This window comes from Haliotis rufescens, unplaced genomic scaffold (genome assembly GCF_023055435.1).
Source record: "Haliotis rufescens isolate VD_foot unplaced genomic scaffold, xgHalRufe1.0.p SCAF_25, whole genome shotgun sequence".
NCBI lineage: Eukaryota > Metazoa > Mollusca > Gastropoda > Lepetellida > Haliotidae > Haliotis > Haliotis rufescens.
This window is the reverse complement of record NW_025963946.1, coordinates 3,847,328-3,919,416: the sequence shown is the minus strand read 5'-3', so window position 1 is coordinate 3,919,416 and position 72,089 is coordinate 3,847,328. Positions and strand designations below refer to the sequence as shown.

At 42.0% G+C, this 72,089-nt stretch overlaps 2 protein-coding genes across 2 annotated transcripts; one reads left to right on the top strand and one right to left on the bottom strand.

The window, feature by feature from the left end:
• Nucleotides 1–38,885: 38,885 nt before the first annotated feature.
• Nucleotides 38,886–58,871, bottom strand: LOC124122933 (F-box only protein 36-like). The gene is made up of 5 exons (XM_046486137.2): nucleotides 58,708–58,871; nucleotides 56,872–56,986; nucleotides 47,184–47,356; nucleotides 45,813–45,947; nucleotides 38,886–39,931 (listed from the first exon to the last, which is right to left on the bottom strand). Exons 1-5 carry the CDS (start codon nucleotides 58,819–58,821, stop codon nucleotides 39,860–39,862), a joined length of 609 nt encoding a protein of 202 aa, XP_046342093.1. The 5' UTR covers nucleotides 58,822–58,871; the 3' UTR covers nucleotides 38,886–39,859.
• A 2,459-nt stretch (nucleotides 58,872–61,330) lies between these two features.
• Nucleotides 61,331–69,943, top strand: LOC124122930. The gene is made up of 5 exons (XM_048402263.1): nucleotides 61,331–61,365; nucleotides 63,956–64,086; nucleotides 67,319–67,349; nucleotides 68,000–68,113; nucleotides 68,664–69,943. The coding sequence occupies exons 2-5, from the start codon at nucleotides 63,964–63,966 to the stop codon at nucleotides 69,041–69,043; spliced, it is 648 nt and encodes a 215-aa protein (XP_048258220.1). The 5' UTR covers nucleotides 61,331–61,365; nucleotides 63,956–63,963; the 3' UTR covers nucleotides 69,044–69,943.
• Nucleotides 69,944–72,089: the final 2,146 nt, after the last annotated feature.

The window sequence follows — 72,089 nt, the reverse complement described above, 5'->3', positions numbered from 1 at the left end:
GTTGTAGGTCTTAGACTTTAACGTTTTTCAGTAAAACGTACAAGCCCAGGTTTCGTGGGACTCGAAACCCACATCATAGGCTTTTTGCACAGCTAATATTGTACCAAAAATATTTCATCTGGGAGATGGTTTCTACCTCTGAGAAACAATGCGATAAATTGAAGATGCACACACACACAATATTCCATTCTGATTGGCCATTACAGGTTTCATATCATATAATGAATCGTGTGATCGAAGCGATAAACCGATCTGAAAATATTTGGTGCCACTATCCGATAAACATGCAAATGAATTTACCGAACGGGAACTCATTCAGCACCATACATCAATAAAATATATGTTTACACAAAATACACCTATGAATGTAATTTGAATATAACGTGAAATCAGATTTGCTGAACAAAATCACAGTAGAAAGCTGTGGTTAGAATGTAAATATTCTTTCTTCTCAAGAGGAACAACATTTTGATTCTTTCCTGAGAATGTGTTAACTTCACTGGTGGTTGGTAACCTTTGTGTTGCTACTTATTAATTGATTTTATCAATAGATGTCGATTGTGAGCATATTGGTATAATTAGAAATATTGATATAATTGTACATGTATTTATGCAGCTGTATTGAGACACGTATTGATCTTGAGCATACCCAGAGCCATACATGAAATACTGTTTTGTCATTGAAGTTGTTTTTTTGGACAATCGTTCATTCCGACCAGAAACCTTTGCAAATTTTTAACTTCATTTGTGACTTAAATGATGTGTTTCGTGGTTCTTTGACGTCGTGGATCGTTGCTTACAAAATCAATGAAAGGTTGGTTTATCAGGTCCTAAGTCGATTTTGTACAGACCGCCATCATATAGCTGGGATATCGATGAGTGCGTTGTTATAGTGTAACCAACTTTTAAAATACTTGATTTGACGAGGTCCCGGATCGAACCACCGAACTGCCGCTCTCAAAGCAGACGATGTATGCACTTGACCATTGAAAACAGACAAACCAAAAACAATTAACTTCGGTTCAGCCATCGTTTTTGTTCTTGGTAGAATGGAGATGCACAATGTTTACACCCTCTCTGGTCTATAGAACAAATACCTATCTGTACTTTGTAATCACATTCTAGTGCATAATTTAGTTCAAGTGTCAAGCCAAGTAGATACCCGAATCAAAAAACATAAAACTTCAAAAGTCAAAACAAATTGCGAATCATCCCAATTAGACCAGCAAAAAATTCTTAGCCACCACGTTCAGTTTGACAAAGTCCAAATCCCGTCGTCAAGGACTTTACAAAAAGAAAACTAAAAAAAGCCATAGAAAACCGTCACGAACATTTGACCAACAAGAAGAGAATTACACTCCCTCTGCCGATTAAGACCTAATAAAGCAATGGACACTTTTAAATTAGAATATATCAGCTTGTTATACCTATACCGGGGCGGTCGGGTAGCCTAGTGGTTAAAGCGTTCGCTCGTCACGCCGAAGACCCGGGTTCGATTCCCGACATGGGTACAATGTGTGAAGCCCATTTCTTGTGTCCCCTGCCGTGATATTGCTGGAATATTGCTAAAAGCGGCGTAAAACCATACTCACTCACTCACTCACTCACCCTTATTGTACACTTGTCTCATTACCATATAGTTATTTGTTATTCTTACTTTGCATCTGACAACACATCCAATTACCTCTGTGCCTTTTCTCATTAATTACCTGACGTTGTTAATGTTAATGTACTGCTTATATACATCTGTATTGTATGGTCGCACTCACTGCACTTGATTACGGTGTTAGAATCTACATCGAAACGTCGCAAAATGCAATAAAAGTTGTTTTCCGTAGAGTTGTATGTTTTCTTAATTTCTAAGTAATGGTATAAAGCGAAATTCAAATTGAATAATTGTATCACATTATTATTGTGGGAAAATACGCATACATTCAGATCAACAAATCCATTGTCAGTGGGAATGAGAAGTTGATTGGCGCCTGGTTCAGAATGGTTCAGGTTTTAAACTTTCAAGACGAAATCCAGACGCTATGCCACGACGCACGTTTTAACTTCAGAAGAATTTACGCATCAGCGGTAACAGGAAACAGTTGATAACAATATGCAATATTCAGTATGTTTTTCTCGTAAGGCGTGTTCCATGTTCTGTTTGAAATGAGACAGAAACGGGATGTTATATGGTCGGTTCTTTCTCAGCAAGCTTAAAGTAGATCCAGTGCATCAGTGTCAGCAGTGTGTCACAAAGTTGTTAATTGACATTTCTGTAGCCTGGTTGTCTATAGTCTGTTTCAGGTAGTGTCTCTGACCATGTTTGCAAGTACAAAACTAAGATCAATTGTAATGAATATAAAATATAATACAAAGGGGTGTTAAGAAATTATATTTTATTTCATCGTTAGTTTTACAACAATCAGCATGTTCACAAATACATGAATGGTTACATGATGACATTTTACAAGAAATGATGGGGCCACGGGTGGCCCAGTCGTCCAAGGCGCCGCGATTCCCTGCGCAGTGTTGCGTCCCTTAGCTTGGGCATGCCAGAAACCTATGATTGTGGGTTCGAATCCCGGTTCGCCCCGATTATGTTTCTAGGTTTGTCAGCACCAAACCAGACCTGCATCACTTCGGGCTTTCCTCCAACATTAAACTGACACGCCGTGATATAACTGGAATACTGTTAAAAGCGGCGTTAAGCCCAACTCACGACAAGTAATGAAAGCTTTAATGTCATCAATTTACAAACACCGCTTTTGGGGTTTTAAATTGTGTCTGGAATACTGGGCTGATGAACTATTGGTACGAACTTGACACGTACATAAGCATTAGCCATTCTGACTGGAGACTGGACAGTAGGTCTCTGTTTTATAGCCATACTTAATTATCATTAATTATTAATAAGTAAGTAGACCCAATTTATGGATAAAGACTTCTTTAATACTGTAAAGGCGACGTTTCGGTATAGATCCTTATACCGTTGTCAAGCAAGACTGAATGAGGAACATTGCACAGAACATATGTAGTAGGTGGAGGATTAACAGTAACAACAATTGCATACATGAGTGGGATGACATCAGTAAGTCCTGACAAGGTTGTCACTCATCCCATATATATATCATATATATTTATATGTGTGTGTGTGTGTGTGTGTGTGTGTGTGTGTGTGTGTGTGTGTGTGTGTGTGTGTGTGTGTGTGTGAGAAATACTTTTTGTCATTGACTATTAGTCATAAGTGTTTAATATAATTCTCGATTCTCCTGCAGTCATAAGATACAAGTACAGCCAATTTCTATTGTACTGTTTATGTTAATTTCCCATATGCTTCTGTTCATAGACTATAAGCTTACTGTCAACAACTGTATTTATACACACAAGTAAGTGTAGAAATCGTGTTTAGATGCTTCGTTGGGTAGGTCTTGCATAACTGACATCAGATGTCTGGGCCTGCCATTAAAGGATGTATCAACATGACAGATTGGTCCCTGTTCAGACGAAACATCTGTCGAATCATAAATTCACAGAATTCACTGGAGTGGGGAAGGACTTTGAAGTTTTGAGCTATTTATTGAACATATATCATTCATTCAAAGGATTGCGTTTGTATATTCCTCTGGACCAATGGAAAATAGATCGCAGTAGCCCAACTGGGACAAAAGGGATGATTCTACTGTTTTGTTTGTTTTATTGTTTAACGCCGCACTCAGCAATAATCCAGCTATATGACGACGGTCTGTAAGTAATCTAGTCTGGACCAGACAATCCAGTGGTTGACATCATGAGCATCTTTCCACGCAGTTGGGATACGATGACATGCAATAACTTAGTCAGCCAGCGTGACCACCCGACCCCACTAGTCACCTTTTACGACAAGCATAGGTTGCTGAAGACCTATTCTACCCCGAATCTTCACGGGTCAATTCTACCGTGTGCAGTGGCACATTTTTCCACAATGGGATTTTTCTCGAACACCCGGTGTCATCATTGATTATCAGTGACCCATTAATATAATTTTCACCGTTATTGTGATTTTTTACGCCCAAAGGATTCTGTTTCGGCGTTTACTCGAGACTGGTTGTTAATGATGTCGAGTGATATCCGATAGATATTGACCCGTGAAGATTCCGGGGTAGAATAGGTCTTCAGCAACCCATGCTTGTCGTAAAAGGCGACTAACGGGATCAGGTGGTCAGGCTCGCTGACTTGGTTGATGAACGTCATCAATCCCAATTACGTGAATTGATGCTCATGATATTAATCACTAGATTGTCTGGTCCAGACTCGATTATTTACAGACCGCCGTCATATAGCTGGAATATTGCTGAGTGCGGCGTTAAACAACCAACCAACCAACTAACCAACCGATAAATATTGTAATAACCCGATACCCTGAAGTAGAGACATTTGTCAGACAATGTTAGTTATTTGTTGCACAAGATCTTGCTAAAGGCTGTACCACCCTGCTAAATTTGTTAGAAGAACATTTTGACGTTTTTGCAACTTAATGGAAAAAAGATTGTGTTAACGGGACTGTTATCTTATAAAAACGATTTCGAAGACGCCTAAACACGATCTCAAGACATGTACGTTGTCACTTATCTGATAAAGAAGATCTTGAGATCATACTATGCCGAGGATTGATAATGACAGTGTCAGAAATCCTTTAGTCAAGATCTCTGGGAGAGGCAAAAATAGTGGCAAATATCTGTTAAACAAGATATCGATGGATGATGACAGTCGGTTGTCATGGCGGCTGTATGTCCCTCCTAAGTACACACATGCCGTTGTCAGTCGCAGACGTCAGTCGTCTCGGGACAGCAATGAGTACAAAGACAAAACAAATCACCAAACAATATTGTAAACGGTGTTGTGCAACTACGTGAAACAGGCTACGTGTAATTCCTTTTCCTTTCCAAACATCAGTGCACAACATTGATTTCCATGTGTGTAATTGTGTTCCTGTGAGGGAAAGACGTCAGGGGTCACCAAACGGTTATTACCTTATATAATATTTATTGATGATACTTCTTGTCTCTGATGTTAACCAAGTAGTTCATTGCCAATATACAATCAATATTTAAAGCTTTAACGTCGCTCTTCTTTTGAGTCCCGCCGAGTGAGGGATCTGTGCATCACTTGAAACGCTGTATTAGTCACCACGAGACACACAGCCTAGACATCACATGACACGCTTCATCACATGCATACAGAGGTAGACATCACATGACACACAGCTCTAGACATCACCTGACACACAGCGCTAGACATCACATGACACGCTACATCACATGCATACAGAGGTAGACATCACCTGAAACACAGATCTAGACATCACCTGACACACAGCCTAGACATCACATGACACACAGCCTTGACATCACATGGCACGCTACATCACATGCATACAGAGGTAGACATCACATGACACGCTACATCGCATGCATACAGAGGTAGACATCACATGACACACAGCCTTGATATCACATGGCACGCTACATCACATGCATACAGAGGTAGAAATCACATGACACGCTACATCGCATGCATACAGAGGTAGACATCACATGACACACAGCCTTGACATCACATGCACACAGCCTTGACATCACATGACACGCTACATCACATGCACACAGCCTAGACATCACATGCACACAGCCTAGACATCACATGACACACAGCCTTGACATCACATGACACGCTACATCACATGCATACAGCCTTGACATCACATGACACGCTACATCATATGCACACAGCCTTGACATCACATGACACGCTACATCACATGCACACAGCCTAGACATCACCTGACACACAGCCTAGACATCACATGACACGCTACATCACATGCACACAGCCTTGACATCACCTGACACACAGCCTTGACATCACATGACACGCTACATCACATGCATACAGGGGTACACATCACATGACACGCTACATCATATGCACACAGCCTAGACATCACCTGACACACAGCCTAGACATCACATGACACGCTACATCACATGCACACAGCCTAGACATCACCTGACACACAGCCTAGACATCACATGACACGCTACATCACATGCACACAGCCTAGACATCACATGACACACAGCCTTGACATCACATGACACGCTACATCACATGCATACAGGGGTACACATCACATGACACGCTACATCATATGCACACAGCCTAGACATCACCTGACACACAGCCTAGACATCACATGACACGCTACATCACATGCACACAGCCTAGACATCACATGACACACAGCCTTGACATCACATGACACGCTACATCACATGCATACAGGGGTACACATCACATGACACGCTACATCATATGCACACAGCCTTGACATCACATGACACGCTACATCACATGCACACAGCCTAGACATCACATGACAAACAGCCTAGACATCACCTGACAAACAGCTCTAGACATCACATGACACGCTACATCACATGCATACAGAGGTAGACATCACATGACACGCTACATCGCATGCATACAGAGGTAGACATCACATGACACACAGCTCTAGACATCACATTACACGCTACATCACATGCATACAGAGGTAGACATCACATGCACACAGCCTTGACATCACATGCACACAGCCTTGACATCACATGACACGCTACATCACATGCATACAGGGGTAGACATCACATGACACGCTACATCATATGCACACAGCCTTGACATCACATGACACGCTACATCACATGCACACAGCCTAGACATCACATGACAAACAGCCTAGACATCACCTGACAAACAGCTCTAGACATCACATGACACACAGCTCTAGACATCACATGACACGCTACATCATATGCACACAGCCTTGACATCACCTGACACACAGCCTAGACATCACATGACACACAGCCTTGACATCACATGGCACGCTACATCACATGCATACAGAGGTAGACATCACATGACACGCTACATCGCATGCATACAGAGGTAGACATCACATGACACACAGCTCTAGACATCACATTACACGCTACATCACATGCATACAGAGGTAGACATCACATGCACACAGCCTTGACATCACATGCACACAGCCTTGACATCACATGACACGCTACATCACATGCACACAGCCTAGACATCACATGCACACAGCCTAGACATCACATGACACACAGCCTTGACATCACATGACACGCTACATCACATGCATACAGCCTTGACATCACATGACACGCTACATCATATGCACACAGCCTTGACATCACATGACACGCTACATCACATGCACACAGCCTTCACATCACCTGACACACAGCCTAGACATCACATGACACGCTACATCACATGCACACAGCCTTGACATCACCTGACACACAGCCTTGACATCACATGACACGCTACATCACATGCATACAGGGGTACACATCACATGACACGCTACATCATATGCACACAGCCTAGACATCACCTGACACACAGCCTAGACATCACATGACACGCTACATCACATGCACACAGCCTAGACATCACCTGACACACAGCCTAGACATCACATGACACGCTACATCACATGCACACAGCCTAGACATCACATGACACACAGCCTTGACATCACATGACACGCTACATCACATGCATACAGGGGTACACATCACATGACACGCTACATCATATGCACACAGCCTTGACATCACATGACACGCTACATCACATGCACACAGCCTAGACATCACATGACAAACAGCCTAGACATCACCTGACAAACAGCTCTAGACATCACATGACACGCTACATCACATGCATACAGAGGTAGACATCACATGACACGCTACATCGCATGCATACAGAGGTAGACATCACATGACACACAGCTCTAGACATCACATTACACGCTACATCACATGCATACAGAGGTAGACATCACATGCACACAGCCTTGACATCACATGCACACAGCCTTGACATCACATGACACGCTACATCACATGCATACAGGGGTAGACATCACATGACACGCTACATCATATGCACACAGCCTTGACATCACATGACACGCTACATCACATGCACACAGCCTAGACATCACATGACACGCTACATCACATGCACACAGCCTTGACATCACATGACACGCTACATCACATGCACACAGCCTAGACATCACCTGACACACAGCCTAGACATCACATGACACGCTACATCACATGCACACAGCCTTGACATCACCTGACACACAGCCTTGACATCACATGACACGCTACATCATATGCACACAGCCTAGACATCACATGACACGCTACATCATATGCACACAGCCTTGACATCACCTGACACACAGCCTAGACATCACATGACACGCTACATCACATGCATACAGACGTAGACATCACATGCACACAGCCTAGACATCACATGACACACAGCCTTGACATCACATGACACGCTACATCACATGCATACAGGGGTAGACATCACCTGACACACAGCCTTGACATCACATGACACGCTACATCACATGCATACAGAGGTAGACATCACCTGACACACAGCCTAGACATCACATGACACACAGCCTTGACATCACATGACACGCTACATCACATGCATACAGGGGTAGACATCACATGACACGCTACATCATATGCACACAGCCTTGACATCACATGACACGCTACATCACATGCACACAGCCTAGACATCACATGACAAACAGCCTAGACATCACCTGACAAACAGCTCTAGACATCACATGACACGCTACATCACATGCATACAGCCTAGACATCACATGACAAACAGCTCTAGACATCACATGACACACAGCTCTAGACATCACATGACACGCTACATCACATGCACACAGCCTAGACATCACATGACACACAGCCTTGACATCACATGACACACAGCCTTGACATCACATGAGACACGCTACTTCACATGCATACGGAGGTAGACATCACATGACACACAGCCTTGACATCACATGACACACAGCCTTGACATCACATGAGACACGCTACTTCACATGCATACGGAGGTAGACATCACATGACACACAGCTCTAGACATCACCTGACACACAGCTCTAGACATCACGTGACACACAGCGCTAGACATCACCTGACACACAGCCTAGACATCACATGACACACAGCCTTGACATCACATGACACGCTACATCACATGCATACAGAGGTAGACATCACATGACACACAGCCTAGACATCACATGACACACAGCCTAGACATCACATGACGCACAGCCTTGACATCACATGACACGCTACATCACATGCATACAGAGGTAGACATCACCTGACACACAGCTCTAGACATCACATGACACGCTACATCACATGCATACAGAGGTAAACATCACATGACACACAGCTCTAGACATCACCTGACATCACATGCATACAGAGGTAGACATCACTTGACACACAGCTCTAGACATCACATGACACACAGCCTAGACATTACCTGACACGCTACATCACCTGACACACAGCCTTGACATCACCTGACACACAGCCTAGACATCACACGACACGCTACATCACATGCATACAGAGGTAGACATCACCTGACACACAGATCTAGACATCACATGACACGCTACATCACATGCACACAGCCTAGACATCACATGACACGCTACATCACATGCATACAGAGGTAGACATCACATGACACCCTACATCACATGCATACAGAGGTAGACATCACAGGACACGCTACATCACATAACATGCTACATCACATGACACGCTACATCACATGACACCCTACATCACATGACACACAGCTCTAGAAATCACATGACACGCTACATCACATGCATACAGAGGTAGACATCACATGACACACAGCCTAGACATCACCTGACACACAGCCTAGACATCACAAGACACACAGCTGTAGACATCACATGACACGCTACATCACATGCATACAGAGGTAGACATCACCTGACACACACCTCTAGACATCACCTGACACACAGCTCTAGACATCACCTGACCCACAACCTAGACATCACATGACACACAGCCTAGACATCACCTGACACACAGCTCTAGACATCACATGACACGCTACATCACATGCATACAGGGGTAGACATCACCTGACACACACCTCTAGACATCACATGACACACAGCTCTAGACATCACATTACACGCTACATCACATGCATACAGGGGTAGACATCACCTGACACACAGCTCTAGACATTACATGACACGCTACATCACATGCATACAGGGGTATACATCACCAGGCACACAGCTCTAGACATCACATGACACACAGCCTAGACATCACATGACACACAGCTCTAGACATCACATGACACGCTACATCACATGCATAGAGAGGTAGACATCACCTGACACACAGCTCTAGACATCACATGACACGCTACATCACATGCATACAGAGGTAGACATCACATGACACACAGCTCTAGACATCACATGACACACAGCCTAGACATCACATGACACGCTACATCACATGCATAGAAAGGTAGACATCACCTGACACACAGCTCTAGACATCACATGACACGCTATATCACATGCATACAGAGGTAGACATCACCTGACAAACAGCTCTAGACATCACATGACACGCTACATCACATGCATACAGAGGTAGACATCACATGACACACAGCCTAGACATCACATGACACACAGCCTAGACATCACATGACGCACAGCCTTGACATCACATGACACGCTACATCACATGCATACAGAGGTAGACATCACATGACACGCTACATCACATGCATACAGAGGTAGACATCACATGCACACAGCCTAGACATCACATGACGCACAGCCTTGACATCACATGACACGCTACATCACATGCATACAGAGGTAGACATCACATGACACGCTACATCATATGCATACAGAGGTAGACATCACCTGAAACACAGATCTAGACATCACCTGACACACAGCCTAGACATCACATGCACACAGCCTAGACATCACATGCACACAGCCTAGACATCACATGACGCACAGCCTTGACATCACATGACACGCTACATCACATGCATACAGAGGTAGACATCACCTGAAACACAGATCTAGACATCACCTGACACACAGCCTAGACATCACATGCACACAGCCTAGACATCACCTGACACGCTACATCACATGCATACAGAGGTAGACATCACATGACACGCTACATCACATGCATACAGAGGTAGACATCACAGGACACGCTACATCACATGCATACAGAGGTAGACATCACATGACACGCTACATCACATGCATACAGAGGTAGACATCACATGACACGCTACATCACATGCATACAGAGGTAGACATCACATGCACACAGCCTAGACATCACATGCACACAGCCTAGACATCACATGACGCACAGCCTTGACATCACATGACACGCTACATCACATGCATACAGAGGTAGACATCACCTGAAACACAGATCTAGACATCACCTGACACACAGCCTAGACATCACATGCACACAGCCTAGACATCACCTGACACGCTACATCACATGCATACAGAGGAAGACATCACATGACACGCTACATCACATGCATACAGAGGTAGACATCACAGGACACGCTACATCACATAACAATGCTACATCACATGACACGCTACATCACATGACACCCTACATCACATGACACACAGCTCTAGAAATCACATGACACGCTACATCACATGACACACAGCCTAGACATCACATGACATGCTTCATCACATGCATACAGAGGTAGACATCAACTGACACACAGCTCTAGACATCACCTGACACGCTACATCACATGCATACAGAGGTAGACATCAACTGACACACAGCTCTAGAAATCACATGACACGCTACATCACATGACACACAGCCTAGACATCACATGACACGCTTCATCACATGCATACAGAGGTAGACATCAACTGACACACAGCTCTAGAAATCACATGACACGCTTCATCACATGACACACAGCCTAGACATCACCTGACACGCTACATCACATGCATACAGAGGTAGACATCACATGACACGCTACATCACATGCTTACAGAGGTAGACATCACAGGACACGCTACATCACATAACAACGCTACATCACATGACACGCTACATCACATGACACCCTACATCACATGACACACAGCTCTAGAAATCACATGACACGCTACATCACATGACACACAGCCTAGACATCACATGACACGCTACATCACATGCATACAGAGGTAGACATCACATGAAACATAGCCTAGACATCACCTGACACACAGCTCTAGACATCACCTGACACACAGCTCTGGACATCACCTGACACACAGCGCTAGACATCACAAGACATGCTACATCACATGCATACAGAGGTAGACATCACATGACACACAGCCTAGACATCACAAGACACACAGCTGTAGACATCACATGACTTGCTACATCACATGCATACAGAGGTAGACATCACCTGACCCACAACCTAGACATCACATGACACACAGCCTAGACATCGCCTGACACACAGCTCAAGACATCACATGACACGCTACATCACATGCATACAGGGGTAGACATCACCTGACAAACACCTCTAGACAGCACCTGACACACAGCTCTAGACATCCCATAACACGCTACATCACATGCATACAGAGGTAGACATCACCTGACACACAGCTCTAGACATCACCTGACACACAGCTCTAGACATCACATGACACACTACATCACATGCATACAGGGGTAGACATCACCTGACACACAGCTCTAGATATCACATGACACGCTACATCACATGCATACAGGGGTAGACATCACCTGACACACAGCTCTAGACATCACATGACACACAGCCTAGACATCACATGACACACAGAGCTAGACCTCACATGACACGCTACATCACATGCATACAGACGTAGACATCACATGACACACAGCTCTAGACATCACATGACACACAGCTCAAGACATCACAAGACACGCTACATCACATGCATAGAGAGGTAGACATCACCTGACACACAGCTCTAGACATCACATGACACGCTATATCACATGCATACAGAGGTAGACATCACATGACACACAGCTCTAGACATCACATGACACGCTACATCACATGCATACAGAAGTAGACATCACCTGACAAACAGCTCTAGACATCACCTGACACACTACATCACATGCATACAGAGGTAGACATCACCTGACACACAGCTGTAGACATCACCTGACACAAAGCTCTAGACATCACATGACACGCTACATCACATGCATACAGCGGTAGACATCACCTGACACACAGCTCTAGACATCACATGACACACAGCCTAGACATCACCTGACACACAGCCTAGACATCACCTGACACAAAGCTCTAGACATCACATGCCACGCTACATCACATCCATACAGGGGTAGACATCACCTGACACACAGCTCTAGACATCACATTATACGCTACATCACATGCATACAGAGGTAGACATCACCTGACACACAGCTCTAGACATCACATGACACACAGCCTAGACATCACCTGACACAAAGCTTTAGACATCACATGACACGCTACATCACATGCATACAGGGGTAGACATCACCTGACACACAGCTCTAGACATCACATGACACGCTACATCACATGCATACAGGGGTAGACATCACCTGACACACAGCTCTAGACATCACATGACAACCTACATCACATGCATACAGAGGTAGACATCACCTGACACACAGCTGTAGACATCACATGACACACAGCCTTGACATCACCTGACACACAGCTGTAGACATCACCTGACACACAGCTCTAGACATCACTTGACACACAGCTCTAGACATCACATGACACGCTACATCACATATATACAGAGGTAGACATCACATGACAGACAGCTCTAGACATCACATGAAACGCTACATCAAATGCATACAGAGGTAGACATCACCTGACACACAGCCTAGACATCACCTGACACACAGCCTAGACATCACATGACACGCTACATCACATGCATACAGAGGTAGACATCACCTGACACACAGCTCTAGACATCACCTGACACACAGCTCTAGACATCACCTGACACACAGCTCTGGACATCACATGACACGCTACATCACATGCATACAGAGGTAGACATCACCTGACACACAGCTCTAGACATCACATGACACACAGCCTAGACATCACCTGACACACAGCCTAGACATCACCTGACACAAAGCTCTAGACATCACCTGACACACAGCTCTAGACATCACCTGACACACAGCTCTAGACATCACCTGACACACAGCTCTAGACATCACATGACACGCTACATCACATGCATACAGAGGTAGACATCACCTGACACACAGCTCTAGACATCACCTGACACACAGCGCTAGACATCACATGACACGCTACATCACATGCATACAGAGGAAGACATCACCTGACATACAGCTCTAGACATCACATGACACGCTACATCACATGCATACAGAGGTAGACATCACCTGACACACAGCCTAGACATCACCTGACACACAGCTCTAGACATCACCTGACACGCTACATCACATGCATACAGAGGTAGACATCACATGACAAACAACCTAGACATCACCTGACACACAGCCAAGACATCACATGGCACACAACCTAGACATCACATGACACGCTACTTCACATGCATACAGAGGTAGACATCACCTGACACACAGCTCTAGACATCACCTGACACACAGCTCTAGACATCACATGACACACAGCCTAGACATCATATGACACGCTACATCACATGCATACAGAGGTAGACATCACCTGACACACAGCTCTAGACATCACCTGACACACAGCTCTAGACATCACCTGACACAAAGCCTAGACATCACATGACACACAACCTAGACATCACATGACACGCTACATCACATGCATACAGAGGTAGACATCACCTGACTCACAGCTCTAGACATCACCTGACACACAGCTCTAGACATCACATGACACACAGCCTAGACATCATATGACACGCTACATCACATGCATACAGCTCTAGACATCACCTGACAAACAGCTCTAGACATCACATGACACACAACCTAGACATCACATGACACGCTACATCACATGCATACAGAGGTAGACATCACATGACACACAGCTCTAGACATCACATGACATAGAGCTCTAGACATCACCTGACACACAGCCTAGACATCACATGACATACTACATCACATGCATACAGAGATAGACATCACCTGACACACAGCTCTAGACATCACCTGACACACAGCTCTAGACATCACCTGACACACAGCTGTAGACATCACATGACACGCTACATCACACGCATACAGAGGTAGACATCAACTGACACACAGCCTAGACATCACATGACACACAGCTCTAGACATCACATGACACACAGCTGTAGACATCACCTGACACAAAGCTCTAGACATCAACTGACACACAGATATGGACACCAACTGACACACAGCTGTAGACATCACCTGACATACAGCTCTAGACATCAACTGACATACAGATGTAGACATAACCTGACATATACCTCTAGACATCAACTGACAGACAACTGTAGACATCAACTGACACACAGCTGTAGATATCACCTGACACACAGCTCTAGACATCATCTGACATACAGCTGTAGACATCACCTGACACACAGCTTTAGACATCAACTGACATACAGCTGTAGACATCACCTGACATACAGCTGTAGACATCACCTGACATACAGCTCTAGACATCAACTGACACACAGCTCTAGACATCAACTGACACACCGCTGTAGACATCACCTGACACAGAGCTCTAGAAACCACCTGACACACAGCTCTAGACATCACCTCTCACGCAGCTGTAGACATCACCTGACACACAGCTCTAGACATCACTTGACACACAGCTCTAGACATCACATGACACGCTACATCACATATATACAGAGGTAGACATCACATGACAGACAGCTCTAGACATCACATGACACGCTACATCAAATGCATACAGAGTAGACATCACCTGACACACAGCCAAGACATCACCTGACACACAGCCTAGACATCACATGACACGCTACATCACATGCATACAGAGGTAGACATCACCTGACACACAGCTCTAGACATCACCTGACACACAGCTCTAGACATCACCTGACACACAGCTCTGGACATCACCTGACACGCTACATCACATGCATACAGAGGTAGACATCACCTGACACACAGCTCTAGACATCACATGACACACAGCTCTAGACATCACCTGACACACAGCCTAGACATCACCTGACACAAAGCTCTAGACATTACATGACACGCTACATCACATGCATACAGGGGTAGACATCACCTGACACACAGCTCTAGACATCACATGACACGCTACATCACATGCATGCAGAGGTAGACATCACCTGACACACAGCTCTAGACATCACATGACACACAGCCTAGACATCACCTGACACAAAGCTTTAGACATCACATGACACGCTACATCACATGCATACAGGGGTAGACATCACCTGACACACAGCTCTAGACATCACATGACATGCTACATCACATGCATACAGAGGTAGACATCACCTGACAAACAGCTCTAGACATCACATGACAAGCTACATCACATGCATACAGAGGTAGACATCACCTGACACACAGCCTAGACATTACCTGACACACAGCCTTGACATCACCTGACACACAGCTGTAGACATCACCTGACACACAGCTCTAGACATCACTTGACACACAGCTCTAGACATCACATGACACGCTACATCACATATATATAGAGGTAGACATCACATGACAGACAGCTCTAGACATCACATGACACGCTACATCAAATGCATACAGAGGTAGACATCACCTGACACACAGCCTAGACATCACCTGACACACAGCCTAGACATCACATGACACGCTACATCACATGCATACAGAGGTAGACATCACCTGACACACAGCTCTAGACATCACCTGACACACAGCTCTAGACATCACCTGACACACAGCTCTGGACATCACATGACACGCTACATCACATGCATACAGAGGTAGACATCACCTGACACACAGCTCTAGACATCACCTGACACACAGCGCTAGACATCACATGACACGCTACATCAAATGCATACAGAGGAAGACATCACCTGACATACAGCTCTAGACATCACATGACACGCTATATCACATGCATACAGAGGTAGATATCACCTGACACACAGCCTAGACATCACCTGACACACAGCTCTAGACATCACCTGACACGCTACATCACATGCAAACAGAGGTAGACATCACATGACAAACAACCTAGACATCACCTGACACACAGCCTAGACATCACATGACACACAACCTAGACATCACATGACACGCTACATCACATGCATACAGAGGTAGACATCACCTGACACACAGCTCTAGACATCACCTGACACATAGCTCTAGACATCACATGACACACAGCCTAGACATCATATGACACGCTACATCACATGCATACAGAGGTAGACATCACCTGACACACAGCTCTAGACATCACCTGACACACAGCTCTAGACATCACCTGACACACAGCTCTAGACAGCACCTGACAAACAGCTCTAGGCATCACATGACACACAACCTAGACATCACATGACACGCTACATCACATGCATACAGAGGTAGACATCACATGACACACAGCTCTAGACATCACATGACATAGAGCTCTAGACATCACCTGACACACAGCCTAGACATCACATGACACGCTACATCACATGCATACAGAGGTAGACATCACCTGACACACAGCTCTAGACATCACCTGACACACAGCTCTAGACATCACCTGACACACAGCTCTGGACATCACATGACACGCTACATCACATGCATACAGAGGTAGACATCACCTGACACACAGCTCTAGACATCACCTGACACACAGCGCTAAACATCACATGACACGCTACATCACATGCATACAGAGGAAGACATCACCTGACATACAGCTCTAGACATCACATGACACGCTATATCACATGCATACAGAGGTAGACATCACCTGACACACAGCCTAGACATCACCTGACACACAGCTCTAGACATCACCTGACACGCTACATCACATGCATACAGAGGTAGACATCACATGACAAACAACCTAGACATCACCTGACACACAGCCTAGACATCACATGACACACAACCTAGACATCACATGACACGCTACATCACATGCATACAGAGGTAGACATCACCTGACACACAGCTCTAGACATCACCTGACACACAGCTCTAGACATCACATGACACACAGCCTAGACATCATATGACACGCTACATCACATGCATACAGAGGTAGACATCACCTGACACACAGCTCTAGACATCACCTGACAGACAGCTCTAGACATCACCTGACACACAGCTCTAGACATCACCTGACAAACAGCTCTAGACATCACATGACACACAACCTAGACATCACATGACACGCTACATCACATGCATACAGAGGTAGACATCACATGACACACAGCTCTAGACATCACATGGCATAGAGCTCTAGACATCACATGACACACAGCCTAGACATCACATGACATACTACATCACATGCATACAGAGATAGACATCACCTGACACACAGCTCTAGACATCACCTGACACACAGCTCTAGACATCACCTGACACACAGCTGTAGACATCACCTGACACGCTACATCACACGCATACAGAGGTAGACATCAACTGACACACAGCCTAGACATCACATGACACACAGCTCTAGACATCACATGACACACAGCTGTAGACATCACCTGACACACAGCTCTAGACATCAACTGACACACAGATATGGACACCAACTGACACACAGCTGTAGACATCACCTGACATACAGCTCTAGACATCAACTGACATACAGATGTAGACATAACCTAACATACACCTCTAGACATCAACTGACAGACAACTGTAGACATCAACTGACACACAGCTGTAGATATCACCTGACACACAGCTCTAGACATCACCTGACATACAGCTGTAGACATCACCTGACACACAGCTTTAGACATCAACTGACATACAGCTGTAGACATCAACTGACACACAGCTGTAGACATCACCTGACATACAGCTCTAGACATCACCTGACATACAGCTGTAGACATCACCTGACATACAGCTCTAGACATCAACTGAAACACAGCTCTAGACATCAACTGACACATAGCTGTAGACATCACCTGACACACAGCTCTAGAAACCACTTGACACACAGCTCTAGACATCACCTGACATACAGCTGTAGACATCACCTGTCACACAGCTGAAGACATCACCTGACACACAGCTCTTGACATCACCTGACATACAGCACTAGACATCAACTCACAAACATCTCTAGACATCACCTGACACACAGCTCTAGACATCACCTGACACACAGCTGTAGACATCAACTGACACACAGCTGTAGACACCACCTGACACACAGCTGTAGACATCACCTGACACACAGCTGTAGACATCACCTGACATACAGCTGTAGACATCACCTGACACACAGGTCTAGACATCACCTGACAGACAGGTCTAGACATTAACTGACACACAGGTCTAGACATTAACTGACACACAGCTTTAGACATCAACTGACACACAGCTCTAGACATCACCTGACACACAGCTCTAGACATCACACGACGAACAGGTGTAGACATCACCTGACACACAGGTCTAGACATCACCTGACACACAGCTCTAGACATCACCTGACACACAGGTCTAGACATTAACTGACACACAGGTCTAGACATCACCTGACATACAGGTCTAGACATCAACTGACACACAGGTCTAGACATCAACTGACACACAGCTGTAGACATCACCTGACACACAGCCTAGATATCACCTGACACACAGCTCTAAACATCACCTGACACATAGCTGTAGACATCACCTGACATACAGCTGTAGACATCACCTGACACACAGCTGTAGACATCACCTGACACACAGGTCTAGACATCACCTGACACACAGGTCTAGACATCAACTGACACACAGGTCTAGACATCAACTAACACACAGCCTCAGACATCACCTGATATAAAGCTCTGGACACCACCTGACACAAAGCTTCAGATATCACCTGATGTGGAGCTGTAGACACCAACTGACACACATGGCTAGACATCACCTGACACACAGCTGTAGACGCCACCTATCACACAGCTGTAGACATCACCTGACATACAGCCCTAGACATCACCTGACATACAGCTCTAGGCATCACACGACACACAGCTGTAGACATCACCTGACACGGCGTACACGTTATCTTTCAAAGAAACGAATGACCTCACATCACACAGATGCATTTGACTCTAACCTAGAGCTGTTGTCCACAAGACGAAACGCACAACACAGACACAATACATTTACCCCTGCAGCCGTACCCCCATAACCTCTTTCCTGTCACAGCTCTAGACATCACCTGACACACAGCTTTAGACATCAACTGACACACAGCTCTAGACATTAACTGACACACAGGTCTAGACATCACCTGACATACAGGTCTATACATCAACTGACACACAGGTCTAGACATCAACTGACACACAGCTGTAGACATCACCTGACACACAGCCTAGATATCACCTGACACACAGCTCTAAACATCACCTGACACATAGCTGTAGACATCACCTGACATACAGCTGTAGACATCACCTGACACACAGGTCTAGACATCACCTGACAGACAGGTCTAGACATTAACTGACACACAGGTCTAGACATTAACTGACACACAGCTTTAGACATCAACTGACACACAGCTCTAGACATCACCTGACACACAGCCCTAGACATCACACGACGAACAGGTGTAGACATCACCTGACACACAGGTCTAGACATCACCTGACACACAGCTCAAGACATCACCTGACACACAGGTCTAGACATTAACTGACACACAGGTCTAGACATCACCTGACATACAGGTCTAGACATCAACTGACACACAGGTCTAGACATCAACTGACACACAGCTGTAGACATCACCTGACACACAGCCTAGATATCACCTGACACACAGCTCTAAACATCACCTGACACATAGCTGTAGACATCACCTGACATACAGCTGTAGACATCACCTGACACACAGCTGTAGACATCACCTGACACACAGGTCTAGACATCACCTGACACACAGGTCTAGACATCAACTGACACACAGGTCTAGACATCAACTGACACACAGCCTCAGACATCACCTGATATAAAGCTCTAGACACCACCTGACACAAAGCTTCAGATATCACCTGATGTGGAGCTGTAGACACCAACTGACACACATGGCTAGACATCACCTGACACACAGCTGTAGACGCCACCTATCACACAGCTGTAGACATCACCTGACATACAGCCCTAGACATCACCTGACATACAGCTCTAAACATCACCTGACACACAGCTGTAGACATCACCTGACACACAGCTCTAGGCATCACACGACACACAGCTGTAGACATCACCTGACACGGCGTACACGTTATCTTTCAAAGAAACGAATGACCTCACATCACACAGATGCATTTTACTCTAACCTAGAGCTGTTGTCCACAAGACGAAACGCACAACACAGACACAATACATTTACCCCTGCAGCCGTACCCCCATAACCTCTTTCCTGTCACAGCTCTAGACATCACCTGACACACAGCTTTAGACATCAACTGACACACAGCTCTAGACATCACCTGACACACAGGTCTAGACATCACCTGACACACAGGTATAGACATCACCTGACACACAGCTCTGGACATCACCTGACACACAGGTCTAGACATCACCTGACACACAGCTCTAGACATCACCTGACACACAGCTGTAGACATCACCTGACATACAGCTGTAGACATCACCTGACATACAGCTGTAGACATCACCTGACACACAGCTCTAGTCATCACCTGACACACAGCCTAGATATCACCGGACACACATCTCTAAACATCACCTGACACATAGCTGTAGACATCACCTGACATACAGCTCTAGACATCACATGACACACAGGTCTAGACATCAACTGACACACAGCTGTAGACACCACCTGACACACAGGTCTAGACATCACCTGACACACAGCTCTAGACATCACCTGACACACAGCTGTAGACATCACCTGACATACAGCTGTAGACATCACCTGACACACAGCTCTAGTCATCACCTGACACACAGCCTAGATATCACCTGACACACAGCTCTAAACATCACCTGACACATAGCTGTAGACATCACCTGACATACAGCTCTAGACATCACCTGACACACAGCTGTAGACATCACCTGACACACAGGTCTAGACATCAACTGACACACAGCCTCAGACATCACCTGATATAAAGCTCTAGACACCACCTGACACAAACCTTCAGATATCACCTGATGTGGAGCTGTAGACACCAACTGACACACATGGCTAGACATCACCTGACACACAGCTGTAGACGCCACCTATCACACAGCTGTAGACATCACCTGACATACAGCTCTAGACATCACCTGACACACAGCTGTAGACATCAACTGACACACAGCTGTAGACATCACCTGACACACAGCTCTAGACATCACACGACACACAGCTGTAGACATCACATGACACGGCGTACACGTTATCTTCCAAAGAAACGAATGACCTGACATCACACAGATACAGTTTACTTTAACCACAAGACGAAACGCACAACACAGACACAATACATTTACCCCTGCAGCCTTTCCCCACATAACATCTTTCCTGTCAACACACAACTGACTTGACAGAACATTGTTTGTGTAACCAAGCAGATTAGATATATAGAACTTGTCTCCTTGTTATTCTTATTTATTTATATATTCCGACCTTCAAAGAAATATAGCCTTTGACTGCCACGACTGAACGAATAACACGTTAGCCTGAGGATCCACATCACAGAATATGTCGATCGTTTGATTAATAAAATTAGACAATCGTGTCATAGATGTTTCGACTTCAGGCATAAACAAAACTGATAAACATCAACGGACTTCTTTTTCTACAAGAAACCAGAATATATTAAGTGATAATGTCTCAATTAACTAAATACGTTCATTATCTGCGCACGAACGTCATATTACTAAAGTCCGCCATGTAGAATCATCATGTCACGAAGTTTTTAAGAATAATATTATGTATATATTTTAGAAAGCACTCAAAAGAGTGAGTGAGTGAGTGAGTTGGGTTTAACGCCGCTTTTAACAATATTCCAGTTATATCGCGGCGTGTCAGCTTAATGTGGGAGCAAAGCCCGAAGTGATGCAGGTCTCAGACGTTTACCACTTCGGTGAAACCCACGAGCACGGGTATGGTGCTGACAAACCTAGAAACATAATCGGGGCGAACCGGGATTCGAACCCACAAATCATAGGTTTCTGGCGTGCCCAAGGGACGCAACTCTGTACAGCGAATCGCGGCGCCTTAGACGACTGGGTCACCCGTGCCCCCCACTCAAAAGAAAGAAGGAAAACCTCGAAATCCTAATGCATCGATAATGATTATGCAACTTTACAAAAGAAAATGTTCACCGATGCCCTGAAAAGAGTCGAACGTTCTCGAAGAAACATTAAATGCGTTTTTCAATACATTATGGAAACATCTGTATAACGTCTGTTTACTCATAGATGACTATTAACTATAAGTGTTACAATACGCCTTTTCTTAACCGCCTTTTTCTAAACACTTTCGTTCTAAACATCGCATCTCTCCTTTGTCTGTTTGGCAAGGTGGTAATACATTTTGCTGTACGTGGAACCATTAACAAGGTGCCAACCCCCTTTTGGTACGCAGGATGCCGATCCTTGTTCAATTGTCGTACGGATGTTGCAGTGCACAACGCTGGAAGTCATGAAGCGTTTGTCCGGTAACTAATGTTGAACATTATTTGTCATCTTGTTTTTTCTTGCCAAGAATGATAAATCAATGACATATTTATCCTTATTACAGCTCATGTATTCTATGTGAAAATCCCAGTCTAGTTATATGGAATACTGTAAGGGACATTCTCGTGATCTCGCATTCTCGCGATCTCGTCCATTGGAAACGAGCTAAATATGCCCCAAACACGAGAATCGAAGATCGTGATCTCGCATTCTCGTGTTTTGGGTACATAGCACTTGTTGTCAAAAGTCGACAACGCGAGAATGCGACATTTGGACATGATGACAAATCTCGCAATCTCGCAATCTCGACTTGTCAAATTAGGCCACAAAAACATGAAATCGCGAGAACGCGAGAATGCGACATTTTATTTTCTCGCGATCTCGCGTTTTAGACGCTGTCCGTGCGCATGCGTAATATCATAAGGTCAAGTAGTCCTTTGGTCATGCTTCTTTCATGCTGTTCATTCTCCGAATAGCATTTAACAAAATTATGACTTGAGCTTGAAAATGTAATTTAGATACACAAAGTCCTATGCAGAGTAGAGTAGAGTCCTCTCCCGTTGTGACAGTTTCCTATTTACTTTATATTAAAACCGTCAACATGCTCAATATAATTTAACAAAAGAAATTGTTACATTAATGTCCAATTATGGTGGAAACATTAATGTTTCCGAAAGCTGGAAACAAAATATCACCGTCAGTGACTTAGTGAGAAATATTGCTGAAAGCAGCAGTATTGCAGTTATTCGCGGCTACACAATCACTCAGAAATACACAGGCCAGTGGTTTTCTCCACGAAGCAATATTACACACGGCTAGCATATTGATTAAAGCAAAATTCTCACAGACAAATTTGAAATACAAAATTAATTAATTATATTTTCATCCGCTCCAACCTGTCTACAAAACATCACGCCTTATAGCTAAAATGGATAGAATTATCATTAAACCGCCCGCATGTTATCATAAATGAGCGGGCCACTGTTTAAGAAATAAACGACGAGTGGGAGTTGTTTATCATACAATATAACACTGCAGGGAGAATAAACAATGAGGGGGCGAGTGTTTGATGTACAATAAACAACAACCACGAGTCGTTTAATGCTTATATGAGATATTAACATTATGTACAGCCTCTTTAGGGATGTTGATAAAATGTACAAGGTTTAAAAATATTTACCCCTATTTAAGGTGGGTATTTCCTGCATATTCTCACACAATCCTCAGGTCGTTTAACGGTACCTTTTCTCCCAATACCGATTGTCATATTGTAACCGGGATTTATGATGGAAAATACAATTTCAAACACAGGTTACAGGTGTGAGTCTTTATTGCAAGGGGGGCACGGTTGGCCCAGTCGTCTAAGGCGCCGCGATTCGCTGTGCAGAGTTGCGTCCCTTGGGCACGCCAGAAACCTATGATTGTGGGTTAGAATCCCGGTTCGCCCCGATTATGTTTCTAGGTTTGTCAGCACCATACCCGTGCTCGTGGGTTTCACCGAAGTGGTAAACGTCTTAGACCTGCATCACTTCGGGCTTTCCTCCCACATTAAGCTGACACGCCGCGATATAACTTGAATACTGTTAAAAGCGGCGTTAAACCCAACTCACTCACTCACTTTATTGCAAGAGTAGATAATGACACCCTGTAAAGTACAAAACAATAACACTATAAAAACAACAGTAAACAGGCTTAATACACATACATATTCATACAATATAAAGCGACCATTCATTTCCTATAAACGTACGTCTATATTCTGTACATGAACATGAACTTAATAATCAATGATATACAAAATCATTTTCTTAACCCTAAAATAAACAAACAATTAATCAAGGGTGATAACTCGATCCCGACATCACTTGTAAGATACAATAAAAACATGGTTAATGTTGTAAAATACACTTAACATTACAAATACAATAACCACTTTCTTGAAACTACTGTATTAATTCAGTAATTCACCATACATTTGGCACGATACACTATTTACAATACAATTTTTTATGTTCGTAGATAAATATCAATCATTTCTTGGAGTTCTTAAATGAATGTTATTTGATTCCCAAACATTCGTTCAGTTCGCGGGAGTTCGTCGAATCGGCGAGAAAGTTTTTGTTTGTCAAAAACTTTCGTGGAAGGGTCCCCGAATTGAAATTTCGTGGCTGTATCGTAATCCATTCGTAATTAATTCTTATGTTCAGCTTCGTAATCGATTCTTTTGCATTCTTGGCTATTTTTAGCGATTCGTGGCTCCCAAAATTTCTTGTCCTCAACCCGAAAACATCCCGAAACAGCCACGATTGTCCCGAGTCAACTACAAATCAAGTAAGAACAACACGATTCCCCAAGGACCAGGACCAGAGCAACACTTTTTTTTGACATGATTGGGGGTTCGAATCCCGGTTCGCCTCGATTATGTGTCTAGGTTTGTCAGCACCAAACCCGTGCTCGTGGGTTTCACCGAAGTGGTAAACGTCTGAGACCTGCATCACTTCGGGCTTTCCTCCCACATTAAGCTGACACGCCGTGATATAACTGGAATACTGTTAAAAGCGGCGTTAAACCCAACTCACTCACTCATACAGTATCCAATAGTTTTATATTATAGTCAACGTTTGATGGGAATATTCTCTGACTACCCGGACATACGAATTATATGCAATGTTGCCAAGTAAATGAAGCATTTTCGTACTTCTTTTCAAGTTCATAAAACATAAGTACACAATTCAATAACAGGCCATATTTTCTCAAAGTCATAAAATTAATATTGAGAAAATTGTATAAATATATATTATGTTGTACCTTGTTATTTTTCACAGAATATTATGTGAGACAATTTTGTTATGTGCTTATGGATAGATCAGATTTAAGATATAAGCCATTAATTACTTTGCAGCACGTCAGTGGATGTATCAACTGTACACACAGCATCTGCAAGCAATCAGCCCGTCGGACAGGCTGTGAGAGAAGAGTGACTTCCACCATGGCGTGATCGTATGTTCCATTCGTCAAATCAACTTCTAAGTATTTCTAAAAGTCTGTAAGTTGGTAGTTGGTAGTCCTACGCGTGGATTCCTGTGAAGAATAGACCCAAACAACCATACGAATGTTCTTGAGAATTAACAAAGCTGGAGAATAAATGATTTACATATTCCTGAGTGCGGATATCAACAACAAACAAACAAACAAAGACCACGCCGATATAGTTGTAGCAACGCTGACTGAGCGTGAAAAAAGCTCATTGAATGTTTCTGATCTCACGATTTAATGTTAGAAAGGTTGACAGTGATAGAGCGAATCATTTATTTTCAGTTATTTTGTCAAAGTCTGTGAAGCCTGTTTCGGTCCAACAATCCACACATCCTTGATTATAATTATGAGAGGAATTGGGGAAACTATGGCGGACTTGATATTAAGGTTACCATCATCATCCACACCCAAGGATCCTTTAATCCGTGGACCAAGTATGGATTTGCGAGGACCCCGGACATGAATGCCCTTGCAATATTCATCAAAGGTAAGTTTCAACCGTCAGCCGAGGCTAATAGAGAAAGTGAGTGAGTGAGTGAGTTGGGTTTAACGCCGCTTTTAACAGTATTCCAGTTATATCGCGGCGTGTCAGCTTAATGTGGGAGGAAAGCCCGAAGTGATGCAGGTCTCAGACGTTTACCATTTTGGTGAAACCCACGAGCACGGGTATGGTGCTGACAAACCTAGAAACATAATCGGAACTGGGATTCGAACCCACAATCATAGGTTTCTAGCGTGACCAAGGGACGCAACTCTGCACAACGAATTGCGGCGCCTTAGACGACTGAGCCACCCGTGCCAACAGTGGAACAGTGTGTATTATATCATAAAATGATATCTGCCACGTCACCACATCACATCTCCACACAACATCAGAAACCAAGCGAGAGAGAGAGAGAGGGGGGGGGGGGGGGGGGGGAGGAGGGGAAACCGAGAGAGAGAGAGAGAGGGGGGGGGGGGGGGAGGAGAGAGAGGGGGTGGGGGTGGGGAGAGATTAAGTCATGCTTAACTTGATCCTAACTGAATAGAATATCTCTCACGAGTGACTTTATGGTAACTTTGAGTCATAAAAGCTGTCTTAGTGATTGGCAGGTTGTGCTTAACTTGTGCTGACACCTGGTGTCATAACTGATTTTCAGCAGCCTATTCACATACGTTTGACCACTAGTTTGCCTTTTACCCCCATCAAGACTGATTATTATCTCGAGCTGACGTTTTATATTATATTTAAAAATAGATGTACAAAAAAACCTTTCTATAACCATTCTCTTTCGGTTGACCGAATTAACGAGTACGATAGAACAAAGACTAAACACCGATTCACATAACTTTTTAACCGCCGTCATATAGCTGGAATATTGCAGAGTGCGGCGTTAAACAACAAACAAACAAAACACATAACTTTTTAAAGGCAATATAGTTAAATTTTCTTTCAAAAAGTATAACAATCCTTGAGTTCATTTCTCAAATGTAGAACGTCTACAATTAAAAATAATTTAAAAAGAAATACAATTTGAACTATACGTGCAACTGTTAAAGGAAAGATCGGAAACTTCTCTTTTAAGGTATTACAACACGAATTGTATTTCTTCTTTAATTTTTTTTTTCATCACAACAGGCATATAAACGATGTATACAGGGTAAACAAAGTGAGAAGAAAGGCTTTGTGTCTTGCTGGAAGGTTCAGAAACTTAACATTAGAACTAATTCACTGAAAGTATGACCTACCAAAGCTAGTCCAATGATCACAAGCATAAATGGAAGCCAGTCAAAATTCATTGAAAACTCTAACTAGAGATGTACAAAACATATCACACAGTGTATATCTCTCCTGAAAACCAGTACCGAATGATAAAACGCCATCTTGAACTAAACTGAAAATAATATCTTTCAATGGACCTTACACTGTGAAGAACCCTGGATAAATCTCGGAACACTCTTTGATAGTTACGACAAGGTGAGGTGAGGTGAAATTGGGTTTTACGTTGCGTCCAAGATTATTGCACTTATATAGCGACGTGTGTGTGTGTTTGGCTGCTTGTACTAGTCCGGACTGATGCCGATTTATAGTGCTAGCCCACTGAGATACCATACCGCAGTTTAACATGAATACCCCACTCAGACACAGAATACTGACTCCGAGCCGACCAGTCCTTGTTAAAGCCCTTTAATGCCGAGCGCCAGACAGGGTAACAACAAGTACCATTTTTTAACGTCTTTTGGTATGACACGGCCAGGGTTCGAACCCCGGACCTTCCGCTCTCCGGGCGGACGCTCTACCTCCAGACCACGGAGGCGGTTTATTTATAACTAGAATTGTAGGAAGAGACGCTGTATTTGGTGTAAGCTTGTGTCTTTCAGGAGCTGGCCATCTCCCAGACATGATAGTTACTTCATTCGTGGATCCACCTGAGGTCACATTCGTGGATCTCCCTGAGGTCACATTGGCCAAGGCAAAGATCCAACAACTCATAGCATAGTGGGATGAAGAACACGTCTATAGACTGACTTGCTCATTAATATCGACATTTTATTTATAATGATGTCCATGAAAATCAATATACATGTAGAATAGATTTTTTATGGAATATAATCATCTTAAAATATATGTGGAGATTGTCCAATAGATTAAAACTCATTTTTCAAAAATATTCTTGCGATCATTTCCATATGCCTCCGGTTTCTTGTTGTTATGGTACAGGAAGCCAAGGCATACATATTTGCGACCCAAAGCCACACTATGTTCCGCTGATAGTGTTTTCGGATCCCATATTTACCCCCAAAGGCATCCTTGATTTGTTTCCACCATAATCGTCTACACCTGAAGAACTGAGAGTGGAAGGTCGGGGTTCGATCCCTGTGTGTAGCTGCTTGTACTAGTCCAGACTGATGCCGATTTATAGTGCTAGCCCCTTGAGATACCATGCCGCAGTTTAACATGAATACTAGGGCTGAAACGATATCCCGGGACACCGATGCATCGCGATTCACTCCATACGATACGGTGTGCGATTTGTGAGGTGCTGTATCTCGATTTTTCACGATACGTTTTTTTCAAAGACGTATATACGTACGTCTTGTTTTTTGTAATAAACTTTTATCACAGATACGTTTAAATGTGTTTTAACTCTTTCAACGCCGTAGGCCGGTAAACCGGCCAAGAAGCATCGAGTCCCCAGGGTCCGTAGGCCGGTTAACCGGCCAAGCCGTAGTCACGTCAAAATAGTATATAGTTTTAAGAACCTACCTGTCATACCATTCATTTATTAAATCTATCACATCTCACAATGTCTGAAATACGTATTCTATTTCAATTTATTATTTTTTATCGATAGATTAAAAAGTTATGCACTATTTCCCGCAATGTCATTGAAAAAATAATTCTCGGACACACACTTCGACAACGGGTGAACATTAAACATGTCAAATAGCAAAACAAAGACGTTTCAAGCAAATCTTTAAATATGTTATACAAAGTGATAAATAAAATCAATAAAAATATATCTAAAAGTGGTCAAACTTACAGCTGAGTTATTATTTCCATCTTTTCATGCGATCGCGTTTAATGTAAGTCAAATGACATCTCGGCTTTCGGGGCCTCGAATTCTCGGCTCGGACACAATGTTCAATGCCAAAATATATGCATGAAAAATCTTTGTCACAGCTTGTAACCTAGCATGAAACATCCACGAAGCTCCATATTTTTAATATAGATCGCGATTTCCTGCTTAAAACGTTCAGAATAACACGATTTAACCAAAATATTTCGTAAAAATCTGACATTCATCGTACACGAGGATTTGTAATTTGATTGCCTGCCTCAAGTCACGTGCTCAAATTTGACCAATCATGAACCTTGTAGCAGATTTCGGCAAGAAAGCGTCGTTAGAAACAATTTGTTATCCAAGGAAATCTAATGTTATAGCAACGAAAAGACTCCAGGCAATGTTACGAGCGTGTAGATGAACAAACAAGCTTTCTAGCGATGTGTCATATGTCAGTCTTCGACGAACGTGTTATTCATACGAAGCTTTCAAAAACGGAGGTATCTCTTCATGTTACTGAGCGGACACCCGCTGTTATCCGGAAATGGGTGAAAACAGATACTATTCATAATTCTTTTTAAAATAATTTTTCAATTACGTAAATAATGAAAATAAAAAAGAAATGATAAGTAGATCTTTTGAAATCTTATATTTGCCCCAAATCGTCAAATTTTCGCTTCTTTGGTCCTTAATTTGGACGTTATGAATGTGTTAGCTCACATTTTTATAATTTACAACGAACTTAATTAAGTTGTCAATGCATTATTTAAATAATGTGATAAACATAACTTTCATATTTATAAACACTAGGATTAGACCTTTCAAATGTTGTATAACATGGCTGTTGCTATAATTGTTTTTAATTGTTTTTTGCCTTTATACATGAAAATGGCAAATCATTAGTTACTGGACACTGGTAAATTTCGTATTTACTCCTACCATCTAGTCACAACTCACAAATATGTAGGACTGTTACTTTTGTGTTTGCTAGCCATTACATGGAAATGGCAGATGATTTATTAAGTTAAAATACTCATTACAGTATATATTTTATGACTCACGAACATTCATTCACTTTCATTTAATTTTTCATTTTAATAAACTAAGTTATATTCATTTATCTCTTGTCTCCCTTTGTCACAATATGTATCGTAGCGTATCGAGATACGTATCGAATCGTGATGTAAGTATCGAGATACGTATCGTATCGTGACTTAGGTGTATCGTTGCAGCCCTAATGAATACTCCACTCGGACACAGTATACTGACGCCGAGCTGACCAGTCCTTGTTTTAGCCCCTTAATACCGAGCGCCAGAAAGGGTAACAAGATGTATCATTTGTTTCAGTCCCTTAATGCCGAGAGCCAGACAGGGTAACAAGATGTATAATTTGTTTCAGTCCCTTAATGCCGAGCGACAGACAGGGTAACAAGAAGTACCATTTTTTAACGTCTTCTGGTATGGTGCGGGGATCGAACCCGGACCTTCCACTCTCCGGGCGGACGCTCTACCACTAAACCACAGAGCCGGTCCATTGTGCATATAAAATTTTATGGTTTGTGATAGAATGCTTTCAGTGCCCCATGTTCCCACAAACATGGACCCAGATATATCATGTTATAATATCCATGTAAGAAATAATTCGATTGCTGGGAATACAGTGGACAATTCCTTCTATCTGAGGCTCAGAACTCATCAGTCAACCCTAGTATGACATGATGGAACAAACACAACTTCATCAACAACTGATGACGTGAGTGAGTGAGTGAGTGAGTGAGTGAGTGAGTGAGTTGGGATAAACGCCACTTTTAACAGTATTCCAGTTAGTGAGTGAGTGAGTGAGTGAGTTGGGATTAACACCACTTTTAACAGTATTCCAGTGAGTGAGTGAGTGAGTGAGTGAGTGAGTGAGTGAGTGAGTTGGGTTTAACGCCGCTTTTAACAGTATTCCAGTTATATCGCTGCGTGTCAGCTTAATGTGGGAGGAAAGCCCGAAGTGATGCAGGTCTCAGACGTTTACCACTTCGGTGAAACCCACGAGCACGGGTATGGTGCTGACAAACCTAGAAACATAATCGGGGCGAACCGGGATTCGAACCCACAATCATAGGTTTCTGGCGTGCCCAAGGGACGCAACTCTGCACAGTGAATCGCGGCACCTTAGACGACTGGGCCACCTGTGCCCCCACTGATGACATGAATCAACGCAGGCTCATGTGGTCCTTAGGGCCACACAAGATGAACACACAAAGCTGTTATAGTAATATTTCTTTATTAACCAAACTGAGACAAACACACTGAGACAGGGCTGGCATTATGGCAAAGAACCCACTGGATTATCATAGCTCATGATGGATAGAAATTCTGAAAATTTTAGGACTCATACTAAGATGCCTAGAATTCAATCAAAACTAAATAGTTTGAATGCAATGTGAAACTATCTGATGGGTGGTATCTTTACCGTTGTAAAACATTTTCTGTTAACAGAGCTCCAGATAAGCTGCATATCTGCGTAAAATATGCATCAGAAATGCAGACATACGCAGTAAAATAAAATCCAAGCGTATCAAATACCTGCGCAACAAACATTACAGATACGCTACAAAAATAAAACTTGTGCGTATCATCAAGATATTGTGAAGTAACCCTGGTATTCGATTAGCAAATCAGCAACTTATTTTAAAATTATAAACGGGCATTCCGTCAACCTTGCCAAACTCCACGATGACAGTTACATCATGATCATTTGCCTTCACACTTTCTTCTGGAAGTATCGCAGTATTTTTGAGTCCTATAAAGCTCTCAAACCCACACGACACCAGTTTGCAGGGACTAGATGAATAGTGTTTTTAAATATTTAACTAGTAAAAACTAGTGGGTCAGATAAATTTGAATACCCAGATAGAATTTCTAATACCCAATGATTTTAAAATGCATGGGTAAAATACCCACAACACCAAAAGCTTATCTGGAGCTCTGGTTAGTTAGTATGAGTCCAATCTTGTGTGTTCATTTTAATAACAAACCTATTGTAAAGTTTTCAAGGAGAAGATGATGGAATGTGAAACTGCTGTTAGCAGTTGAAGTATCACAAATGCTTTCTGTTAAAATAAAACCATCACTGCATTGCAGACTATGTACACTGTCTCTTTGGATGAATCAGGCACACAAAAATGACATTATTTTGTTCAAGGCAACTCTTTAAAAGCGAACCGTTTAAGCAACAACATAACTATGCAAACAATGGCTATATTCACAACCAGTCAAGCTTAAAATGACAAAGCCATTAATGATATTACACTACTGGTAGTATGCATATTATACTGGCCTAGTATGTCAATACTTAAACACACAATCAACTCCAACTCGAAATCAGAACAGATGTGTTCTTGTGCTCAAGTCTATCTCCAAACACATCGCATGAGACTCACTTCAGTGAAACCTACGAGCACGGGTATGGTGTTGACAAACCTAGAAACATAATCAGGGCGAACCAGGATTGGAACCCACAATCATAGGTTTCTGGTGTGTCCAAGGGACACAACTCTGCACAGCTGCAAAAAGATGAGTTATTATGAATATTCTTGGGATATTTTTGTGTGAAATTGTGTGAACAGTCTTCACAACAAATAAAATAGTCCCAAAATTTTCATGATCCCTATGTTTTTTTGTTCAGTGTATGAGTCAGATGGTTCAATTCAACAATATCTGGTGTTATACTTTGGCACTGCTGAACCTGATACGATTCGTTTTCAAAGGCACTGACATTTAAAGTCTGCAATCATATTTCCAAGTAGCAATGTTTTCAATCTTTGGATAAAAACCAAAAGGATAATTTCAACATGATTAGGCAGTTTTTTTTCTTATTTCTGACCAAAATACCAACAATAATAACACAAATAACAAAAATAACATAATAGCAAAGTTTCATATAACTGTTAAGAATTCATAACCTTGTCAAATAAACAAACTGCCGTATTCGACGTAATAAGCACCCCGCTCTAATAAGCGCCCACGGCGATATTTGCTAATATATTGGCTAGTGAACAATCCCAATTAGCACCCCTTCTGATTGATCAATGTACACAAGACTTATTTATTCGCGTATAATACACACTCATGTGTTATATGCACCCTTAATTACGGGCAATTAAATTTTGGAAAAATGTATCTGTCATATATAAACATTTCAGGCTGTCAGCATAAACCCCGAAATTTATCTTTCAACTCTGTTTTTTTCACCAAAATAATATTCTTATAAGAGCCCCTTATTTCTAATTTGAGAGTGCCCTGGGCACTTATAACGTCTAATACGGTATTTCAAAACAGTCATATGCTTATGAGAAGTATAAGTAATAACAATCATAATATATCATATTCAGTTATGATTATCACAATATTAGCACAGAAGGCACACTGTTAAAGCAGAAACAAGGATCTAGCTACATAAACAGGACTTATTTAAAAAAACACAGCAAAAAAGCATGGACGGATTCATTTTCAAGCAGATTCATACAAAAATAATGTTTGGGTCAGTAAAGTACTGCAAAAAAGCCGATGGGATTCATTCTCAATCAGACTCATACAAAAATAATGGATTGGGTCAGTAAAATACTGTAAAAACGCCGATGGGATTCATTCTCAATCAGACTCATATGAAAATAATGGATTGGGTTTGTAAATCAGCTCAGTCAAGTGACTGGTGTAATCCTTTTCTACTTGCTGATGACCTTGCAGACCCTTCACTGATCACAAGCCAAGGGAGATAACTCTGCGTGAAGCAACAATGCCCCCATGGCATCATTGACAAACTGGCAGCAGCTTTGGATGAGGGGACTACTGGCCAATGAATGAACACAGTCCTTCTGGTAGTGCAAAAACGTAACGAGAGACACATAAAACCACATGTACCCTGAATGATACTGCTATAACAATTTTTTCTTACTGAAATGTTTGAATCTGACATTGTAAAATAGTAAACAAGCTGTGTAAAATAAACATGACTTGTAAATAAGGTGTGTCTTTTTGCTTCGTTGCTGGCAGTAAGGAATTTATTTTCCTGCACAGAAGTATATTTTCTACATGGTGGGGTATAAGAGACTTATTCTCCGCTCAGAAATGTATCTCTCTCCAAGGCACAAGGCCCTAGTTAACTTTTTTTGACAGGGGGGCAAATATTTGTACAAGTATCCCCAACTTGATTCAAATAAAATGGTTTTCTATAAAAAATCCGGGGGGGGGGGGGAGGGGGGGGGGGAGAGGGGGGGGGACTACGGCACTGAGGCGGGACACAAAGTATTTTATCAAGACTTCCTGAGCCAATCAGATCTCATCATTCTGACATGGAGGTATAACAATGTAGGTTAAATGCTCACAGCAGTTAATGAAGAGTTGTACCCTGTATGTAATCACTGTCCTGTAAATACTCCGGAAACACTGAAACATTGTTAGTTGAATGCTTGGGCCACAATCACATCAGACTAAATTTAAGAAGTGCAGTACTTGAGAAAGACAGCACATTTCCTCAAGATACACTACTGGGGCAACCTATTTAATGTTTGAATTCGTTGGGCTATATTTGACTTTGTGTCTGAATTGTGAAAATATGATATTATTCAGATGACAAATAGATTCATACATTGACTTTATGTCAATTAATGATTTTGGTTGTTTTGTCTGATCTGCTTGTTTTTATGAAATTAGTACCTATTAATCAGGAATGACCGTGTTACTTTCCTGTGGTTTTAACTAATAAATTAGATATTGAAGCAGACTGGTTAGGGATCACAATTTCCTTATTCACTTTGCTCTTGTTAAAAGCCATTTGATGTGTTGGGAACAAACTGACCTTTAAAGATCCAGGTCGCCCTTAAACTCTAATCCCAGCGAGAATGCCAAGATGGTTGCAGTTACTACCTGTGGACAATCTCATTAAAATTAGATCTTAGTTCTCGCTACCGCTAAACAAAGATCTGAGGACATCCCATCAGGGGTCACGTCAGACCGACCTTTCATCCGACCAATCAGAGCGTCGCTTACCAGATCATGAAAGTGACAGTCGGAATGTGATTTCTAATCATGCAGCCTTGAAAAGGTATTCCGAACGATAGTTACGGGCTTAACGACTGAATCTATACAATCTATACAATCTAGACCATGTGTTAGCCATTATAGAACTATCTTTTGTTCAGGTTTCAAATTTTTAAGCAAGAATTTGTCTAAATATGTTTCGAAGCGTAGTCGCCAATTTGAATTTAGTGCTGTACAGAACAAGAAAGCTGCCTTCTGATTGGCTAATGTCGACTTCTTGTCAGTAATTCCATTGGTCGCTCAGAGTTCGCGAAAGGTCGGTCTGACGTGACCCGTAATGGGATGTCCTCAGATCTTTGTTTAGCGGCAGCGAGAACTAAGATCTGATTTTAATGAGACTGTACCTGTGTACTATGTTAGTCGATTCCAAATCAAATGCCCACTGACTAAGCGTTTAGAAAGAACCAACACTGCCATGAAACTAAACAGTCACTAAAATAATCAAGTGCACATTTGTTCTAAATGACTGATAACAGTTTTGCATGTTGCCGCATCTGAAGACAAATCCTCTTTGAACACATATTCTGGCAGTGATCTATGTGATACTGTCTTGGACAGAACTATTCAGAACTGAGCAAAACTGTACAGAGCTGTACAGAAATGTACGGAACTACACAGAACAAAACAGAACTGCACAGAACAATACAGAATTGTACGGAACTACACAGAACTGAGTCGACCTGTACAGACCTGAACAGAATTGTACGGAACTACACAGAACTAAGGCGATCTGTACAGACCTGAACAGAAATGTACGGAACTATACAGAACAAAACAGACCTGCACAGAACAATACAGAATTGTACGGAACTATATAGAACTGAGTCCACCTGTACAGAACTGAACAGAAATGTACGGAACTATACAGAACTGAACAGAAATGTAGTGTTTTGTTTCAAATTAGTACGGTAGAGAAGAGGTCAGATGAGGGCCCTTTCTGTTCATACATTCAAGCATATTAAAACAGAGCATATCTAAATATGTTCATTCATACAAATTCAACAAGGTATTTCAACCATTCAACCAAACACCACCAGGCACTGGCTTGGAACACTTTCGTAACATTCAGCCCAAAGCATCCCTGGATATTATATGACGATGCTACCGATTATGTGGATTACATGAGATCTAAGCAGAAGCATAATTTGAAAAATATGTTCATCATCGTATATCTAGCTGCTGGATCCAGACATGGGATGCAGGGGTGTGTATCCTCTGCTTCTAGACAGTTCCTAATACTATTCTTATAATGAGTGAAGTCATAAATCTCCAAATAATATTCCACAACACTCTGTATTAACAGTACAAAATGATATCTGCCACATCATCACATCACATCCCCACAGCATCAGAAACCTAGCAAGAAGAAGGCAGGGATGGAAAGGAAGTTATTCTCAAGGGTGCCACAAGGCACTTCTAAAATAGCCCAGGTGTGCCCTAGGGAATTTAAGAGTGCCAACAAGAATACTGATAAGATTATTTGAAACACAGGAATCCTCGTATTTGCCGTATTAAGCACCCCATTACAATAAGTGCCCCCTGACCAGGTACTAGACCAAAATGAAAATCTATGAAAGCCCGAAAATGTATGTGACAGTCAAAAGTATCTTTTGCAGATGTTTTATAGAAAAAGCAGCAGTGTAGAAGGTATAATTGCCAAGAATTTATTATGGAAAACATTTTCAAGACATTTTTTTAGACTGTTCTCAAATACATTCTTTTATAAGCACACTTTGTCAATTGCCTAACGATCCAGGGTGCTTATTACTGCAAATACGGTCGACATGAATTTCAAACATTGGGGGAAAACAGCCTACTTTAACTTGGCTGATGAGCAGTATCAGATTAATCTGAATAAATTATTTGATTGTTTGACCTTAGAACTATTCATGGCCATACATACATCACGCTTTCCAAAGCTGGTACCATATCGTCAAATTATCCAAATCTTAAATTTACTCATCAAGGCTTAACCTACTATCAGTGAGTTGGGTTTAACGCCGCTTTTAACAGTATTCCAGTTATATCACGGCGTGTCAGCTTAATGTGGGAGGAAAGCCCGAAGTGATGCAGGTCTCAGACGTTTACCACTTCGGTGAAACCCACGAGCATGGGTATGGTGCTGACAAACCTAGAAACATAATCGGGGCGAACCGGGATTCGAACCCACAATCATAGGTTTCTGGCGTGCCCAAGGGACGCAACTCTGCACAGCGAATCGTGGCGCGTTAGACGACTGGGCCACCCGTGCCCCCAAACGTACTATTAATGTGTACTAGGCTGTGTTGATGTACTTGGGAGATATGCCAGAAAGCTTAGAGGAACAGTTTTTATCCTAATGTAGGAAGACTACAGGCATTGTCAGTCAGCATCTCAGAGCTCCCTCCTTGTAAGAGTCATGTTCCTCAGTTTCTACATCTCTTGTAACAGAAAACAAATTAATATTCTTCTTTTTTATGAAGGTTATTGTTATTTTGTTGAAGATTTTAAGGCTAAAAAAAATAATAGTCTTGGTTCTCAGGCAAGGCCGCATCATCATAAAGTCTGCCGTTTCATTTTTATTTCCATTTTACAAAAATCCTAATACTTGAAAACAATGTGATCCAAAATAGCAGGCAGTTACTTCCCTTTACATGTACACTGCTGTACTCTGCATATTGTGTTATGGTCCCAGCAGCAATAGGAGTTTGTATTCTTGTTTATGTGGGGAGGCCCTGTCTCAGGTTGATGGTACACAACTGTTTATTTGGTCATATGCTAGTTTGAACAATCGAAAAAAATAAATAAACACCGCCCGCCTGCACTATATTTTCAAAAGTCATTGCCTGAGAACCAGTTCTCTTATTTCTTTAGGTCTAATATTCGCAATTATGAAACAGTCAAAAATTCAAATTTATCCAGTCAACTTAACTCATTCTGTACTCAAGGACAATTACGTACTACCACACAGTAGCATGGGATTCTCGGCCTGGCTCTATCAGGGAGATACCATCAGCTCAAGATATGGTCATGTGGTGCAAGGGCTGGACTGTGATTGGCTGGAGGTAGACAGACAAGATGGACGGATGTGGTTGATTGATGACGCAACCTCAGCTGGTGTGAGCAGTGTCTCTATTCCATCGGCTGTGTCAAGAAGGCCTGGGAACTAGGAGTCTGCTTTTCCGCCTGGCGTCTTAAATGTTTCTGTGAAGAGAAAAACGACATATTTTTAGCCCTTTACCAATAGGTCTTGTTTATTTTGTTTGTTGTTTAATGCCGCACTCAGTATTATTGCGGCTATATGACGGCTTTCTGTAAATAATTGAGTATGGACCAGGCAAATCCAGTGATTGACTTCATGAACATCGATCCATGCAATTGGGATCGATGACATGCATCAACCAAGTCAGCAAACCTACCCGATCCCGCTAGTCGCCTCTTACGACACGCGTAGTCGCCTTTTACGGCATTATGGGTTACTAAAGACCTATTCTACCCCGGATCTTCACATATCTAATACATCTAGTGAGTACTGTGCAGTGACGTGCATGCATGTGTGTGTGTGTGTGTGTGTGTGTGTGTGTGAGAGTACTAGTCCAGACTGATGCCGATTTATAGTGCTAGCACACTGAGATACCATGCCACAGTTTAACATGAATATCCCACTCAGACACAGTATACTGACTCCGAGCCGACCAGTCCTTGTTTTAGCCCCTTAATGCTGAGTGCCAGACAGGGTAACAACAAGTACCATCTTTTAACGTCATTTGGTATGACGCGGCCAGGGATCGAACCCCAGACCTTCCGCTCCCTGGGCAGATGCTCTACCACTAGACCATGGCGGCGGTCCAGTGAGTGGACAGTATCTCAGTCATATCACTGGGTGTCAACTTAATGTTGGAGGAAAGTTCGAAGGGTTGAAGATTTTAGACTTTTACCACTTTGGAGCAACATATTGGTATGGTGCCGACAAACCTGGAAACAATCAGTGCGATTCTAGGATTCAAACCCATGATCACAGGGTCCTGGTACCCATAAGTGATGCAATTCTGCAGAGCACATTGTGCCAATTTAGACAACTGTGCCTTTTATCATATTTAAGAGAAACTAGTCAATGTTTGTTTGTTGTTTATCACTCTTATCCAGCCTAATGATGGAGGCCTATGAATAGTCATGTTTAGTCCGGTTTAGAAATTTTAAACAATGTCAGATTGTGGGGAGTGTGACGATTTCATCAATAATAAAGATCTTTATTGTGAGTGAGTGAGTGAGTGAGTGGGTGGGTGGGTGGGTGAGTGAGTGAGTGAGTGAGTGAGTGAGTGAGTGAGTGAGTGAGTGAGTGAGTGAGTGAGTGAGTGAGTGGGTGGGTGGGTGGGTTGGTGGGTGAGTGAGTGAGTGAGTGAGTGAGTGAGTGAGTGAGTGAGTGAGGTTTTACGCCACTTTTAGCATTATTCCAGCAATATCACAGTGGGGGTCACCAGAAATGGGTTCACACATTGTACCCATGTAGGGAATCGAACCACAGATGTTTGCACTATGGAATGGGGTTTAACATTGCGTTCAAGATTGTTACACTAATAGAGCGTCATACATGCATATGTGTGTGTGTGAGTGTGTGTGGCTGCTTGTACTTGTCCTGACTGATGCCCATTATATAATGCTAGCCCACTGAGGTTTAACATGAATACCCCACTCCAACACAATATATACTGACTTCGAGCCGACCAGTCCTTGTTTTGGCCTCACAGAGTCAAGCGCCGAAGTTTAACATGAATACCCCACTCCAACACAATATACTGACTCTGAGCCGACCAGTCCTTGTTTTAGCCTCTTAGTGTCAATCACCCATCTTCCCGAGGCAAGAGAGTTAACTGACTTTAAAAGTCCAGTTTCCACCATTGCCGAACTAGGCTGGAGTTCCTGGGCTCGATCGTAGCGCCACCAGTGGCTATTACAAGTTATGTCCCTTCTATGCCTCTCCTATTGACCAATCAGATTTAACCTCTCGTATCACTTGCATTTGTTTCAAACAAAACGGTGGCGCCCAGTCAAGACGATCTGATCGATAATCAAGATAAAACGAGTCTTACATCACGAAGTGCATCAAATCACGTGAGCACCTTGATTAAAAACATGAAAAGATTTAGAAAATATCTGTTGACAACGAGCTAGCGGTGCACATGTTTTGCAAATCCTGCAGTCGACCGAAATCTGCATGACACGCTACGAACCTGATTTTGATTTCGGTGCACGATTTTGCATAGACTTGTTAGTCCAACCAAAATGTAACTCCATAATACCAGCCTAGTTCGGCAAGCGTGGAAACTGGACTTTTACAGTCAGTTAACTCACTTGCCTCGGGAAGATGCAATCACCAGGCAGGGTAACAACAATTACCATTTTTTAGTATGACACAGCTGGGGATTGCACTGTGTGACCTGGCCGACCTGATTATACACAGACCAAGGGTATCCGGGATCTCCGAATGTTGATGTCAATAGTGTTTTAATATCAACTTTGTATTGATACAAATTAATTATTGATACCAAATTGATAATTCACTGCATACCAGTATGGTGAAAAAAGGACCAAAAATAGAAACAATCGATGGAAAATAGCAACATATTTAATGTGGCTCGGGTATCAAAGAATCAAGTACTCATGTAAATAGTTATAAAGAAGAAGATCAAAACCCACTACAGAGTCACCATTTTCACGCATAACGTACAATATCCACCAAGCAACATAATTTTTTTTTTAAATCTGTAGGTCTCCACGTAAAATATTGAATATTTGCATGCCCAAAGAAAGCTAAGGGTGTCAATCCTGATACCTGAAAAGGGAGATAACTCATCTAGATATAATCAATCCCATTTTATGCTTGTCAGTGAGTATTGTTTAGATATAACATAATAGGCAGATTTGATGTTCTACAATGATCTGTTTATCCAATAATGGCAATTTATTAATCATAAATAGCTATGCTTCTCATACCAAAAACAGAAAGAAAGAATATTTTAGAAATTTAGGGAGGAGAAGAAAATGTGCAAGGTAATAAAATAATAAGTAGGAACACTACACACTTTTTTACCCACTGAATCTGAAAATTAAGGGATGCATTGGAACAGTTATTTTTGTATTACTTATTGGCTCATGTTTTGGAAAAATAGCAAAGGTACATGTTGCAGGTTTCCACAATCATAAGCGGACATGTCGTTGCTTACCACCAATTACCATCCGCTGTTTTCCAGCACCAGAACTGTCACTGATTCATTCTTTAGCAGATTATGAAAACTTCGCAGAGGATTGACAAATCAATTTGTACTTCCGTTGCAAAAAGAAATACATTTTAGCATTCAAATATCAGTGAGTGACTGAAAATGGTTTTCAAGACGCTTTTAGCAATATTCCAGCAATATCATCATGGAGGATGGGCTTCACACATTGTTGGGAATCGAACCTGGGTCTTCGGCGTGACGAGTGAACACTTTAGCCACTAGGCTACCCGACCACCCCCAATCAATTCCCATGTTAACATACATCTCCTAATGATTGTATGCTTCAATACTCGTTTTAAACACAACAATAAATTACACAATGTTACACAATGTTTACAATATGAAGATGACAACCCCCCCCCCCCCTTCCAAATTCGAAAAAACAAATCATCAAAATTCTATCTAATCTGTCCATATGCATGAGTAGTTATTCAGCTATCAAAACAATACCATGGAATTTGTAGAAGACAGGGCACGTAAAGGGAGGTAATTTGCCACTGTAAACTCGCGTGCAACGGTGTAGACTGAGGTGTGCACGAACTATTGTATCCAACGTCTTTAAGCCCCGGTTTTGTTTTTGAGACTGCCCCTATACCTTTTTTGTTTTATTTATCATACCGTAGGTATGATTTGAAACCCCCTTAGATTGGACACTTTGGTAATTCACCCAATCTAAACTTAAAAATGGTTTTCTCTATCTCTCTTCAGTGTAAAAACCTGTATTCTTTTCCTAGTACAGGCTTCATGTCATGAACATTGGCTATGGCTATGCAAGTGTAATGTAACATGCGTTATGGGAGCAGTGATGACAAAACAAACGCAGTGTCATTTAGTTATTTTAGAGTGAGTGAGTGAGTTGGGTTTAACGCCGCTTTTAACATTATTCCAGTTATATCACGGTGTGTCAGCTTAATGTGGGAGGAAAGCCCGAGTGATGCAGGTCTCAGACGTTTACCACTTCGGTGAAACCCACGAGCACGGGTATGGTGCTGACAAACCTAGAAACATAATTGGGGCGAACCGGGATTCGAACCCACAATCATAGGTTTCTGGCGTGCCCAAGGGACGCAACTCTGCACAGCGAATCGCGGCGCCTTAGACGACTGGGCCACCCGTGCCCCCTAGTTATTTTAGAATATGCTCATCTAGAATTTTCTTCATATGATTTTTGTGTGATTTTTTATGACGACTACATTATTATCATTATAACGGAGTCACGTGCGCATATTTCTATAGTCCGTTTAAGACTGCCATCATTGGACTTGGAATAAATGTGAGCTTCCTGTTTTTGTTCGAATTTTTCACCTGTAAACTTGTCGATAGGTCTCCTTGTGACTGAAACACTTTAAACCACTAGTAGATCAATCGGTATTTACTCGATATTTCAAAAGCAACAGTTTGTGAAAAATTCTATCCCTTTTTAATGCGCAAAAAGCAGTTTTCTAGCATAACAGACAGTACTTTATCTAATATTTGGCATAAAAAGCAATTTTTATCTGTTCACAAATAGAATAATTAATTTTATTATTAACCAATATATCATCATACTTTTATGTGGTACAAAATTTCTCATCAATGACTGGAATATAAATACAATGGCTTTTGTTCTATTGTTGGTATTCCAGGTAAGTCAGGTCCCCAGCAGCTGGACATGGAGAGACGACTAAATGGATCGGGTGGTCAGGATCGTATCCCGCCTGCTTGGGACATTGCTTATTATATCCATCACGGGTTTGTCTGGCCCAGACTTGATTGTTTTTTGTTTTGTTTGTTGTTTAACGCCACACTCAGGCTGACTCAGCAGTATCCTAGCAATATGACGGTGGTCTGTCAATAATTGAGTCTGGACAAGACAATCCAGTGATTGACATCATGAGCATCGATCTACACAATTGAAATACAATAACATGCATCTGACCCAGAGCAACATGGGTGGCCCAATTTGGTAAAATTAGTAAAATCTCATTTGTATACTTATCTTGCATTACTACATCTAAAGTCCATTAAGGAATAATGCAGGATAAGTGACAAAATTTAATCAAATCTAAATAATGTTTTACATTTGTATACTTATCCTGCATCTAAAGTCCATTAAAGAATAATGCAGGATAAGTTACAAAATTTAATAAAATCTAAATAATGTTTTACATTTGTATACATGTACTTATCCTGTATTACTATGTCTAAAAGGCTTTAAAGAGTAATGCAGGATAAGTGAAAACAAGTGCAAAAGTGAGTGTGGCTCACTAATACCCCCGACCCGCCTCGTGTGTCAGTAGTTACAAATTAAATAGCTAGGATAGGGTTAGAGTTTGAAATTCATAAAAAAATGGAAAAATAATAAAAACAATTTTTTCTTTGTACTGCACCCCTCCATATGACACAGATTATATGTACTAAGTTTGAGATGAATCCTCTGAATAGTTTAAGAGAAATCACGCGGACAAAGTTTTCAAACGGACGTTAGGGTTTGAAAAATTCATAAAAAAATGGAAAATTAATAAAAACATTTTTTTCTTTGTACTGCACCCCTCCATATGACACAGATTATATGTACTAAGTTTGAGATGAATCCCCTGAATAGTTTAAGAGAAATCGCGCGGACAAAGTTTTCAGATGGACGGGCAGACAGACAGACAGACAGACAGACAGACAGACAGACAGACAGACAGACGGACGGACGGACGGACAGGCGGACAGACGGACGGAACCTTGGTATAACTATATACCCCCGACATTTTGTCGGGGGTATAAAAATGAATAAAATCTAAATATGTTTTACATTTGTTAAAAAATAGGAAGTATACCTGCAACTGAAGCTTGTTGGTGAAGAACAGATCCTTCCAGCCATGTTCCTTGGCCAGGCTCTGCAACTCTTCGGTGATGGGAGTCTCACTGTTCTGTCGGTAGATCTTCTCCCACAGTTCATCGCTGTTACACAACTACAACACACAACATTGTTACACAACACAACACCACACACAACATTGCTACACAACACAACGAATGTTGTCACAAAGTCCATGATTAGATGTTTGTCTGTTGTTTAACACCACACAGTACTGTTACAAGTTAAAAGCCCCAAGGCAGCGTCTCGAGAAATAACAAGGTCTTTTGTTTGTTTGTTTGTTTGTTTGTTGTTATTTAACACCACACAGTATTGTTACGAGTTAAAAGCCCCAAGGCAGCGTCTCGAGAAATGACAAGGTCTTTTGTTGGTTTGTTGTTTAACGCCGCACTCAGCAATATTCCAGCTATATGACGGCGGTCTTTTAATAATCGAGTCTGGACCAATCAATGACTGACATCATGAGCATCGATCCACCCAATTGATTGGAGGCAGGATAAATCCCTTATACCCTGCTTTGAAGCAAAGCTCAGCTCTGTCGAACAGCTGTTTTCTATCAGTTTTGAATTTGTTTTCATTATTTTACAATAGCAGATTAAAATGTCTCAGTAAGGCGTGTGGTAAAAAACCTCACATGGCACACATAAAACCCCATGTACCCTGAGTGATCCTGCTACAACTCATAGTTTAGTACTCACCAGGTATTTATCTAGGATTCAAAACTAATTGCCTTGGGAGACAAATTTGGAATTGTTTCCCGTAAATTGGGAAATTTGAGCTAGTCTAGATAAACCCTGCTATTTGTTTCTTTGTTTGTTTAACGCCGCACGCAGCAATAATCCAGCTATATGACGGCCGTCTGTAAATAATCAAGTCTGGACCAGACAATCCAGTGATTGACATCATGAGCATCGATCCACACAATTGGGATACGATGACATGAATCAACCAAGTCAGCGAGTCTGACCACCCGATCCCATTTGGTCGCCTCTTAAGACAAGCATAGTCACCTTTTACGGCAAGTATGGGTTGCTGAAGACCTATTCTACCCCGGATCTTCACGGGTCAATTTGTTTTATGGAGAGGGATTTGTTCAAGTATATATGCCAAAAGGAAGGAGCTATAATTCTAAATGTACTTTTAGTATTGTTGTTATCTACTGCCTTTTTACTGTCCATACCCATGATGTATATATATTAAATCATGTATGTTTTAGGGGTGATCCGGGATCTTGTACAACCCACACCACGCCCATTGAAATAACTCCCCAATGACCCCACAAGTACTCCCTTATCACTGAGACGACTATGAGCACTGCTGCAACACTTACATCTTTGAAAAAATGTGACACTAGACTGAGAGCCTTGATGTCCTCCAGGTCTAGCATCATGATGAGCTTGATGAGGATGTTGCGGGGAAGACGTGGGAGGAAGTCGAGGTGGCCGTTGGCGACGTTCAGCAAGTAGTCCAGGGTCTTGCTGCCACCGACTCTCTGGAGCTCACCTGTATAAAAGGAACAGTGCTGTAGTCAGTATTCGAAATACGCACTTGCCTGTAGGCCTGTGACATGTAGATTTCGTGTTGGTCCGGTGGTTTCAAATTTGTTGAGTCCTTGTGGCCTGCAGTAAATTTGTCTCGATCTATTTGTCACCATAAGCTGCATTTTTTCTTAAATGAGGGTCTGAAGAGTTTAGTCAGGGTCTGCAGCTTCTTAAGTCTGTGGGTCCTGATAGCAGCTTGGCACTGGTTATACCGTATTTGACGTAATAAGCGCCTCGCTCTAATAAGCGCCCACGGCGATATTTGATAAGATATTGGCTAGTGAACAAGCCCAATTTGCATCCCTTCCGATTGATCAATGTACTTATTGATTGATTGACTTATTTTTTAGGTATAATACGCACACGTGTGTTATATGCACCCTTATTTATGGGCAATTTAATTCTGGAAAAATATATCTGTCGTACATAAACATTTCAGGCAGTCAGTATAAACAAGGAAATATATTTTTCAACTATGTTTTTTTTCACCAATATAATATTCTAATAAGAGTCCCCTATTTCTAATTTTGAGAGCAGCCCGGGCGCTTTTACGTCGAATACGGTATATACTCACTGCCAAAGGAAACGCTTACCATAGAAACATATAGAGAACTATTTACATTAAGAAGAAGATGTTTCCAATGTGTCCCACTTCATGACAAAACTAACAATCCCTCAAGCGTTACCACAGAGTGTCTTTATTCAATCAGGATGTGCTGCAATTGGGTTTAACATCGCGTCCAAGATTATTGCACTTATATAGCGATGTGCATAGCGGCGTGCATGCACGCGTGTGTGTGTGGCTGCTTGTACTAGTCCGGACTGATACCGATTTATAGTGCTAGCTCACTGAGATACCATGCCGCAGTTTAACATGAATACCCTACTCAGACACAGTATACTGACTCCGAGCCGACCAGTCCTTGTTTTAGCCCTTTAATGCCGAGCGCCAGACAGGGTAACAACAAGTACCATCCTTTAACAACTTTTGGTATGACGCGGCCGGGGATCGAACCCCGGACCTTCCGCTCTCCGGGCAGACGCTCTACCACTAGACCACGGAGGCGGTCTGTATACATAGTCAAACAGTGAGGTCATACACAGATAAAAAAGCATCATAGAAACACACACCATACTATCATCTGTAAATAACCAAATCTGAACCAAAGTGACATTGCGAGCAATGATACCATTCGTGACCAACTCGTGTTATTCCGGGACAAGCCGAATAGCGACTCGTGCCCCTCTCATGGCCATTTTTGCGACCGGGTTCCGTCTGAGCGCAAATGGGCATACCTAAAACAATTGTCAACTCGTTTCGTAATGGTTCACATATATTTCCCCAGATATTATATATATTTCAGATGCAATTTATAGCACATCTGGACATGCGAAATTATACAGGAAGATTGAACACATTTAAATTTGTCTTGGGTATATCTTTAGAAGCAAGACATATGTGAAATCAAAAAATATTTCTGAGGGATTCTTTGACGAACAACTTGAAATAATACCCGCATTCTGATTGGTTTATCATAGTTTCGCACACAACATTCATCGATAGGGGGACGAGTCTTCTTGCAGGTTCAGAAAGGATGGTTGGTTTGTTGTTTAATGCCGCATCCAGCAATATTCCAGCTATATGACGGCGGTCTGTAAATAATCGAGCCTGAACCAGACAATCCAGTGATTAATATCATGAGCATCGATCCACGCAATTGGGATCGATGACATGCATCAACCAAGTCAGCGAGCCTGACCACCCGATCCCGTTAGTCGCCTTTTACGACAAGCATAGTCACCTTTTACGGCAAGCATTGGTTGCTGAAGACCTATTCTACCCCGGAATCTTCACGGGTCAGGGGCGAGTGATGACGAATGCAATGATACATGTTCATGGTGTACTGTGGCACTCCATCAACCAAGTCATTGAGTCGAACCATACAATCTGTAAGACACCTGTCATACCAGGGTGCCATTGTACAAAGGTTATGTGAGTGAGTGCTTGTAGTAGGGCGGTCAGGCTAATTTTGTACACACATTATTTTATACAGGTTTATGCATCTACTTTTGGTTTATGTGAAAATGAATGAAAAACACTTTTCCTTTTAAATTTATGTCTACAACTTTTTGAGATATGGCTGTTTTAGGAGTGTAAAAAGCGGCCATTTTTTCTTCCAAGATGGCCACCACTAAGTTTGCATATTTTTCAGGATTAAAAAGCCCCGGGAAAACAAACTGAAGAGGTATTTTCCTATTTTTAATACACTATTTACCTGAAAAGAAACAGTCTCAACCAAGCCATTAATAATCAGTTCCTTGATTGTGTCATAACTTTTAGTTTTAGCAATATTCCAGCAATATCACGGCGGGGGACACCAGAAATGGGCTTCACACATTGTACCCATGTCGGGAATCGAACCCGGGTCTTCGGCGGACGAGCAAACACAAAGGTAATGTAACTCCCATACCTTAACATAGACTTGCGACAGTCATGGCGCTAAGGTTGTTTTGTTCAATGGCACCAAGGCTGTCCGGCACCAATTCTAACCTGGGATAGTTTGTAATGCAAAAAGGTATGGCTGTTTGGATCATTGAATTATTCAAAATTGTAGATTGCATGTGGTGTAACTGACAGTTCTAAGGTAAATAAATAATAATAATGACAATAGTCTCAAGGTTTTTGAGCCCGTCCAATGATATGACATCAAAAGATTTCCTGGAAGTGAAGTGTGATAAAGATTTCAGCCTTGGACCACCATGTTCATGACGTGGACCCAGAATTCATGATAGGGAGTGAGTGAGTGAGTGAGTTTTGTTTTACGCCACTTTTAGCTATATTACAGCAATACCAAAGCGGGGGACACCAGAAATGGGTTTCACACATTGTACCCATGTCGGAATTGAACCCCGGTCTTCGGCGTGACGAGTGAATGATTTAACCACTTGGCTACCCGACAGCCCAGAATTCATGATGGAGAGCAACCAATTGATTTTCAGGAGTTAGACAGGGGTGAATGTGGTTGAGAAGAGCATTATTAATTCAATGTTAAAATCTCAATTATTTTTTCCAACATAAACAGGTGGTAATCTTTAACAAATGTCATATTTGTTATATTTGGGATAACACTTTCTTGGTAAAGTACAAATTCTAGTCCATTTTTGGTCCCACCCGGGATTCGAAGCCTCGACGCAAGAGTGAGGCACCTTATCGCCAGCACACAAGGTCAGCGATCTGATCCACTCAACCACGGAGGGTTCCACGAAAATGAAAGCCTGACAACTGGTGGTCTAGATCACGTACTAAGGGGGTAAACTCTGAGAGGGTGGGTTCAAATCCCGGATGGGACTCAATCCCCAAAAGCACTACAATTTGTACTTAAAGAAGAAAGTGTCATCCCAAATATAACATTTGTTACATTTGACTACTTAATAAAAGGCATTGTGTGTTCAGGTGCTAATCTTATAATGAATATACTCAGAGGTAAAACAAAATTGTTACATAGAATTTTGTCATTGGTAATCTTGTGAATAATTAGTTTTTCGATTTGAACAAGAGAAAGAGTGTGTTCACATGGTCAAAGAAACGCAACCAAGCAGTTGTTGTTTGAATTGCAAGATTTCTGCAAGAAGTGCGACATATTCATGGCAGTAAAAGTTTAACGCTGATTCTGTTTGTTGTTTGTGTGTCACAACAACTTTTGCTTTTGAGTATAAATAATAAGGAACAAATGGTATCCTTTTGACATGTGGCTGCAAGAAATGGATATGCTTTTTTCCTATAATGTGAGGCATATGGAAGGTTTTTTTTCAGGAAAACAGGGGATTGATTAAGTTTTTAAGACCCCTCCCTCTTTTTAAAATCTGAGATGGTTGCTCCCTGAAACGTACACAAACTTATACAAATATATCTCCATAAACGAAAACATTAGTGCAGTCAGGTCCCATATATATGCAACAAACTGCTTACTTAATCAATATCACAGAAAACTGTAGACAACAATACAAAAATTGATCAGTGCAACAAACCCTCTCTGTCTATTATTAGCCAATCAGGAAACAGTAGTTCGTTAGTGGGTCATCTTCCCGAGGCAAGAGCGTTAACTGTCTTTAAAAGTCCAATTTCCACCCTTGCCGAACTAGGCTGGAATTACTGGGCTCGATCGTAGCGCCACCAGTGGCTATTACGAGTTATGACCCTTCTATGCTTCACCTATGGACCTCGCAATTAGATGCCACCTCTCGTATCACTTGCATTTGCTCCAAACAAAATGGCGGCGCCCAGTCAAGATGTCTGATTGATAATCAAGATCTATATCGTGATAAAACGGGTCTTACATCGCGAAGTGCACCAAATCACATGAGCACCTTGATCAAAAGCATGAAAAGATTGTTGGCGGTGCACATGCTTTACAAATCCTGCAATCCACCGAAATCTGCATCACAGTTTACGAACCGGATTTTGATTCCGTAGCACGATTTTGATTGGACTGCAAAAACTTGTTAGTCCAGCCCAAATGTAACTCCATAATACCAGCCTAGTTCGGCAAGGGTGGTAACTGGACTTTTACAGTCAGTTAACTCTCTTGCCTTGGGAACATGTTAGTAGGCATGGCCTAATAAAAGTTTATGTTATGGAAACAAATGCAACAAAAAATTGCTTCATCAACCAATCAAATGCCATGGAAAAACTTGCACAGCATTTATCATGTTTATCATGTTTATTGTTAATTGAGCTGTGATCACTCACCTGAGCATTGTTTAACGAGACAAGAAATAGTCCCTGACTGCGGATATCATTTGCACACACAAACTGTCATTGAAATCTGATTCTCATGAAAGACCCGTTTATTGCAGCAAGCTTTTGTACAAACCAGTCAGCCACATGTCTTTGGTGTAACCCGATTGCAGTGAGCTGAATTTAAGCAGGGATTTAACTGAGATTGCAATGTGCCCTTGGACATGTTGAAGGGTAATTGGGAATTTTGTTTGAGATTTTGTTCAGAACTGGGTTCTTATTTCCTCAACTTCAGAGGTATTTTAACATTGTATTTTAACAATACAGCCAATTAGTGAGTGAGTGAGCGAGTTGGGTGAAGCGCCCCTTTTAACAGTATTCCAGTTATATCACGGCTTAATGTGGGGGGAAAGCCCGAAGTGACGCAGGTCTCAAACGTTTACCACTTCAGTGAAACCCACGAGCACGGGTATGGTGCTGACAAACCTAGAAACATAATCGGGCCGAACCGGGATTCGAACCCACAATCATAGGTTTCTGGCATGCCCAAGGGACGCAACTCTGCACAGCGAATCGCAGCGCCTTAGACGACTGGGCCACCCATGCTCCCTACAGCCAATCAAATTATGTAAAACTTAGCACTGAAGCCTCTGGTACTGTGTTATACAGACATCCCTAGAAGACCCTTGGCAGCCTGTGACTTTAGCCACTAGTCTGAAGACCAAGTTTTTTTAAAATTCACTTCCGTCAAGTAAGCTTAGCTAATAATAGTCTTAACAGTAACAGACCTGTGAAGAAGGGTAGAATAGGTCTTCAGCAACCCATGCTTGCTGTAAAAGGTGACTATGCTTGTCGTATGAGACGACTAACGGATCGGGTGGTCAGACTCGCTGACTTGGTTGATGCATGTCATCATATCCCAATTGTGTGGATCGATGCACATGATATCAATCACTAGATTGTCTTGTCCAGACTCAATTATTTACAGATCGCCGTCATACAGCTGGAATATTGCTAAGTGCAGGGTTAAATGACAAACAAACTTAGCAGTAGCACTAAATTCAACTGAAAATAATGCTTAGAGACAATTTCGGGCAAGAAGACTTAAATGTTTTCTGCACCCACTGACATAGCATTAGTTACTTTTACATGACATAACATTATTGTATTTCCAATTTTGGGATTTTTATTGACATTTCCTTCAGACATGGAGCTGAATATTGACCTCTGAATATGTCGAGATAAATCCAATGAATTGTTATATGTTACAGATATTTGCTGCAGACAATGGTTGAATGTCAGCCTCCAGGCAGGTCAGGATAAATCCCCGTAATGATACACTGACACACAGTGACTTCACAGTGGTAGAAACGAACAGTTTTCGTACACTAGTCCTTATAATGATAACATATAGCAAACTAGGGCTGAGACGAGTCCAAATTTACTACCCGGGTACCCACCCCCCTATTACCCGACCCTACCCGAGTACCCACTGTAGGTCTAAGGAGATGTCTCAAAATGGGAACATTTTCAGCAAAACGTATTTAGATACATGCATTAAACAATTTGGTCATTCATACACTGTTAATACAAAGTTGAATTAAGTTATATCTTTATTCAACCATATGAAAAATCAGAAGCAATGGGTGCATAGTCAGAAAGAAATGCGAACATAGTCATTAGTGACTTCAGTGTAACCATAGAGTTCTAGACAATTTTTGTCATTAAACAATATACCAGGTGACTAACCACGGGCCCGGGTAGTCCTGTGGGTACCCGGGTGCTACTCAGTACCCACCCGACCCGGGTACCCGGGTTATCTGTCCCAGCCCAATAGCAAACCCCTTAAAAATGGCACATTTCTACTATAACTATTGGGCAGTTTGTCAATGGCTACAGGACTAGTGCCAATTTCTAACGCTGCTTGAATTGCCAAACTGTCAGCTATACTGAGTGATACAGTCTGACTTGTGACACTTTACCTAAGACAGGGATAGTAACATAGGACTCTCAAATATGTTCAAGAATGCCCCTTGAATTTGTATCTTAACTATGCCAACATGAACAAGACATCTGTCCTCTTATAAACCTATTCATTGGGATCGTTATTAAGTAAGAGACTTCTTTCTATAGGCATTAAAACCCATAGTGAGGTTTTACTTTCCAGTTGGGTTAAATCTCATAAGCAGGGACGTTGTAATGTCCCTGGGATTTTATAGGATATTCAAGTCATATTTGCTATAATATCCCAGGGATTTTATATAATGTCCTGAGTATTTTATTAATGTAACTTCCGTTCAGATTGTAACATGTAATGAAATGTAAAATCAAATGACAAATGTTTTCTTCATATTCCCGAGGATCGAACTCGCAACCTTCATATCTGTAGCCCAGTGAGTGTACCACAAGGCTACAGAGGTGTTGATAAGCCTCACTGGTTTTTAGAATGTCCTTTTCAAGATCAGGACGCCAGCAACAGAAATTTTATGTGAGTTTCCTAAGGTTCATGGAAAGTATGTTCGAAACATAAATGTTGATAAATGTTGTTTAAAGTTTCTTTTTTCGGTTTATAAGTATGGAAAAACACTTTCCCTCGGTTTTTCCCTCTCCCCAGGGCATGCTCTGTCTACCAAAACCTCGTAAGCGTGTTTTCTCCACTACATACAAACCCAGGGAATGTAATTTCAAACTTGAGCTTGCTAATGCGGGGTTGCAATCTAGAGAGTCTGCCCCTTCCTTGAGACTGACATTGATAAAACCCTTTTCAATTTCTGAATCCTCAGTTATTTAACGAATCATACAGTGCGTGTAATAAGTTGTTTGGTTGGTTGGTTTGTTGTTTAATGCCCCACTCAGCAATATTCCAGCTATATGACGTCAGTCTGTAAATAATCCAGTGATTAATATCATGAGCATCGATCCACACAATTGGGATCGATGACATGCATCAACCAAGTCAGCGAGCCTGACCACCCGATCCCGTTAGTCGCGTCTTACGACAAGCAGAGTCACCTTTTACGGCAAGCATGGGTTGCTGAAGACCTATTCTACCCCGGAATCTTCACGGGTCGCATGTAATAAGTAATAAAAAAAGATTGCACAGATTACATTTGCCGGAGAACATGTATCACTGGTTCTTTTAACAAACATGGTATTTAAAAAGATATAAAATAAATGACTAAGAGTATCCTTCAACTGTCAAGAACTAATTTTAACCATGCCATTGTCACTAGAACTAATACAAGTAGAGGATTTTGAACCAGGAAGGTCATGCATGCCAATCAGCACAAGTCAGTGCCCATTTAGATTAAACCATCTGTCACACTCCGGGTACCTTGTATATATATGAAAGAGCTGCTTATCTTAATCATGACTAATCCCATCTAATCCAGTGTTAGCGGGGATCAACAATATACTGATAATCTCTGGGTAATGACCTGATCCGACACAGACCTCTATTTTATAATGTTGACATTTCTACAAGACCAGAGATATATGTTGCATTTTATCTGGTATTACCGTATTCGACGTAATAAGCGCCTAGGGCGCTCTCAAAATTAGAAATAGGGGGCTCTTATTAGAATATAATTTCAGTGATTAAAAAACAGAATTGAAAGATCGTAAATTTTGTGGTTTATGCTGACAGCCCGAAATCATACAAAAGAAAAGTATGTGCGTATTAGACACGACAGATATATTTTCCAAAATTTAATTGCCCATAATTAAGGGTGCATATATCACACGAGTGCGTATTATACACAAATAAATAAGTCCTGTGTACATTGATCAATCGGAAGGGGTGCTAATTGGGATTGTTCACTAGCCAATATATAAGGCAATATCGCCGTTGGCGCTTATTAGAGTGAGGCCCTTATTACGTTGAATACGGTACTTGTTTTACAGACGCCAACACTAAAAATGAGAAATTTGGAAAAAAATAAAATTCCAGTTTAAAAAATTGAACACTGAAGGGGTTGATTAAGTAAGTTCTGAAAACATACATATTTCTTTTGGCAAGAACAGCATCTGCCTGGAGTTATCACATTACTGAGAGTACATTCAACCCACACCAATGTCATAAACCAATCAGTTCTTACCGTATTTGACGTAATAAGCGCCCAGGGCGCTCTCAAAATTAGAAATAGGGGGCTCTTATTAGAATATTATTTTGGTGAAAAAAGACAGAGTTGAAAGATAAATTTCGTGGTTTTGCTGACAGCCTGAAATGTTTATGTAGGACAGATATATTTTTTCCAGAATTTAATTGCCCATAATTAAGGGTGCATATAACACACGAGTGCGTATTGTACCAAATTAATAAGTCTTGTGAACATTGATCAATCGGAAGGGGTGCTAATTGGGATTGTTCACTAGCCAATATATCAGCAAATATCACCGTGGGCGCTTATTAGAGCGGGGCACTTATTAAGTTTAACTATACAGTGTTTGGAACTTTGTGATGGTTTTTAGAAACGCAAAAATGAAACCGGGAGACATAATTCAAGTTTGGCATTTGTGAGTGAGTGAGTGAGTATGGTTTTACGCCGCTTTTAGCAATATTCCAGCAATATCACGGCGGGGGACACCAGAAATGGGCTTCACACATTGTACCCATGTCGGGAATCGAACCCGGGTCTTCGGCGTGACGAGCGAACGCTTTAACCACTAGGCTACCCGACCGCCCCTTTGGCATTTGTGAATGCTGATAGTATGACTGTGTTGAGGATGTGTTCACTCACTGTGTAGTCTGTCATCAAGGACGAAGTCCTCCCATGAATTCCTCACTTCCGATGGTGGGTTGTTCTGGTAGTCGGATCGGGTTGGGGGAACAATCTTCCATAGCCGGTAGATGAACTGTTGGAACAAACCGACATGTCACATTTCACAGTCTAACAAGGTGTCTTTTCTTTTCACAATTACGTCATACACAGAATCCAGAATGCTACCCCCCCTGCCCCTATACTCCTCAAACACAGACACCTTTTGAAGCATACATCACACACACACACACACACACACACACACACACACACACACACATATATATACCGTATTTGACGTAATAAGCGCCCACGGCGAGATTTGCTGATATATTGGCTAGTGAACAATCCCAATTAGCAGCCCTTCCAACACCTATTCGCATATAATACGCACCGCTTCCTTCCCCTATTCGCGTATAATACGCACCCGTGTGTTATTATTTACTATTGGCAATTAAATTCTGGAAAAATATATCTGTCGTACATAAACATTTCAGGCTGTCAGCATAAACCACGAAATTTATCTTTCAACTCTGTTTTTTTCACCAAAATAATATTCTAATAAGAGCCCCCTAGTTCTAATTTTGAGAGCACCCTTGGCGCTAATTACGTCGTATACAGTAGTACTATTGTCCTTGCCAAATTGATCAAGAGTTAAGGTATCATAAGGACGAGTAGAAATTTGCTATTTTAATGGGTTTGCTTTATATTATCTTAATAAGGACTAGTGGATTACAAATGTTTAATTTCAATATATTAGCAAATATTGCCGTGGGCGCTTATTAGAGCAGAGCGCTTATTACGTCAAATACCGTAGTGCAAAGTTTTAATGCTGCGTAAACACTGACAGACTACTTCAACATTCTTGGGGAAACCCCTGGGAATTCCCCATCACGAAATAAACGCAGAAGCGTTGTTTCTCATCATTTTGACCCTGTAGTCTTGAACATAAGGTAAAGTCTGAGTTTCGCTGCATACCTGAAATGAGTATTGATTTAGGGTCTGACTGAAATACCACAAGTGAAAACGGACCTTTCACAGAAACAGACCCATATAATAAACATAATTGAAGCTGTATAACAAAGTGTTACTGTTTCAAACTGTCTTGAGTGTATAGCATATATACCTAAGTATTCATTAATAGCGAATATAAAGCATGTGTTGAAACCTTTTTAAGAATCCTCTCAATAAAACAGATAGGCCTAAGATAAACATATCCATTGATTAGAAAACTGTGTCCGTTAATCGAGTGAGTGAGTATGGTTTTACGCCGCTTTTAGCAATATTCCAGCAATATCATGGCGGGGGACACCAGAAATGGGCTTCACACATTGTACCCATGTCGGGAATCGAACCCGGGTCTTCGGTGTGACGAGTGAACGCTTTTACCACAAGGCTACCCGACTGCCTTAGATATTTAGTCATGGGAGGTTTGATAAGACATATTTAAATATATTCCTGCAATAAATGAAAAGTAAACAAAAACTTTCTCTGTCAGTAATACAAGATAGTTTGTTTAGTGGCTCGGTAAGGCGCGGGAGCGTAAAAATATTATATGATCACCGAATCAGAGTTACTGTGTACACTGTGCGATCAATCACTTCATAAGCAACGGGAATGTAAATAATGCACTTAAACATTGCCCTAATCAGCTATGCCGATCCATTATTGATTCTATGACAGAGTGAATATAACTTGCAAGGGTGTGAACTGTTAAGTGTTGCTGTTGACGAGCTGTTGACTGACTCGTCAAAACAAGGAAGTGGAATCTCGACAAAGAATGCGCTTTACCCTATACTCAAGCTACAAACCTACCTCGTCTGGTGAAACGAATATATGGAAGAAATCCTTCGATGGAGACGGAGCTTGTTGACCATAATCGACAAGAGCATCGTGCTCGTTCAACCACTGTGTCCACTTCGTCGCCATTTTGACGCTATCACCATCCCAACCGACGGCTGCCTTAAATAGCTGCTCGGATAACGACACGGAACGAAACGAGCACCTGTCGGGTTTATACAAAAGTAGGATTTGTCACGAACACCAAATACTGGCTGGTTCGCAGGGTCGCATTAAAGCTAATCGCGGGATCACAGTGGACGCATGATATGTAACGTTCAGTGTTAGTCAGCACCAATACTCAATAAATCAACCAAGCTACAAATGAATGCAGGCATAAGACGACGGTAATAACTTAATTACACACACAATTAAGTGTGTGAGTGTGTGTGTGCGTGTGTGTGCGTGTGTTTCATTTATAGCCAGTGTGGTTTATATACGTTTGGACAGTGTGATTTATATATTTAAAAGTAAAAACAACAACAACGAAATCGTTACGACACGTTCCTAAAATAACAGTTTGGGAGTTGTGAAGCATTTTTGAGAGTGAGTATGGTTTTGCGCCGCTTCTAGCAATAGTCCAGCAATATCACGGCGCGGGACACCACAAAATGGTTTCATACATTGTACCCATGTGCGGAATCGAACCTGGATCTTCGGCCTAACGAGCGAACCCTTTAACCTCTAGGCTATCCCACCGCCCCCGAAGTTATTTAAAGAGACTCGATACAGTCCTGCTGCTGAAGGAGGGCACGGGTGGCCCAGTCGTCTAAGGCGCCGCGATTCGCTTTGCAGAGTTGCGTCCCTTGGGTACGCCAGAAACCTATGATTGTGGGTTCGAATCCCGGTTCGCCTCGATTATGTTTCTAGGTTTGTCAGCACCATACCCGTGCTCGTGGGTTTCACCGAAGTGGTAAACGTCTGAGGCCTGCATCACTTCGGGCTTTCCTCCCACATTAAGCTGACACGCCGTGATATAACTGGAATACTGTTAAAAGCGGCGTGAAACCCAACTCACTCACTCACCCTGCTGCTAAAGAGCAATAGTCTCCACTTGTGTTAGTCTCTCCAAGTCTTTTATTATTATTTTTTGAGAATTTAGTTGTATTCCTCGTGTGACGTCATAATTATAGTCAGATTGGTGAAGGCTTAAATTTGCATTGACCCCACTGACAATAAACAAGCATTGATGCCATTTGTTGCGGCTGTGATTCTATTTATAGGGGGGGAAAACCCGCCCATCCATAATTAGACCTGACGTATGCTCAGGCCATGCGCCGAAAACATATGAAATAGGGGAGAATTAGATGATGTGGTGGATGAGCTCTCCTTAGTGGTATGTATGATTTAATTTTGGGTGAATATGATTCATGTGCATATATGACACGTGCTTCCACATTATTTGATTAATTGACGTAGTTGACACATTTCGTTCGTGGTTGTGGAGGGGGTCACACGAAGTTTTTGACTCAGGTAAACATATTTAACTGATCCGTTTTTACCATCCGCCATCTACTGGTCTAATACACAGCCACGATTTACTCACTCCTTTCTGATAAAGTCGGAGCGGTGGGGTAGGCTAATGGGTAAAGCGTTCGCTCGTCATGCCGAAAAACCGGTTCGATTCCAATAACGAGTACAATGTAATATCCGCCGTGATATTTCTGGAATATTGCAAAAACCACATCTCTCACTCTAACTCTGATGCTGATTCTGCATCGGCCTTGACAGACTCCGCGAGAGAGCGTATTTAAGACTTCGACCACTGCCATTATTGAAACAAAGCGGCATAGTGGGGTGAACTCGACCCCTTCTTGTTTTTAAATAACCTTCAGTTGAGGGGCGGTCACGCCGAACACCCGGGTTCTATTATCGACGTGGGTACAATGTGTGAAGCCCATTTCTGGTGTCCCCCGCAGTGATATTGCTGGAATATTGCTAAAATCGGCGTAAAACCAAACCAACAGTGTCTGCATCGCGAAACCGTAGCCAATCAAGGGAAATGTTCTACATTGCGACAGCTGCCCTGAATGAAACAGACATCCTCTGCATTATTCAATCGAGGGTTGTGACACATGCTGTGGCAGGCACCCCCTCCACCCTCCACATACACACACGCACACAAACTACTTTTCGCGAGACCACCTCCGTGGTCTAATGGTAGAGCGTCCGCGCGGAAGGTCCGGGGGTTCGATCCACGCCGCGTCATACCAAAAGACGTTAAAAGATGGTACTTGTTGTTTCCCTGTCTGGCGCTCGGCATTAAGGGGCTAAAACAAGGACTGGTCGGCTCGGAGTCAGTATACTGTGTCTGAGTGGGGTATTCATGTTTAAACTGCGGCATGGTATCTCAGTGAGCTAACACTATAAATCGGCATCAGTCCGGACTAGTACAAGCAACCACACACACACACACACACACACACACACGTGCATGCACGTCGCTATATAAGTGCAATAACCTTGGACGCAACGTTAAACCCAATTTCACCTCACCTCACCCCTTTTCGCGAAGTCAGTTACGGTGTGCTCGGTGTAGTCGGGGAAAACCTAATTTTCTAAATTTAGACCTGACGTCTGACAGCTTTGTTTATTAGAGTTTAGGTGATAGGGTGCCTCATAACTACTGTAATAGTAAGTATTGTTAATAATTATAATTTGATTATTTATGATGTGCATATAAATATTGACAAGATCTTCCGCAATAATTAATCGCATGAACAATCTCATTAAAATCAGATCATAGTTATCGCTACCCCTAAACAAAGATCTTAGGACATCCCATTACGGGTCACGTCAGACCGGACTTTAGAGTAACTAACAAGAAGTCGGCAATAGCCAATCAGAAGGCAGTTTAATCGAGCTTTACTGCACGAGTTTTAATCTGGCGACTACGCTTGGAAACATATTTTGACATATACTCGATTAAAAAATTAACAAAAGAACATTCTGGAATGGCTAATCGATGGTCTTTTTTGTGTGAATACAGACATAGAGCCCATAACTGTCGTTCGGAATAACCTGTGTGTTTTCTTCGAGGTTGCACGATAAAAAATCACATACCAACCGTCACTTTCATGATCGGCTTAGCGATGCTCTGATTGGTCAGATGAAAGGTCGTTCTGACATGACCGTAATGAGATGTCCTCAGATCTTTGTTTAGAGGTAGCGAAAACTAAGATCTGATTTTAATGAGATTGTCGCATGAATGATTTCGTTGCTGGTGATATGTACAGGGGTTACGGTGAAAGACCGATTTCGATGGGGACAACCGAATCTTTCGACACTGTAACCTGTGACATAGTGTGTTATAGGTGCAGGATGGGATGTTGTTGAAATACACTTTACCTGTGTGTTAAATTAAGCGACTAACGTTATACGGTTAAAGCAGTGTGAATGCATATTCGTTGCCCAATTAAAACGATCATTAAATGACACAACTTAATAATCCGTATATTATGTCAAATTTGATATGCAGGAAACATGTATATATGTTCACTGACAGTCATTTATTCATGCATTGTTTTGTATAACAGTTAATTTAACTTCGTTTCTACAGCCTGAAGTTTCGTTATACCCATAAATGACATCATAACAAGTCGATTTCCCAAAGTGTCGGGACAGCGACAGTAAACATCGCTTTTGACGATAAAAAAAATCACTGCTGTCCCTGCGTTGCGTTAAATTAAGGTTGATTATTTTAAAACAACTAGGCGATTGTTTGCTGTCTACGCGCAGCGCTGCCAACGCGCTGGTATAGTGTGGGAGGTGAGGTGAGGTGAAATGGGGTTTAACGTCGCGTCCAAGATTATGTACGTGTGTGTGTTTGTGTGGCTGCTTGTACTAGTCCGGACTGATGCCGATTTATAGTGCTAGCTCACTGAGATACCATGCCGCAGTTTAACATGAATACCCCACTCAGACACAGTATACTGACTCCGAACCGACCAGTCCTTGTTTTAGCCCCTTAATGCCGAGCGCCAGACTGGGTAACAACATGTACCATCTTTTAACGTCTTTTGGTGTGACGTACGCGGTCGGGGATCGAACCCCGGGCCTTCCGCTCTCCGGGCGGACGCTCTACCACTAGACCACGGAGGCGGTCGTGTAGTGTGGGAAGAGTCTCCAGTACAAATACATCAGATCTAGAGCTTCAAGTGTTTACCCAACACATCTCGAGTGAGTGAGTGAATATTTATAGTCACCTCGGCAATATTTCAGCCATATCGTGACTAAATCAAGTTTGACAGTAATAATACATACAATGTTATTATAAAACCTGTCGTCAAAGGACAGTAAAATAACTAGATTATTACAGATGTATATTTTAAAACTAGTATTGAACCATAAAAAAGATTTCACCATAAATAACAATACAGTATAAAAACGGGGCTAGGGATCGCCAGCAATTAAAGGTAGGCCACCTTACTGGGGACCGTGGGGACTTGCACTACTTCTGCTACCTGCACGGCTCCCCAGGAGGATCAACGCGTCTGGAACTGCACGCGCATCCTACTGTTTCATTTTGACACTTAAGTAGTTGGTTGTTGGCTCGTCGGCAACGTTCAATTCTTTATGGGCAAAGTGACTGAGTGAGTTGATATTTAACGTCGTATTATCAATTTTTTCAGCCATGTAGCTACATATGTCAAAGAAAGACCCCAAAAGCACATCAATTCGTGGAAATTATACACTCTGGCGTTCCGCGCCCTCGTGTCTTCCCTTTTGACGAGTACTTTCTACATGATGGACAGGGCTTTGTTTTTTATCCACGATCGCATTTCGCCAGCTGACTGAGCATAGACACACGTCACCACTCAAGATCCGGGTAGAGTATAGGTTTCCAGCACCCCATGCTTGTCGGACAGAGGCGACTAACGGGATCGGGTGGTCAGGCTCGCTGACTTGGTTGATACATGTCATTGCATCCCAACTGCGTAGCTCGATGCTTATGATCTCAATCATTGTATTGTCTGGTCCAGATTCGATTATGATTTTCTACAGAACGCCGTCATATAGCTGAATATTGCTGAGTGCGGCGTTAAACAACAAACCAACAATACAGGTGATGGACATTCACTTGTACTCTCGTGTCTTGAAACCATCAGCGATATTTTAATTAGTAGCAGTTGTTTGACGCTTTCACAAACAGTTATTTCGCCTCGACATTTTAAAACTACCAAAGGTAAGTCTTTTAAACAATGTGATGTTGTTAACATTGCAGGCCTTGAAATGAACTGGGTCCGTCTTTCCGTTTATGCTGCGATCTTGGTGAACTTTGGGCTGTTATTGACTTTTGTGACACTTACAGCATGGGGAGTGCAGCCCGACCAGGCACCCAGGATCAGCTCAGAGGTAAGTAAAACCATGCACTGTATACAAGGATATGTCGACACAGTGATTCACACGGCCAAGGCCAACATCTCTTTACCTTCTACTCTCGGTCTTGGACCCGTGAAGAATAGGTCTTCAGCAACCCATGCTTGCCGTAAATGGCGACTATGCTTGTCGTAAAAGGCGACTAACGGGATCGGGTGGTCAGGCTCGCTGACTTGGTTGATGCATGTCATCATATCCCAGTTGTGTGGATCGATGATCGTGATGTCAATCACTGGATTATCTGGTCCAGACTCGATTATTGCCGAGTGCGGCGTTAAACAATAAGCAAATAAAACAAACCAAAAGTTTTGCCCTTGATACATACATACATACATACATACATACATGTACACACGTACTAAATACACACAGACAATAGATATATTTATTCTTTTTTGTGAAATACCATATATATCACATTTGGTCTGAAATTGGTTATGTGACAAGTGAACTAATTCTTTTCATCCTCTGTTTTCATTACTGATCGTTATTATGTGTTATTGACTGAAAGTATATCAGATTTTTAACCACAGTGAAAAGTCCAGTTAGAGTTTTCGGATAAATATAGTAGTATAACTCAATATATGCATAATGATACTGATGCGACGTTAAATTTTAACACACTCGCTCACTCATATCATACCCCATATCAACTCGAGGCGCCTATATTAGCCAGAAAGCTTGAGGGTTGATGTGGGGGTCGAGGGTTGATATGAGGTAGCAATGCTTATGGCAAGAGGAGGTAACTCTTCCTGCACTTATTCTCAAAGCTAGTTTACCGCACCTCGGAGGGTCGGTTCAAAATCCCATCTCCCAACTCCTTGATTAAAGCAGAAAGCGGGAAAATCAGCGTACATCACAAACTAGGGTAAAGGTTGCGTGCGTATTTGCTATTTTTAGAATTTTCTTCGAAATTGAGTTTCAATGATGAAGTCAACAGTTATTCTTAAAACTATCAACACAGCCGAATACGTGATTGTAAATAGGTTTATTCTATTCTGCAATCAGTTGTTATAATTTCCAGTGTGTTTTAGATTTAACTTATAAGGGACAACATATAAAAAAAATAATTAAATCGGCCCCCACGCTATTTCTATTAGCGGTATTCAGTTTTTACATAACTACGCAGTTACTTCCCTTCGAACATGCTTCGCCAAGCTCCTTCACAGCGCGTGACACCTTCGTTACACTCTCGGTAACATATAATAGTATAGAGAGCTCCGCGAACGGGCTATCGCTGTGAGGAGCTTGATGCTTCGCAAACACGATCGAATTTACTACAGGCTCAGATTATGAGGTATGATATGATAATAACCTTTTCATCATATACCATAACATCAAATTGGAAAGCTGTACTCGAAATCCCCTCCACCCCTCCCCCTCTTTCTTAACACCCGGGCTGATATCGATCGCCTATTCAAAATGCATTGGCAAGCCACATCAGCCCGGCCGGGGGTTTAATACGGGTCTGGGTATTACACCCCATGTGATATTACCGTCTCCATGTTTGCTCTATCGCACATGCAAAATACCTCATATCATTGATGGGTTCCCATCTATACATATACAGGCGAATCTACGGAAGCTCCTTTCTGCCATGGACCGCCTCCGTGGTCTAGTGGTAGAGCCTCCGCCCGGAGAGAGGAAGGTCCGGGGTTTGATCCCCGACCGCGTCATACCAAAAGATGGTACTTGTTGTTACCCTGTCTGGCGCTTGGCATTAAGGGGCTAAAGCAAGGACTGGTCGGCTCGGAGTCAGTACACTGTGTCTGAGTGGGGTATTCATTTTAAACTGCGGCATGATATCTCAGTGAGCTGGCACAATAAATTGGCATCAGTCCAGACAAGTACAAGCAGCTACACATACACGTACATGCACGTCCCTATATTTAAGTCCCTATATTTTCACCTCACCTCACCTTTCTGCCATTGGTTTGGACAAAGAATGGGAAAACGGGAGGGCTTCCAAACACCTATTTATTCACTCTGATGACGGAGTTCTGAAAACAATTGACAAAAATAATAAATCTTTGTTTTAACACCAAATATTCATACAATCACTAAATATATAAAATACACCTCTTAGTGAAAGTCTCTTGGCATTGAATTAATTACTCTCAATTGTACAATGACTCGGTGTTACTAATTTTCTCTGGAATGCCTTATATTATTTATTAAATAATTATCAAATAAATATATAAAATAGTGTAACAAAATATCAGAAAACCCATAATATATAATCTCTTTTGCACTCTTACTCAAAAATAAAGTGCACGCAAAAATCTCTGGAAGCTTTCATACACTGACGAAAATAATTGCAAAGTACTCGGAAATATCATTAGATATTCTATAAGATACCAAAATAGCAAAAGAATTAACGCTTTTGAATATATAACAACATTTACCTGACTCCAAAATGTAAACAAACACTGACACTAGTGTGACACTGCCAGCCGGCCTAATGCCGAGATTTGGACTAGTCTATTTTACTCGAGGGGAAATAGGTTGTGCTCTCAAGTAAATATACTCAAAAAGGAAAGCCTAAAAAACGCCTAAATAAAGCGAAAACGCTAAACATTAAAAATATTGGAAAGAAATTGAAAATAAAGTGACTTTGGCTCTAATAAATGTACATTTAAGAAAACGCTAGAATATAATGGACTGTTCCAAGAGTCAACAGTTGTCAAAATCCTACACTGTTCCTTAAAATATGCATACATATTAAACTACATGAAATAATACACGAAAAGCTACTCTAAGCATTAATAAACAATATAAAGTACAACTAATTACCTGAGGAGTAAACCTCCCATATTTTTGACATTCTCTCTCTCTCGCTCGCTTGACTCTTTCTGTTGGAAAGCATGTGATCAAGTGCTCGTGCCGCACGGGCGGAAATACAAGGAGTTAAAAAATACTATCTACCCGAAACAATCGATATAGTTAGAATTTATTGATGATTCTCTGTCGACAAAAGAAAAAATATAATGACTTACAAAAAGTACAAAAAGACGACTTAAGCTTTTAAAATAGAAAATGTATTACAAAATTATAAATTGAATATTTTCTTCACAAAATTAATTCAATTCAGCCATGGTGAAATTATATTTAGTACATCCCCTCGCAATACTTCTATTCTTTTTTTGTGTGTTATGTACTTGTCTGAAATGTCAGAATATATACATATCAATGCATATCTTTCTTACAGGAGACGGTGGTCGAAACGCTGAGGCAGCAAGGTAAAATTATGCTTAAATTAAATACAATAGTTAATGCAAATACCTCACTCAACCGTGGTTTTCATATGTACATGTTTTGACCCCTAGTACGTTTCATTTGACACAAGACACAAGATTGGAAGGTCCGGGGTTCGATCCCCGGCCGCGTCATACCAAAATACGTTAAAAGATGGTACTTGTTGTTACCCTGTCTGGCGCTCGGCATTAAGGGGCTAAAACAAGGACTGGTCGGCTCGGAGTAAGTATACTGTGTCTGAGTCGGGTATTCATGTTAAACTGCGGCATGGTATCTCAGTGAGCTAGCACTATAAATCGGCATCAGTTCGGACTAGTACATGCACACACAGACACCCCCAACCCCCACTCCAACCCGTCGCTGTATAATTGCAATAATCTTGGACGCGGCGTTAAAAGCAATTTCACCTCACCTTCATTTGCCCATTCGTCTGAAGCGCCGCAATTCACTGTGCAGAGTTGCCTCCCTTCACATGCCACAAACCTGCATCGTGGCTTCGAGTCCAGGTTCGCCCCGATTATGTTTCTAGTTTGTCAGTACCATGCTCGTGCTCGACACACCGTGATATAACCGGAACAATGTTGAAAGCTTTGTTAAACCTGTCTCACTCACTCACTCACTGGTATATTTACAGTTAATCTGTCCAGATCTGAGGACACAAGTGTTTCATACCAGAGAGATGTTGAAAAGTGCAATGGTAGTCGACCAGCCTTACATCAAGGCTTCACAATACAGGACACGTCTCAAGGTAGGTTTTTACGTGTTCAAGTCAATTAAACATTTTATATCTGTGAGTGTAGTAGTTGTCTGTTTGTTGTTTAACTCCGCACTCAGCAATATTCCAGCTATATGACGGCGGTCTGTCAGTAATCGAGTCTGGACCAGACAATCCAGTGATTGGGACGGTCGGGTAGCCTGGTGGCTAAAGCGTTCGCTCCTCACGCCGAAGACCCGGGTTCGATTCCCGACATCGGTACAATGTGTGAAGCCCATTTCTGGTATCCCCCGCCGTGATATTGCTGGAATATTGCTAAAAGCGGCGTAAAACCACACTCACTCAATCCAGTGATTGACATCATGAACATCAATCCACGCAATTGGGATCGATGACATGCATCAACCGAGTCTGACCACCCGATCCCGTTAGTCGCCTTTTACCGCAAGCATGGGTTGCTGAAGACCTATTCTATCCCGGATCTTCACGGGCCTTAAGTGTGGTAGCACAGATCACACAACATTAAGACAATAATAAAAGGAAATATTTCTGTACACTATATTCGTTGTATTTTGTCTTAAAGGCAGCAGCATTGTCAAGTTGGACGTCGGTGCTGCCACAGAAGCGATGACTGCTGCCTTGCTCCAAGGTTTCCAATTAGATGATGGCGCCATCAGTGTGCTTGTATCCGGCAACTACGTCATCCTCATGGACGTGACCTACTTCTTCCGTGGCCACGTCGATGGGTCACAAGTCAAGGTGTACGTGACATGCGTCCAGTCCGACCCTGCGAAAGATCTTGTACAGATCTCACAATTGTGCAGGAAAGGGAGATATTGTTCCCTTACATTTCAGGGCATTTCGTATTTGTCTCAGACTGCAAAACTCCACTGTGAAGCCAACCATGCCAGTGATATAGTCACCGCCATTGTGAATACTCACATCAGCCTTGCATTCTATTGAACAGGCGTTGTTTTTTGGGCATTTCCTTATACATGTATTTGTCCATATTTACCTGAGCCAGTTTAGGTCACAATTGCATTACTGATATGATTTCTAAGTCATATTCAGGGTTAAACGTTGACATTGGTTTAAATTGGTACTCAAGGTTGTTTTTTTAAATACAATAAGATAAATATCTACACTATTTGATTTAGAAAAGATCAATCGTGAATCTACTTTTAGTCATTGACATATAGTTCCAGCTTTCAAAGGGGCGGTCGGGTAGCCCAGTGGTTAAAGCGTTCGCTCGTCACGCCGAAGACTCGGGTTCGATTCCCGACATGGGTACAATGTGTGAAGCCCATTGCTGGTGTCCCCGCCGTGGCATTGCTCGAATGTTGCTAAAAGCGGCGTAAAACCATAGTTACTCGCTCCAGCTTTCAAAGCCTTTGTGCACATGTGTTCTGAGCTTATAAAAATATATATTATTGAAAACAAACATGCTTTTGGTTTAATAATTTCATAGGAACGTTAAGTATATATATTCCTTCCATTGAGTATCATACCTTATTGTATGGTACGTGTACATACGTGAACGCCAGCTTTAAACCATATTGTATTTTTACTGTTTGTATCATTTGTTTCTTATTTGATCATACATGGAATATCGCCTTGTAGCACAAGCAACGCAACGGACTGGACCGGTCAGTTTTAACGTTGTCATGACAGCATCAGTCGACCAGCGGGTTCTAAGCCATGATCGCGTTGGGGCGATCTTTTCACCGAAAGTAGATAGAAACATGTTTTGGACCTTTTGGAATCTCGTAGTTGTGACAAACCACAGTTGAAACTGTTAACTATTTTGTACAATTTAATGTTTACTGATTAACATAAAGAAAACAATAAAGCTGATTAAAGTCGGACGCCCTCTATAATCCTTCTATTGTGTAGAGTGAGTGAGTTGGGTTTAACGCCGCTTTTAACATTATTCCAGTCATATCGCGGCGTGTCAGCTTAATGTGGGAGGAAAGCCCGAAGTGATGCAGGTCTCAGACGTTTACCACTTCGGTGAAACCCACGAGCACGGGTATGGTGCTGACAAACCTAGAAACATAATCGGGGCGAACCGGGATTCGAACCCACAATCATAGGTTTCTGGCGTGCCCAAGAGACGGAACTCTGCACAGCGAATCGCGGCGCCTTAGACGACTGGGCCACCCGTTCCCCCTCTATTGTGTAGAGAATTACTTGTAAAAATTCACAAGGAGGCTTAGTGACAGGGGGCATATCGCACTTTTTTATGCTATTTTCAAACATTGTACAATAGGTCGTCGATGATATTTATTTTGTTTGTTGTTTAACGCCGCATTCAGCAATATTCCAGCTTTTTGACAGAGGTATCTTAATAATCGGGACTGGACCAGATAATCCAGTGATTGGTTGCTGCATATCTCGTCTCTTCCCGGATCGTCACTGCTCTTGTAGTAGTATCAGTAGTTGTAATAGAAGTAGTATTAACAGTAAGTAGTATTAGTACTAATATAAGTAGTAGTAGTAGTAGTAGTAGTACAAGTAGTAGTGCTGGATATAGGTGGTGATCAAGCTCGCTGACTTGGTTGATGCATGGCGTTGATTGCGTGGATCGATGCTCATGATATCAATCACTGGATTGTCTGGTCCAGACTCGATTATGTTGGTTGGTTGGTTGGTTTGTTGTTTAACGCCGCACTCAGCAATATTCCAGCTATATGACGGCGGTCTGTAAATAATCGAGTCTGGACCAGACAATCCAGTGATTAATATCATGAACATCAATCCACGCAATTGGGATCGATGACATGCATCAACCAAGTCAGCGAGCCTGACCACCCGATCCCGTTAGTCGCCTTTTACGACAAGCATAGTCACCTTTTACGGCAAGCATGGGTTGCTGAAGACCTATTCTACCCCGGAATCTTCACGGGTACAAACCGCCCTCATACGCATGTAGCTGGAGTATTGCTGAGTGCGGCGTTAAACAACAAACAAACAAACTAGTGGTGGTAAGGGAAGTAATAATAATAATAGTAGTAGTAGTAGTAGTAGTAGTAGTCGCGGTGCCGGTAGGGGCGGTGGAAGTAGTGGTTGTATTTGTAGAAGTAGTGGTGGTGGCAGTAGTAGTGGAAGTTGTTTTTGTAGCAGTAGTGGTAGTGGTAGTTGAAGTAGTAGTGTTAGTTGAAGTAGTAGTGGTAGTAGATGTAGTAGTAGTAGTAGTACGATATTGTTGTTTCTGTTGCTGATGTTGTTTCCTGTTCTGTTGCTGATGTTGTTTCTGGTTCTGTTGTTTATTCCCACAAAACGTGCGTATGAATACACAGATCTTACGATAGTAGTAGTAGTAGTAGTAGTAGAGGAAGTAGGAGTGGTTATAGTAGAGGAAGTAGTTGTGGTGGTAGTAGTAGAAGTAGTGATGCTTGTTTTTTTACTACAATAAACCCAATGTATCTTCACTTATACAGCATTCAGTACAGCTGTAACCTGGTTTCAAACATAACGGTGTTGTAGTACTGTTATCCATGTGACATGGTTTCAAACATAACGGTGTTGTAGTACTGTTATCCATGTGACATGGTTTCAAACATAACGGTGTTGTAGTACTGTTATCCATGTAACATGGTTTCAAACATAACGGTGTTGTAGTACTGTTATCCATGTAACATGGTTTCAAACATAACGGTGTTGTAGTACTGTTATCCATGTGACATGGTTTCAAACATAACGGTGTTGTAGTACTGTTATCCATGTGACATGGTTTCAAACAAAACGGTGTTGTAGTACTGTTATCCATGTGACATGGTTTCAAACATAACGGTTTTGTAGTACTGTTATCCATGTGACATGGTTTCAAACATAACGGTGTTGTAGTACTGTTATCCATGTAACATGGTTTCAAACATAACGGTGTTGTAGTACTGTTATCCATGTAACATGGTTTCAAACATAACGGTGTTGTAGTACTGTTATCCATGTGACATGGTTTCAAACATAACGGTGTTGTAGTACTGTTATCCATGTGACATGGTTTCAA

What these genes read in the sequence shown, in the direction of transcription:
- LOC124122933 (XM_046486137.2), bottom strand. Translation starts at nt 58,821, where the DNA reads ATGGCGACGAAGTGGACACAGTGGTTGAACGAGCACGATGCTCTTGTC. An exon ending in CCTTGATGACAGACTACACA is followed by an intron (nt 47,357 to 56,871) that starts GTGAGTGAACAC and finishes CCTTTTATACAG; the next exon opens with GTGAGCTCCAGAGAGTCGGT. An exon ending in CCAACAAGCTTCAGTTGCAG is followed by an intron (nt 39,932 to 45,812) that starts GTATACTTCCTA and finishes TTCTCTTCACAG; the next exon opens with AAACATTTAAGACGCCAGGC.
- LOC124122930 (XM_048402263.1), top strand. Translation starts at nt 63,964, where the DNA reads ATGAACTGGGTCCGTCTTTCCGTTTATGCTGCGATCTTGGTGAACTTT. An exon ending in CGAAACGCTGAGGCAGCAAG is followed by an intron (nt 67,350 to 67,999) that starts GTAAAATTATGC and finishes GTATATTTACAG; the next exon opens with TTAATCTGTCCAGATCTGAG. An exon ending in AATACAGGACACGTCTCAAG is followed by an intron (nt 68,114 to 68,663) that starts GTAGGTTTTTAC and finishes TTTGTCTTAAAG; the next exon opens with GCAGCAGCATTGTCAAGTTG.